This window comes from Bufo gargarizans, chromosome 4 (genome assembly GCF_014858855.1).
Source record: "Bufo gargarizans isolate SCDJY-AF-19 chromosome 4, ASM1485885v1, whole genome shotgun sequence".
Lineage (NCBI taxonomy): Eukaryota > Metazoa > Chordata > Amphibia > Anura > Bufonidae > Bufo > Bufo gargarizans.
Window position 1 is genome coordinate 201,964,202 of NC_058083.1, and position 51,183 is coordinate 202,015,384.

General features: G+C 43.9%; 1 protein-coding gene across 2 annotated transcripts; it reads right to left on the reverse strand.

The window, feature by feature from the left end:
• Window positions 1-11,933: 11,933 nt before the first annotated feature.
• On the reverse strand, window positions 11,934-47,830 carry PCYT1A (phosphate cytidylyltransferase 1A, choline). 2 transcript variants are annotated; one of them, XM_044291361.1, is made up of 9 exons: window positions 47,738-47,830; window positions 31,503-31,681; window positions 24,698-24,797; window positions 21,307-21,423; window positions 19,662-19,813; window positions 19,343-19,421; window positions 18,827-18,969; window positions 18,490-18,678; window positions 11,934-13,157 (listed from the first exon to the last, which is right to left on the reverse strand). In XM_044291361.1, exons 1-9 carry the CDS (start codon window positions 47,817-47,819, stop codon window positions 12,951-12,953), a joined length of 1,248 nt encoding a protein of 415 aa, XP_044147296.1. In that variant the 5' UTR covers window positions 47,820-47,830; the 3' UTR covers window positions 11,934-12,950. The 2 variants fall into 2 exon arrangements, with proteins under 2 accessions (XP_044147296.1, XP_044147297.1); XM_044291362.1 differs by having other exon boundaries at window positions 47,677-47,825.
• Between the last annotated feature and the right edge of the window lie 3,353 nt (window positions 47,831-51,183).

A 51,183-nucleotide genomic window follows, 5' to 3' on the forward strand; every position in this document is an offset into this window, starting at 1 on the left:
AACGTGGTTTCAGGTCCGTTGAGAGGTAATGTATACCGGAAACTGGAGTAGCCCCACTGGTCCTCACGCTGCTTACCTCCCTGGTATTGCCTGATAAGTTGAAATCTCTTCTTAAAGTCAACTTCCTAACGAAGTCATGTAGGTCAAGGAAAATATCAAATCCCTTTACTGAATAAGCACAGATCTAACATTTAAAAAAAGATTTCTCCAGCACAGTGTCTCCAGGCACGCCACTGAACATCATCAAGGCTCGTTCTTCGGATTCACCATTACCCCAATAGAGCAGATTAAATCTAATGGTTACAACATCATCCAAACCTTGTGGCGGCGAGAAATGTTCTGGATCTATAAGCTCAACTGTCTGAATCCACGCGGCCTGAATGAAGCATTTGAGATTAACTTATAAAAGGGACCTCTGAACTGTAAGAACATCCACAGTACATCAATTTTTTTGATCACTGAAGAAGAAAACGCGTTTAGTGAATAGAATAGAGCAATATACATAGAGCTGAAAAACTTGAAACAAAAACGAATACATGTGGCCACAGAACACAGTTGGCGTCTTAATACTCCTGACTCGCCTGCGCTAAGAGGTAAGTTCCGGCACTGGCCGGGTAATAGATCGTGTAAATCAGCGGTCTGGAAACTAAACAGCCATATACGAGACAACCATGTATGTATGAACTACTGACAGTAATACCAAATAAGCATATCGGGATTCTAGTTAGCAGATAGACAACACACTGTACCTGATTTTGGTGCACAGCAAGCACAATATACAGTACAGACCAAAAGTTTGGACACACCTTCTCATTCAAAGAGTTTTCTTTATTTTCATGACTATGAAAATTTTAGATTCACACTGAAGGCATCAAAACTATGAATTAACACATGTGGAATTATATACATAACAAAAAAGTGTGAAACAACTGAAAATATGTCATATTCTAGGTTCTTCAAAGTAGCCACCTTTTGCTTTGATTACTGCTTTGCATACTCTTGGCATTCTCTTGATGAGCTTCAAGAGGTAGTCACCTGAAATGGTCTTCCAACAGTCTTGAAGGAGTTCCCAGATGCTTAGCACTTGTTGGCCCTTTTGCCTTCACTCTGCGGTCCAGCTCACCCCAAACCATCTCGATTGGGTTCAGGTCCGTTGACTGTGGAGGCCAGGTCATCTGGCGCAGCACCCAATCACTCTCCTTCATGGTCAAATATCCCTTACGCAGCCTGGAGGTGTGTTTGGGGTCATTGTCCTGTTGAAAAATAAATGATGATCCAACTAAACGCAAACCGGATGGAATAGCATGCCGCTGCAAGATGCTGTGGTAGCCATGCTGGTTCAGTATGCCTTCAGTTTAGAATAAATCCCCAACAGTGTCACCAGCAAAGCACCCCCACAACATCACACCTCCTCCTCCATGCTTCACGGTGGGAACCAGGCATGTAGAGTCCATCCGTTCACCTTTTCTGCGTCGCACAAAGACACGGTGGTTGGAACCAAAGATCTCAAATTTTGACTGATCAGACCAAAGCACAGATTTCCACTGGTCTAATGTCCATTCCTTGTGTTCTTTATCCGAAACAAGTCTCTTCTGCTTGTTGCCTGTCCTTAGCAGTGGTTTCCTAGCAGATATTCTACCATGAAGGCCTGATTCACACAGTCTCCTCTTAACAGTTGTTCTAGAGATGTGTCTGCTGCTAGAACTCTGTGTGGCATTGACCTGGTCTCTAATCTGAGCTGCTGTTAACCTGCGATTTCTGAGGCTGGTGATTCGGATGAACTTATCCTCCGCAGCAGAGGTGACTCTTGGTCTTCCTTTCCTGGGGCGGTCCGCATGTGAGCCAGTTTCTTTGTAGTGCTTGATTGTTTTTTGTGACTGCACTTGGGGACACTTTTAAAGTTTTCCCAATTTTTCGGACTGACTGACCTTCATTTCTTAAAGTAATGATGGCCACTCGTTTTTCTTTACTTAGCTACTTTTTCTTGCCATAATACAAATTCTAACAGTCTATTCAGTAGGACTATCAGCTGTGTATCCACCTGACTTCTCCACAACGCAACTGATGGTCCCAACCCCATTTATAAGGCAAGAAATCCCACTTATTAAACCTGACAGGGCAACCTGTGATGTGAAAACCATTTCAGGTGACTACCTCTTGAAGCTCATCAAGAGAAAGCCCAGAGTGTGCAAAGCAGTAATCAAAGCAAAAGGTGGCTACTTTGAAGAACCTAGAATATGACATATTTTCAGTTGTTTCACACTTTTTTGTTATGTATATAATTCCACATATGTTAATTCATAGTTTTGATGCCTTCAGTGTGAATCTACAATTTTCATAGTCATAAAAATAAAGAAATATGGAATAAATGATTGTGGATAGCTCACCACCTTTCTCAGTGTGGTAAAGGTGCTCTTGTCTAAGACTGATCACTACTTTGACTTAATAAAGGGACACTGCTATAAATCTGCAAGACTATCTAAGCGGAATATTGGGACTTTATTGAGCTTTATAGGACAGTCCTTATTATATGCAGGAGATCCCTTTCATCTATAGGGCTCACACACCAGTGGATGGTCTATTCCATTTTTATACATGTTTTAGGGGGATATTTTATGCAACAATCTTTGTGTAAACTGTGATGTTTTACATGATGCGATTATTTCTGTCATTTTTATGTTAATAAATGCTGTCGTTGTGACCCATATAGTGAGTGCCAGTCGCCTATTTACATAAAAATAAAGAAAACTCTTTGAATGAGAAGGTGTGTCCAAACTTTTGGTCTGTACTGTATATGAAACTGTAATACTAAGTGGCAACAAGAAGACTATATTATAACAACTTAGAACGTTACCTTGTGCAAGATTGCAATAACAGGAAGCCTCGCTGGCTCTTTCAATATCGCTACTGAACATCAAATGTTCTGAAACAGTGCGTGAGCTCCGCACTAGGAACAGATAGAGGGATCGTGACGGTATACTATTTTTTAATATTAGCAGTTATATGTGCAATGATTTTTTATGTTACGATTGTCTTAAGTATATAGGGACATTGGTAGTGTTGAGCGCGAATATTCGAATTACGATTTTTTTTCTCGAATATCGCAATTTCGAGATTTCGCGAATATTTAGAATATCGTTCTATATATTCGCGAATTCGAATATTCGTTTTTTTTTTTTTTTATTATAATATTTTTTTTCTTTCCCACTTCTCTAAAGTTGTTCTTACCTGTCCTTTGGATTCCTGGCTTCCTGGCTGCTCCAGTCAGTGGTGTTTTCAACTTACTGCTATATTCCATATTAGCTAAATTACAATCTAATCTATATGTGTATTTTACGAAATTTCGCAAGTTGCGATGCGAGTAATATAACACGAAATAATCGCATGAAGATTTCAATTTAGCACTGCTATATTCCATATTCTAGCCTAATATGGAATATAGCTGTGCTAAGTTAGCACTGCTGTATTCCATACTAGGCTAGAATATGGACTATAGCAGTGCTAAGTTGAAATCTTCATGCGATTATTTCGTGTTATATTACTCGCATCGCAACTTGCGAAATTTGCAAATGTTCTTAATATTGCTCTAACTTCGTCTTTTAGAATATTACGAATATTCTAAAAGACGAAGTTAGAGCAATATTACGAAATTTCGTAAAATACACATATAGATTGTAATTTAGCTTATATAGTGCTATAATCCCTTTTTTTTTCCTCTAATTTTTTTTGCCTCTTCTGAACTTAAGTTTTGTAAAATATGTACACTGTTAAAAAATATTACTATAGCAGTATATTAGCTTAAATACAATCTATGTGTATTTTACGAAATTTCGTAATATTGCTCTAACTTCGTCTTTTAGAAATTTCGTAATATTGCTCTAACTTCGTCTTTTAGAATATTCGTAATATTCTAAAAGACGAAGTTAGAGCAATATTAAGAACATTTGCAAAAGCCGAAATTGCGATGCGAGTAATATAATACGAAATAATCGCATGAAGATTTCAACTTAGCACTGCTATATTCCATATTTTAGCCTAGTATGGAATATAGCAGTGCTAACTTAGCACAGCTATATTCCATATTAGGCTAGAATATGGAATATAGCAGTGCTAAGTTGAAATCTTCATGCGATTATTTCGTGTTATATTACTCGCATCGCAATTTCGGCTTTTGCAAATGTTCTTAATATTGCTCTAACTTCGTCTTTTAGAATATTACGAATATTCTAAAAGACGAAGTTAGAGCAATATTACGAAATTTCGTAAAATACACATAGATTGTATTTAAGCTAATATACTGCTATAGTAATATTTTTTAATAGTGTACATATTTTACAAAACTTAAGTTCAGAAGAGGCAAAAAAAAAATTAGAGGCAAAAAAAGGGATTATAGCAGTATATTAGCTAAATTACAATCTATATGTGTATTTTACGAAATTTCGTAATATTGCTCTAACTTCGTCTTTTAGAATATTCGTAATATTCTAAGAGACGAAGTTAGAGCAAATCACGAAATTTCGTAAAATACACATATTAGCCTAGCCATAGTCAATTAGCATAGGAACGTTGCCTTATACTATCAAGATAAATAATCGCAATACGCGAAAAAAATAAAAATCGTATATTATTTGCGATAATTGGAATAATTACGAATATTCGATTTCGACGAATATAACACGAATATTCATTCGAATATTCGCGAAATATCGCGAAATCGAATATGGCACCTCCCGCTCATCACTAGACATTGGTATGTTTATGCAGGATATATTGAAAAATAAATTGATGTATGTTTTTTATGTGAAGCCGGCCATTAATTGAATATTATATTACAGCAGCTAGGTGGTGTAGCAGGCTGGGCTATATTCCGGTGAGCTCCCTCACAAAAACTGTATGCAAAAAAGAACCTAAAGGACTCTCAGACTATGAGAAACAAGATTCTCTGGTCTGATGAAACCAAGACTGAACTTTTTGGCCTCAATTCTAAGCATCATGTTTGGAGGAAACCAGGCACTGTCCAGTACCATGCCTATAGTGAAGCATAGGGCTGGCAGCATCATACCGTGGGTGCGTTTTTCAGTGGCTAGTATAGGGAGACTGGTCACAGTTAAGGAAAAGGTGAATGTAGAAAAGTATCTCTGTAACAGAGATTTTCTTAATGAAAACCTGATCCAGTGTGCTCTAGACCTTAGACTGGGCTAAAGGTTTATCTTCCAACAAAACAATGACCCTAAGCACACAGCCAATACAACTTCATCCTGAGGTCGAATTTTCTTGCGCTTCATGGTAATGAATCATATTTTTTTTCTAAAATGGCTGCTGCACATGTTAGAAAGAGGAAGTAAGAAGCCAGAGAACGAAGCTTCACCCATAATGCCATGCAGACAGCCAATAAGCAGAGAGCCAGCCCCTGTGATGTCACAGCCCTATAAAAACTCTCCTCCTGCCCGATGTGTGCCATTTACCAGTAAACTTCGTGCAGGGAGAGACCTAAGTTACAGGTACTAGGGAGAGTGATTAGGAAACAATTTATTCACAAAATGTTACTATTGAGAAGTTCAGGGACAGCTTAGAGATAGTGTAGGGATATGATAGGGAGGCATTATCCACACTATAAGGGGAGAGCAGGGGCCAATGGAACAGTGTAAAGGAGCTATTCTATTACACCTCGCTGCACTAACTGGGGTTAAAACGTATTCTAATACTACTGATTTTAGGTTGTTTGCATTCTTTTATACATAAGTAATTCAGTTAATCATTAATTCTGTTATTGGGGTGAAAGTACGGCCTGATACTACAGATTTTGGGGGGTTCATGTTCTTTTATATATACATATATATATATATAATTAAATCCGTTAATCCTTAATTGTGTAATTGGGGTGAGATTGCTGCCTGGTGCTACAGATTTTAGAGTGTTGTGTTTTTTTTTTACATAAGTAATCCGTTAATCCTTAATTGTGTAATTGGGGTGAGATTGCTGCGTGGTGCTACAGATTTTAGGGTGTTGTGTTTTTTTCCCATAAGTAATCCATTAATCCTTAATTGTGTAATTGGGGTGAAATTGTGATCTGATATTACAGATTTTAGGGTGCTCACGTTCTCAAATATAAGTACATCCATTCATCCTTCTTTTGGGGGTGCAATAGCAGCCTGATACTACAGATTTTAGGTTGTTTATGTTCTTTTTAACGTAATTCATTAATCTCTATTCGTGTAATTGGGATGAGATTGTGGAATGATACTACAGATTTTAGAGTGTTTACGTTCTTTTTCACATAATTCAATTCTTTAATCCCTAATTGTGTAATTGGGGTGAAATTGTGGTCTGATACTACAGACCTTAGGGTGCTCAAGTTCTCTTATATACAGTACATTCATTCATCCTTGTTTCGGGGGTGAAATTGCGGACTGATACTACAAATTTTACGGTGTTTACGTTCTTTTTCAAATAATTAAATTCTTTAAAGGGGTTATCCAACTCTAACAAATGCTCCCCCATATGCCAGGCCCCGGGCAGCAGTGGTGGTGTGGGGACCAGGAGGGGCGCGGAGAGCAAGGTAAGTAGAATTAGTGTGAGGGGCCTGGCCTATGAGGGAGCATTTGTTAGTGTCGGATAATCCCTTTAACCCCTAATTGTGTAACTGGGGTGAAATTGCGGTCTGATACTACAGATTTTAGGATACTCACATTTTCTTATATATAAGTACATCCATTCATCCTTGTTTTGGGGATAAATTTGCTCCCTGACACTACTGCTATTTTACACAGTACAGTATACCCGGCCCTTCTAAGGGAACAGGCAGTGGCCAAAATGTTTCTGGAGCTGGAAGAAGTAGCAGCAGAAGAAGGGGGGTGGTAGCAGCAGTCGCAGCGACAGGTCAGAGCTACCAATGTCATCTAGCGGTCGTGTTTTGACCAGCAACCCACCTGTCCTTGAATGGTTGACTCGGTCTTCAACATCATCTCAAGTGACATCAGACATCCCCAGCCAGGAGTCAGTGGGTTCCTCTGACACCACGCTTAGTTGGCATGGCCCGGGTACAAGCTCTGTGACCCCACCTGTCCTGAACCTGCCTCTTTCATTTTCTGTTCCTTCTGCTCGGAAAGTATTGTATGCCATCAGCTTGGCTCTGCTTTTTTGCAAGGACAAGTTTATTGAAGACAGTCAGCAGCTACTGCCCTGTCATAATGTGGAGGAGAGTTCCGTTGCTTCCTGTGGTAGGCGGGCAATTAGCAATACCATAATGTGCAAGGAGAGTTTTGTGGGAGCAGGTGTTGCGAGCGGTCAGACACGCAGCCCTGAGACTGGTGAGGGTGACATCAGTGATGTGCAGACAATAGTGGGTAATGATGTAGCCGATCGCACATGTGAGCTGAGTGACGAGGGAGCTTCATTATCATCTGCGAATAACAGTGGCAGCTTGTGCATGAGGCAGCAGCTGAGCCAGCAGGGTGGTGCCAAACGTTCCCAGGGTAGACCGTCTGCTACTCAGGAGCCTTACTATCTGGAAAGACCCAGCCGTGCATGGGTTCACAGTGGCAGCAGGCAGTCAACATGGAGTGGTGGGGGCAAAATGCCATACTCGGCAGTGTTGAAATTGTTCATCAAGCAGCTAGGGGACGTCAGAGTGGCCATTTGTAGAATCTGTGTGCAGAAGGTGAAGCGTGGCTAGGATGCCAATGTTGGCACCACGGCCCTGCATCAACATATGCAGTTTCACCATAAAGTGGCCTGGGAAAACCGTGGCGCTAATGTAGTGGTACAGCCTGACGCAAGTGGCCCACACCCCTTCTCTAGCAGTCAAAGCCAACCACCTCGGCAGAAGGTAGCGGTGTTTCCTTCCCATCATCTACTGGTCCTGATGCTCCTGCTCCACCTCGTCACTTGTTCCATGAGCAATCGATCACGGAGGCGATTGCAAAAAGGCAACAGTTTGCGTGCACTCATTCAACGGCGCTGAAGCTGAACGTATTCCTGGCCAAGTTGCTGGTACTACAGTCCCTCCCTTTCCATGTGGTGGACTCTGCACCTTTCAGAGCACTGATAGCTTGTGCCGAGTCAAGATGGAGAGTCCCAAGCCATTATTACTTCTCCAAAAGGCTGTACCAGGGCTGCACACGTATGTTGGACCATTCCTTGAGCCTGTTGGTGTTCGCAGCAGTGCCGACAAGTGGAGCTGTAACTACGGTCAAGGATAATATATGTCCTTTACAGCCCACTGGGTAAACGTGGTTCCCGCCGAGCCACACCAGCAACTTGGCCAGGTGACTGCACTGCCACTGTGGAGAAATCAAATCCTGTCTCTCTCCTCGCCAACTGAAAATCGGAACCATGGTCACCGACAACGGGAAGAACATTGTGTCGGCGCAGCATAAAGGAGGACTGACCCACGTGCCCTACATGGCACACGTCTTTAATCTGGTTGTAAAGCGATTCCTGAAGTCTTTCACCCAACTGCAAGATATTCTGAAAATGGCCAGGTTCACATCTGCGTTCTGTATTCTGTTATGGCTTTCCATTCTAACATGGTTATAACGGAAAATAACAGAATCCATAAGACGCATTTCGTTTTGATCCGTCTAAATAGAAGTCTATGGGAATCATAACAGATCCGTCTGGTTCCAGTTATGCAAGCCAGAAAACAAAGTCCTGTCGACAGGACTTCTTTTTCTCCGTTCTGCATAATGGAAACGGGACGGATCCGTTATGATTCCCATAGACTTCTATTATGACGGAAAGCACAACGGAATGCCTTTTAAAGGCTTCCGTTTTGCATTCGGTCATAATACAAGTCTATGGGCAGCAAAACGAATCCGTCCGGTTTCCACTATGCAGGACTGGACACCTGCATAATTAAAAGCATAAGCTTCCGTCTTATGGATTCCGTTATAACCATGTTATAACGGAAAGCCATAACTGAATCCAGAACGCAGATGTGAACCCACCCTTACCCTGCAAAACACATCCTATTTGAGCTGCAAAGGCAGAATAATGTTCCACAACATCGCCTGATTGCACCATTTCCACCCTCCACATGTTGGACCAACTATATAACCAGAGGAAGGCCATAAACAATTTCTTAATGATGCAGGCAGACAGGAGTACTGTGTGCCTTCGACGTTAGCCAGTGGCAGCTCATGCGTGACACTTGCTGTTTGCTTAGGCTCTTTGAGGAGGCCACATTATTTGTCAGTTGCCAGGACTCGTGGATGAACGTCATTCCACTACTTCATGTCCTGGCTGCTGGAGGTGGGTGTGGGTGCAGAAGCAGCACCAGCTCCATCAGCAGCAACTTAAGTCTTGAGGGACTGCACCCTGCCACCCCTCATCCAAGATCCCCTGGACTACTAGGCAGCCAAACTCTGTTTGTGGCCGCAATTGGCCGGGTTTGCTCTTGACATGCTTTCCCACCCAGCCAGTAATGTGGCATCAGAGCAGGTGTTTACTGCAGCGGGGGGCATAGTTACCCCAAGGAGAACTCGCCTTCCAACCCAAAATGTTGAGAGACTGACCGGTTGCCACCTTACCACTCTGTGACTGGGCCACTATATTGACCCCTCATGCAGTTGCGACCTCTTCACTCTATGACAGAGCCACTATGTTGACCCCTCATGCGGTTGCCATCCTCCCCACTCCGTGACAGAACTACTAGTGTCCCTGTTTGGCCTTGTTGACATCACCATTTATTTTACCCTTCTTCTGATCTCTCAGACAAACGGAAATTTGAAAAACACAACGGATTCTGTCTTTAGAGCATCTGTAAGGCCTCCATCACACCGTTCCTATTTTGCATCAGGATATGCTCATGATTTGGAAGCCAAAAAGCAGGAGTGGGTAGAAAACACAGAAGGTGTGCAAATATTCCAATCACGTGTCATCTCTGTTTTGGAACCACTCCTAGTTTTTCTTGGCCTTAGCAATTCTGATGGATTACTGACCATGTGAAGCAGAGGCTCAAAAGACGGGATCCTTTTTTTGGGGTTGTTCTTGGGACCGATCAGAAGAAGGGAAAAATAAACAGTGATGTCAACACAAACTAACTGCTGACACCCTCTCTACTCTATCATGGGGCCACTACTTGTCAAAGCGTGTAATAGAACAGGTTCTCTAGAATCAGCTGTGTAGAAGGAATGCACTCTTTCACTCTATAGTAGAATCTTGGGCCACTGCACAGTTCTTATATACCCAACGCTAACACTGACCTGTAAGTTCAGGCTTCAGTTATTTGGTCAGTTTTGGCCCCGTAACTGACCAAATAAGTGAAATGTGAAGTGATTCTAAGAGTGATGCCTGTCATACTGAAGCACAGTAACTGTTTCACTACCACAGCGGACTAGCTATGCATGTTTCTGCAATGTACAGTGTTGTACACAGATATATAGGCTCTCTGCAGCCTGGAAATAGCAGATTTTTTTTTTAACGTGCCTGGGTCATGAATACATTCGGATCAAATCGATATTTTTTTTAAAAAAATTTGGCAAAGCATCCGAATCAAATTTTTTTAAACTTTGCTGATCTCTAATTCTAACCAATGATTTCCGAAGTGATTTTTATAGAATGGAAATGATAAAAAGCACAAGATAATCCTATTTTAATAAAATGGGGTTAAGTGTAAATAAAAGAATTACATAAATTAATATACAAGCTAAGGTTTCAAATAATATAGTTGCATTTAGGTTTGTTTCACACAACTGTAATATACACATTTCTATGCCCTGTTATAACTGAATGTCCTGGCAAAACTGTGGGTCTAATGACCAAAACTGACAGTATAATAGATACCTCTGAAGCTGTCAGTTTGAATCAGTAGTCCTCCGGTCTGGCCAGGACATTAAGGCATAATATATTACACTGCGTGAACCTAGCTTTACAGCCTATACCCATCTGCACTCTTCATTAAAGTGTTGTCTGAGACTTTGAAACTGATGGTCTATACTAAGGAAAGGCATTCAATAACAGACTGGCTGACTTCAAACAACTGATTGGCAGGAGTGCCAGAAGTGGCCACAGCGCTCTGGTGAGCACTGCGGAATCTTCCTAGGCCAGTGATGTCAAGTTCATCGGTCACATGGCCTACGTGCACCAATACCAAGCGCCGCTATCCAATGGACCTTGCTGTGCTTACTAGGCTGCGAGGAGGCAACGGTGCTCACAAGAGTGCCGTGGCCTCCTCAAACAGCTAAATCATTGGGTTGCCAGGTGTCGGACCCCCATCGCTCTTATATTAATGACCCATCCTGAGGATAGGTCCTCAATATTAAACATCCAGAAAATGCCTTTAAATTCTTTGACGTACGATTAATGGGACCTCAAAAAGCTGACAATACGCTGTGTTACAAGCAGTGAGGGCCTGAGGCAGCAGGGCTTGACACTAAAGGGAATCAACAGTGAATCAATTTTGAATAGGGATTATTTTTTAAAGGGATTCTGTCAGCAGGAAATTCACTATTAAACCGGACACAATGCCTTATTGGGGCAGCTCAACTGAATGTAATGATATGTTTCGCTTAGTCTATTGCTTTATTCTGAATAAAACTTCTTATTTGCTTATGGATAAAGGGTACGTTAGGTTCACAAACGGTGGGCCCAAGCCTCTCTGTGTATCCTTGCTCCTCTGCTTTCCTCCGTCAGGTCCTTCCTTCTACTATGCAGGAACATGGATCTGTCAGTCAAAGAGAAGAAGGGGCTGACAGAGGAAGCAGGAGGAGGAAAGGTGCACAGAAAGGCTTGGGCCTGCCCTAAATGCACTTGAATGCTCATGTTCATTGGATTAAATTCACCATTAACCAGGCACAATACCTTGTAGAGCTAGCTCGGCTGAATGTAATGATATCTTTCACTGTGAAGATAAAAAAATACCTTTCCTGGTGACAGCCTTTAAAAGGTGGATTCACAAATGGCTTTTAACTAAAAATGTCACCAAAACGCAATAAGAATACGAATTGCAATGTGCATTTTAATTTCTATACAAACAGTTCCGATTATATCTCCTAGAACAGTTTACTTAAAATTAAACATAATAAAAATAGTACACAATTATTAGAAGACATGAAAAAAAAACAATACAAAAAATAAACACAAAACCTACAATGAACAAACACAGTGGTATATCTACATGGAAGCCATTTATGCAAGCAGAATCTGTACTGTTACAAAATGTAAATTAAGATTTTTTGAGTATTTCCATACTTGCTTTCATTTGTTCTGTATTTGCCCGATTTTGATCACTCCCCAAAGTGACTCCAAAGTGCTGGATTCTGTGATATTTGGTTTGCCACATGGTAAATCTGCACAATCATCAATGTAAAGAAGGGCGGAATTTTGCAATGTGCAAATCCAAACAGAAGCAAAAAAACATTTTTTTTTTTTTACGAGAACAGGCACTTTTTAATGAGAAATGGCTAAATTCCATGGAGTTCATGTTTAATACAATGCATTTCACCGGTCACTGCCCCCCACAGAACAGTAAATTTGTAGTTAATGTCTCCAATATTGTGATACATCTACAGGCAGACAGACAGACAGACATACATAGGCTCCATGCCACATGGGTCAAGCTTTTTTCCTTTGTAATATTTACTGTCCTGTCATATGGGAGCTCACAGCTGAAAACATCTTCAAAGGAGTTCAAGTACTAAAAGCCTACAACAGGATGCACCAGTCCATGCGATAAAACCTCCCGGTAAAATAAAAAATAAATCGATGACAAAAGAAATATATTGTGGACACTTAGTTCATTAAAAAGAGATTGGCTTCATTTAAAAAATACAATATAATATAGTGATTTGTAGGAAAGAAGCTCATGTCCTATGCACTTCCACAAAGTGTAGCTCTTGGGAACCGCCTTTTCCTTTCCTTTTGGCTGCTTTCCTGGAGGTCAGAGGGCATGGAGTCGGCAACTGGCGGGAAGGATTGGGAGAAAAAAAAAAAAAAAAAAGAATAAATCTTTAGTCCTCCTCATCTTCACTGATGTCGTAAGCAGCAGCAGCGGATCGAGAACGTCTGCCCGGTGATGCAGGTGGAGAGCTTTTGACAGAGAAGGGCCACCGGAATGATGGAGAGGGAGAACGTTCCCGGGATGGACTGCTGCTGGGGCTCTGTCTTGGACTAATAGCTTGAAGCATTCTTCCTTTTCCCTCCTTCAGCATGTGTTTCTGAAGCAAATAAAAATAATGGGATAGGCTATATTCAGGTAACGCAGTATATCTACATACCCAGGAGTTACAAGACCACCAACCTCAAATTAGTGAAAGTGTAAATGGCACAAAAGCCATAATACAGGTCTTCAAATGGTCCAGCACTCCAACACACATTTCACACTATGCTTCGTCAGGGAGTGCATGGATGAATGCGCAGGTCCAGTAATAAATAGCATTACTAACTGCATGTAATCAATACATCTATTACCCAATATGATTCCATGTATCTTATTGGGGCATCTCCAGGAGCACAACCATCTATCTCCATGCTGTTCCCAGCATCCGGAAAAGTGTGCGACTTGATTACAGCACCTCTGATATGTGCCAGAGTCACAGAATGCTTCCGGATCCTGGAAATTATAACTAAGGTTCTTAGATATCTATACTAGTACCTCTTAATACCTTAGTACACAAATTAACACACAAAAAACTCATTTTTGTTTTGGGCTTAAAACCCCCCACATTATTACAGTTAAGGACCACTATTGGGGACATGACATTATTACTGCTGGGGGCGTATGACATTATTACTGCTGGGGGTCATTATGGGGTACATTATTAATACGGGGGCCACTGTAGAGGACATTATATATACTACAGGGGATAGGATTTTATTTAAAAAAAAAAAAAAAAGCCAATGAAAACAATCCACTCTTAATGACTATTTTTAACGGCCAGAAAATTTATGCAAATGCTAAGAAAACCTGGCATCGTGTCCGTTTTTCATAGCCATCTATTTTCACTGTCGTGTTAATGTAGCCTTACATTAATAGGTGGACTTATGCTAGAAAAATTATATTGTATAAATAGTCATGTTTGCAGCTAAAAGTCTGACCAAAGGACAGCCTGACACCTTCTTAAAATACAAGTTCACAATGTGCAGAGTTCGCCTACAGTATGCAATTTAGGCTTATGTCTACATGCACATATCATCACATAATCAGCAGAAATAAACAGACCAAAAATCTCCATTATACAGATGGCAGTAAACATCAGTCGGGGGGTGACTAGGTGTTCAAATGCTCCTCTTCTAAGGATCCATGCACACAACAGTGAATAATGTCCGTGTGACGGCCGTTTAAGTAACGGCCATCAAAAGGCCATTTTTAGCACCAATGAAAGTCTATGGGGCTATTCACATGGCCGTTCTTTTAACGGCCAATGAACAGCGTCCGTCCAAAAATAGGACATGTCCTATTTTTGGCCGTTTCCACGGCCAGACGGACCCCATTGAAATCAATGGGACAGTTTTTAACGGCCGATTGACAGGAGTGCACCTGTATAACGACCGTTAAAAACAGGTACACTTTATCTATATGGTCATTTAGGGGTTAAAAAAAATAAAAATAAAAATAACACACCTCACCTCATCTACTTGCTCGCGCTGCGGCAGTCTCTTCTCTCTTCATTGAGCAGGACCTGCGATATGCGTGGTGACGTAACCACGTGGGATCGCTCAGTGACTCCATCGCGCACATCGCAGGTATTTTGGCAGGTCCTGTTCAGTGAGGAGAGAAGAGACTCCTGCAGCATGAGCAAGTGGATAAGGTAAGGGTAAAATCAACAAAAAAAATAAATAAAAAACTGCGGTGGGCCATTATGGGAGTATTATTTAAACAATGGGGGAAATTATTTAAAGGATAACTGTCACACTTAGACCCCAATTTCAATTTTCATATATGTAGTTACTAATAACATGATATTTCAGAATCAGTTACTATTAGACTGACTTACCCCATATTTAATAAGATTCAGCCCTTAGCAACCAGTCTGCATAAAACTGCTATTTCACTATTCAGTTAAGATGGCCGCCACTCCCCTCACCCTGAGGCTAATCCCGCCTGCCCTCACTAGCCAGTAACAATAGCCCCCCAAAAGTGTCAGTAACCACAGCCCTCCCCCTAAAGGGTTAATCTCCTGCAGCACAAAGGGGTCCTCTTACCACATGTTGCTTTCATTTATACACTGAGCAGATGGCAGATCTCCCTTCCCTGGTCTGCGCTGCTCCAACTCTGCATTCTCCAGCTCTGCTAAGTGAGGGAGCGTCTGCCAAGCGCAGGGACAGGGAGAAGTGCACACAGCCCAGGCACTGTTATCAGCTGCTGGGGAGGACCTGGCTGTAATCATTTACTTACAGTCCCTGGCTGTCTGTAATCTGACCCTGCACGCAGCATGCTTCTGCGTCCTCCGTCCTTCAACAGAGGACGGACCATGCCTAGCAACCGGATTTTAAGCACAGGTAAAAATAGGCAGTACAGGGAACAAAACTGTGGAATTAAGGGGTAATTGAATACACAGTGAAAAGTTTAAATAGGGCCACCAAGGAGATATTAATCACCACAATCCAATACTCAGAAAAAAAAATATATGACAGTTATACTTTAAGATGGGGCCCTACATTGGGGCATTATTAAAGCTGGGGACATTAAAAAGTTATTTTTATACTATGGGGGACATTATTTAAGATGGGGGACATTATTAAAGCTGGGGCGGAAAAAAAATAAATAAAAAATTCCTACTATCCTGTGGGTGTTCTCAGAAGGGTGGGAGTAGAAATAACTGCCAATCAAATTCATCCATTTTTCATGTCTGTTTTTAACGGACATAAAAAACTAATGAAAAATGGACATTAAAAATGGACACATGGCCAGAAAATGGATGCACACAGTGATGCAAAATGGCCATGAAAAACTGACAGTGTATCCGTTTTTAATGGACGTTTTTGTAGTCTAAACCCTTTGGTAGAAAATAAACGCAACAAGATTTGACAATCACAAGGTACATAGCCTCCTACTAGGGCTGAAACGTTTACTCGATTGAATCGAGTAATTAGACACAAAAAGATCCTCGATGCAATTTTGCATCAAGGATTCATTTGTGTCATGTGACCACGGAGCGGGAGTGAAGCGCTTGTTATTACTCACCTCTCCGTGGTCACCCGCCGGCCTGCACTGCACTGTATCCTGACACATCGTCAGGTCATAGTGCACGATGTCAGGACGACAGTGCAGCGTGCGGAGAAGATGATGGAAAAGCTGTAGAGCGGCTAGGGTTGTTTCAGGTATAGAATTTTCGATACCCAATCAATACTTTTGTCTGATATAGACCTCGATAAGGGGATTTGCTTTTTTCGATACTAGGCTTCGCTATTGCGCAGTCTAGTATCAGAGAACATGGAGTGCGCTGCTCTCAGAGCGCTCCATGTTCTCCTCAGCAGCACAGGGGGGAAGGAGTCACTCTTTTCCTCCCCCCTGTGCTGCTGCAACCAATGAGGAGAGATGGGCGGGCGCACTGCGCCACCAATGAAAGTAAACGTTTAACACAAATTCAGAAGGCAGGTGCTGGCGGGGAGCTGCGATTAGCGGCAGTTAACCCCTCCTGTATTAAATGTTAATTATCATTAGTGGTGCAGTGCGCCCTCCCCCCAGTATTAAAAAAATTGGTGGCGCAATGCGCCTCTACCCCCCACTATTATAATAATTGGTGGTGCAGTGCGCCCCCTCCCCCAGTAATTAAATCATTGGTGGCAGTGGCCAGAGGGTCCCCTCCCCCCCTCCCAATTGGTGGTGCAGTGGCAGCTTCTGATCGGAGCCCTAGCAGTGTAATACTGGGGCCCCGATCAGTTACCATGGCAACCAGGATGCTACTGAAGCCCTGGCTGCCATGGTAATCTCCCTGCTGCAGGGCAGCAGGGAGTGTGTGAAGTCCTATTCACTATTCACCCTAATAAAGCTCTATTAGGGTGAATAGGACAAGGGATTAAAAGATCCCAGGTTCTAGCCCCTAAGGAAGGTAAACAGTTATTAAATAAAAAGTTTAAAGTAAAAAAAAAAAAAAAAAAAAAAAAAAAAAAAATTAAGTAAAAATCACCCCCTTTCCCAATTTTACATATAAAATAAATAAAAACAATAAACATTTATTACATATCGCCACGTCCAAAAAGTCCAAACTTAAAATATTTAAAAATGTCCTATGCAGTGAATGCAGTTACAGAAAATAAATAAATGAAATTGCTCAATTCGACTTTTTTTTTTGTGACCTTGCCCCCCCAAAAAATAGGATCGGACTGTTCTGTATGGGTGGACTGTCCATAAAATGCGGAATGCACGCAGCTTTTTGGGGGGGTTTTACTTTTTTTTGTGTGGTATCGAGTATCGCAATACTTTATGGTAACCGAATCAAAATTTTGGTATCGAAACAACCCTAGGAACAGCGCCCCTACAGGAAAGGTTAAGTACTGGCGCTGGGGACATGGCTAGGAGGGGGAGATGGTGGCACTGAGGGGGCTGAAACGCTCTTAATTAGTTTTTTGTTATTAGAGTACTTGGATTAAATCGACAGAATACTCTATTACAAAAATAGTCAATAGCTGCAGCCCTACCTCCTACATTAGTAAAGGGGTAATAACGTGAAGAGAAGAGAAGTTCCTGTATCACCCTTTAGAGTCCTTAGAAGTTCTACAGAGGAAGAGATGACAGTAACATGCTGTGATCCTCCTTGATGTCACCACTTGCAGTTCCCCCCGCCTTACACACACAGAACCAGTAGCACTCCTCACCCTGCTCTCTCAGTTTAAACAAGTGCGATACTCGAAATACTGCGCATACAATAATGAGCTTGATACCATTTGAAAACAATGATAAGATGTCAACATGTCTGTTTTACTTGATAATTTTACTCCCCATCCACGTAGTTAATAAAACCTTGGCAGTGAAAAAAGTTTAATACCACATTAGAGCCATTTCAAACTGGGACATCTATGTCTCATGGCAAAGGTACTGTATGGATTGGCACCTAGTATCTTCCACACTAACAAATGCTTTGTTTTCAACATTGCACCACGCTAATTTAGTGATCTCTCTGACACATCTCCACCAAACTTCGATCCGAATTTCAGGAATAATTTGATTTGCCGTGAAGCTGAATTTCCTTATGCTTCGTTATATATATATATATATAAAAAAACATACTTAGCTCATGCATTTTCTCGCGAATATATCTCACACGAAATCCCGCGCATGGTGTCATATGACGTCACCACGTCAGGCGACATGATAATGTCATGACGTGCTGAGTGAGATTTCGTGCTAGATCTTCAATCAAGATTGTGGTGGCCGGCCCATCGCAAGCAAATGGATGAGCCAAGTATGATTTAATTTTTTCTTTATTTTTTATTTTACATTGTGTAATGCCACAATCAGCTACAAAGAAACACGCTTAGTGACAAAGTAATTAGTCACAAAGCAAATTTTCTATTTGTCATTCTGAAATATGAAGGTTGGCTTACCAAGGCTCCTTCTGGGCCAAACATCTCCAAGAAATTGCCAATGAATTCTCGTGACTTCTCTTCCCATTTCTGTATTAGGTCAATACTCTTCTCCTCTACTTTTTGCACAAACTCTTTTGACTTCTCCTCCACATCCTTCACCTTCTTTTTCACTTTATCAACTCGTTCCTGCAAGTTATATTTCTTCTCCTAAAATCAACATACAGCACATTTATTTGTCTAAGCCATAACATCACAACTAATGGTCTCAATAATACATTGGTAGGAATAAATGTCAAGCGTGGTCTACTGCAACTAACATTTTAGCAATTTGCCCAAAATAAATGACAATTCTCACATTGATGAAGCTGACATTCAGCTCTTTGGCTGTATATCCACGCTGTAAATTACGACGAGCATAGACATCATAATCCCGTACAATCCTGGTGATGATGTCAGATGTAGATATTCCTTCTGTCCGCTCGGTTGGTGCAAACATTCCTGTTTTAATGAGAAAAATACATTTTAGATGATTCCTGATTTTATTGTGAAGGTCTAATCCCATCTCAGACACCATATTATATCCAGAGTATTTATGTAAGTGTCTGATAAGCCGGGCTCCACCTCTGGGACCTCGATCTACAGAACCAGGTGATCAGGGGACCGGTCACAGACTAAATGGAGAGGTGGCCATACGTGTGTGTGACTCTCTCTGTTCAAACGTATACTGTAGGTCTCTAATAAACCTAAATATCTCCCATAAACTTAGAGACAGTCAATAGAAAAGCATAACATTTATCATTGAGGCCTAAAATAAATTCTGTTATTTTTCAGACTGATCCATGTCTATAAGATCATAGAGGGGTACACGGACCTGCATCTTTTATGTGCTTGTAGACATCGTCACTTCCTGCAGAGGAATAGGGAATATCATCATGTGCAACAAAGTCAATCTATAGACAAGAAGAGAAGAAAACAATGATAAACAGCAATTATACTGTATAAAGAAATCTCAGACAGTGAAACGGGCTGGTTTATTCGTCTCAAAATGTACTTTCGCCAGCCACACAACTGCTGCAAGGAGGATTTTGAACGGTGAGTGGCAGGTCTGATCTCCATAAGTAATATATGCTTCAGATTGGCATAAATCTTTAATTCAGAGGGAAAACCTTGGGGTGTGGAACATCTCTCACCCTGTGCGCCTCAAGGAATTCTGGGGTCAGTGTCCATGGTGCGTTCCTCACCACCTCATCCACATAGCGACAATGCTGCACTGCATCATATCTCTCGGCTTCATTCATCACTGTGAATCCCTTCAGATTATGCGTCAGCTCGTCACTACAGACTAGAAAGCAAAAAAGTATTTACATGTACATTTCCGAGGATACAGTATATTACATATGCTGTAGAAATATCAGTTCAGTCAACTACATAGTAAACCAATTGTCCCATCTGTATACTATCTGGGGTAACAAGGGAAGCCCATGCTGAATTAAAAAAAATATCATGTGCCCTGGTCAGACCCCTATGATGCAAGGCAACAGTACACATCACTGAGCCTTGCACTGCCCATAGTCAAAGCTAGTAGATCATTTTCAGCCACATAGGAAGGTTTCGTGTAAAAGGGCTATTCCCGTCTCAGAAAGTAATAGCGTTTTACTAGAATATCCCTTTATTTTATGGTCCTGGAGGTTCGATCTAGAAATCTGCGTGCGGCAGATCCTTCACAATCGCTCCCCGCACTGCAGCATTTGGATCACCGATTCAGTTAAGTGAATGGGGCCGGCTGCCAAGAGGGAAAAACACTGAAGGGGCAATAGCACCGATTCCCCCTTCATTTTGTGGGGGCCAGACCTCCACCAATCAAAGATGGGAATACCCCTTTTAAGAAGATATTGCATATGGATGTTTTTGCCCAAACATTAACTTAAACACTACATAAATGGTAATTCACAATCAAAACGAGTGTAAAGGAAACTGGCTTCGTTATACAAAGCAACCAATCAAATTCCACCTTTTTGGGAAAATGAAAGGTGGAATCTGATTGGTTGCTTTGGGGACTTTAGCCAATTTTCCTTTACACCAGTTTTGATAAAGCTCCAGCAGTGTGCCTCTATGACAGGGATCAGCAACCTCCAGCACGCCAGCTGTTCTGAAACTACAACTCCCAGAATCCTCCTCCTCTCTTCCAAGAAAGTGTGCATGCTTGGAGTTGTAGTTTCACAGCAGCTGGAGTGCCAAAGGGTGCTGATCCCTGCTCTATGAGATTAAAATATACGTGCTAACATATAGAGACTTACAAATCCCTTGTCCAGAGAGGTGATTTTTTTCAGATGATTAATTAGCTGCCCATGAAATGACACTCTACTTATTAAGGCACTTTAAATAAGCAAATGAGCAGTCCTATAATAATCTACAAGGAGTGAGCAATTTCAGGCCGGTGACATACTGCATGCAATCAGAAAGCATTCAGTTTAAAGGGCATATGCCCACCCCTGGTAATCACACAGCCTCTAGTAACTTTATATTAGGACATCTGTGCCTCAGAGTTAAATAACACTGACAAAATCTGGGAAATGTGACCTATAAAGAAGCAGAGGCAGGGTCACCTCTTAGTGCAGGGGATATGGGTAGCAGGATTTTTCCACGAGCCTTCCAGAAGCGCTGTGGTCTGAAGCATCAGTGTGCCAACACGCATCATCTATAAGTAAGGCTTTGTACCCTTCACATCAGCGTGGTCTACTCGGCACAGGGCGCGCAGTGTTTCCAGCAGTGTGGTTACCAATACAGGAAGAGGTCCCCGAGAAATCCCTTACCAAGTACAAGGCCTCTACTTACCCCCTACAATCAGGTATGTGTTAGGGAAGAGGTTCTTTGCTTGCATCAGAGCACGGGCATGTCCAGAGTGAAACAGGTCAAAGATCCCATCCGCATAAACTCTTACAGGTCTGTCAACTAGAGAAATGCACAGAAAATTCAGCTCACTCCATAAGGGCTATAACCTAACACTTGGTAGTGCAAGCAAATGTAATGTAAATGAAGAAATGAAGCGCCGCCTGTGAATAAAAGCTCTGCATTACCACTATTGCTACATGGAAACTGCCACAAGAAACCTAGAACTAGGACTTTGTATTCTTGACGAGCTGTATGAAGGGGCCATGGCGTGGGTCTCTTCACCGTCTTCCTGACCATTTACTTAGGAGCAGCAGGTTAGTCCCAATGCTATTAAGTAGCTTTTGTTCAAGTACGTAGGTGGTACTATGAAAACAATGAAAGGCAGCAGCGCTGGCACAAGAACTGCGGCTACTTCAAACAGTTACAGCCGACTGTCAGGGATGACAAGGAGAGTTTACCCCCCTGCCCCTCTTAAGATACTAATTGTCTATTCTGAGGATAGGAAATCAATATCCTGAAAACCCCTTTAAATATACAGGCTTGAAAATTACTGTTGTGAAGAAGCCCACTCCCTACCCTGCCGCTGGTTCCCCAGTAGTGACCACCTTTTATGGTCACGGGTATGACGTACACCGAGAAGTCACACCACATTATCACAGCAGCCAACCGTGGTTCAGCCCAGCAATGCTACCTCTATGTAAACTGCTGTAGCTATAACCACAAAATCAGCACAGTGTCATCTATGGGGCAAGCATTTGTATCCCTTTTTATTTGGCTGGAAACCCCTATAATGATTCTGTATTACCTATTATGCACAGTTGTGTTCAAAATAATAGCAGTGTGTTTGAAAAAGTGAATAAAGCTCAACATTTTTCTAATAGCTTTTTTGTCCATACACACAAATGCATTGTGAACACTACACATTCTATTCCAAATCAAAACATGAAGAAAAATATATCAAATTTGTGTTGTTCCTCTAAAAAAAAATATTGATGAAAAGTGAATATTAGACTGTTAAAAAAAAAATAGCAGTGTTTGTATTCTTCTTTACAAACTCAAACATTCACTATATAAACTGAAAAATGTTTGAAGATTTTGCTTTCCTTTGAATCACTTAATATTTAGCTGTATAACCGCTGTTTGTGAGAACTGCTGTACATCTGTGTTGCATGGAGTCAACCAACTTCTGCCACCTGTGAACAGGTATTCCAGCCCAGGATGATTGGACTACATGCCACAGTTCTTCTCTATTTCTTGGTTTTGCCTCAGAAACTGAATTTTTTTTTTATGTCACCCCACAAGTTTTTTATTGGATTAGGATCCGGGGATTGGGCGGACCACTCCATAACGTCAATCTTGTTGGTCTGGAACCAAGATGTTGCACGTTTACTGGTGTGTTTGGGGTCGTTGTCTTGTTGGAACACCCATTTCAAGGGCATTTCCTCTTCAGCATAAGGCAGCATGACCTCCTCAAGTATTCTGATGTATTCAAACTGATCCATGATCCCTGGTATGCGATAAATAGGCCCAACACCGTAGTATGAATAACATCCCCATATCATGATGCTTGCACCACCATGCTTCACTGTCTTCACAGTGTACTGTGGCTTGAATTCAGTGTTTGGGGGTCATCTGACAAACTGTCTCCGGCCACTAGACCCAAAAAGAACAATCTTACTTTCGTCAGTCCACAAAATACCTCTTTAGGCCAGTCAATGTGCTCTTCGGCAAATTGTAACCTCTTCAGCACGTCTTTATTTCAACAGTGACACTTTGCGGAGGCTTCTTGCAGATAGCTTGGCTTCACGTATGCGTCTTCTACTTGTAACAGTACTCGCAGGTAACTTTAGACCTTCTTTGATCTTCCTGGAGCTGATTGTTGGCTGAGTCCTTGCCATTTTGGCTATTCTTTTATCCATTCGAATGATAGTTTTTCGCTTTCTTCCACGTCTTTCAGGTTTTGGTTGCCATTTTAAAGCATTTGCGATCATTTTAGCTGAGCAGCCTATCATGTTCTGCACTTCTTTATACGTCTTCCCCTCTCCAAATCAACTTTTTAATCAAGGTACGCTGTTCTTCTGAACAATGTCTGGAACAACCCATTTTCCTCAGAATTTCAGAGAGAAATGCACTTTCACCCGCATGTACAACATTTGCTGCCTTCCTTCCTTAAATAAGGGCAATAATTGCCACCTTTTTTTCAAAGAATGAATGACCTCACTCATTGAACTCCACTATTTTGAACATGCCCCTTTCAATAAGTGATTGAATTACAGAGAATCAGCAGCATGCATGTCATGACTGTTGGGTCTGTTGGATTTCTATTACTCTACTACACCTGCTAGTAAATTATTTGCCATGTAGAAATATAATTTTTACCCAAAACAGTGATTGATCAGGTTAGTGATGTCTGACTGCAATTATTTTGAACACAACTGTATGTAAAACCTAAATAACATTCACAATTCTGCAGGCTTCGGAGCAGAGATCCCTCAGGTGCTCTTCTGGTGATTTGCATTCTGTAAAGCATCATCTTTCTACCAGGCTCTGCAATGTTATCTGCTGTTAGAAGTCCCACTGCGCTACAAGCACTCAGCTAAACTGTTACGGGCCGTGTCTGTAGCCAACCATGTTGTCTATTTCCAATACACTATGCAATTGCAGAAGGACCGAAAAGGGGACAGACAGAACCACTTAGATTCTGTGCCACTATTAACTGTGGTATCCAAGGGTTGAACAGCTGAGGACCTGCTACTCGCGGCACAGGTCACCTCTGTAACTGTTAGACTAGGCTGCAGTAAGAACACCTATATGTGGTCACTAAGGGCCAATCACATTCAAAGCCACGAGTAAAACCTGGTATTGGAAGTAGGAATCACGGATCAGCACTGGATGCGGGGCCCAATGGTTCATTAAACCCTAACAATTCACTGCAGCGCTGCATGTCCAGACATAAATGTAAGGCAATTATAGGTTTATATGAGGTTTACATGTATCAAAGTAGATGTTCATGAGCGGATCCACAGGCAGTGCTTAATAAACTCCGTCAGCAGCATCTTGTCTACAGTCTCCAGGAAGAAATAGATGTCCTTTCCTTTGCCACACAGGGTGCAAAAGTGTGAATAAATGGAAATGTCAAGGCAGGTTATGAAAGAATAAAAAAGATAAAAGAAACAGCAAAAATATGTATACAAGGAAAAACAGCCACGCTGGCATTTGGTAGAGATTATGCTCTGACTACAGGAGTAGCGATCTATCTATACTGTGATAATAATCTAACATCATGGCTGCTCATATTCAGAATCACGTCAACAAAATCTCGCTAAAAACTTACATGGGGTTCCTATCTTAGCCTCTGCCATTGTTACCCTCTTGTATGGCTTACTGTAGTCAATCTGTAACTCATCGGAGAAAGGTGCAGGTTCACTCACCCCCTGAAAATGTAAAAAAAATACACCCGTCAGAAAAGCAATGCATTGTATGGGAAACCAAAGTCTTATCCTACAGTACATGGCTTTACACCCCCAGATCAGCATCACACTCCTGTGTTGGAACATCAAAGTTTAAATGTGATAAGAGGTGCCTGGCAGCCGGTCATCCCTCCCTGTCTCCAGAGACATGGGCACTTAGCCAAGATGAACTAGCATAATCACGTAGGCATCATACAGTATATTGCGGGCAAAAACATCTATCAGCTGACAATTATATACAGTGGGGAAAATTGTCATTTCATACACTGACGATTTTGCAAGTTTCTCCACCTACAAAGAATGGAGAAGTCTGTATTTTTTATCGTAGGTACACTTCATCTGTGAGAGACATAATCCCCCAAAAAAATCCTGAAAATCACATTGCATGATTTTTAAGTAATTATTTTCCATTTAATTGCATGAAATAAGTGTTCGATACAATAGAAAATTGGTGTTAATATTTGGTACAGAAGCCTTTGTTTGCAATTACAGAGGTCAGACGTTTCCTGTAGTTCTTGACCAGGTTTGCACACACTGCAACAGGGATTTTGGCCCGCTCCGCTACACAGATCTCCTCTAGATCTGTCAGTTTTCGGGGCTGTTGCTGAGCAACACAGAGGTTCAGCTCCCTCGAAAGATGTTCTATTGGCTTTAGGTCTGGAGACTGGCTAGGCCACTCCAGGAATGCTTCTTACGGAGCTACTCCTTAGTTGCCCTGGCTGTGTGCTTCAGGTCATTGTCAAGCTGGAAGACCCAGCCACGACCCATCTCCAATGCTCTTACTGAGTGAAGGAGGTTGTTGGCCAAAATCTCGCAATACATGGCCCCATCCATCCTCCCTTCAATACGGTGCAGCAGTCGTCCTGTCCCCTTTGCACCCCCAAAGTATAATATTTCCACCCCCATGCTTTACGGTTGGGACGGTGTTCTTGGGGTTGCACTCATCCTTCTTCTTACGCCAAACACGGCGAGTGGAGTTGATACTAAAAAGTTCTATTTTGGCCTCATCTGACCACATGACTAGAAATTCTCCCATGCCTCCTCTGGATCATCCAAGATGGTCATTTGCAAACCTCAAACGGGCCTGGACATGTGGTGGCTTCAGCAGGGGGACCTTGCATGCCCGGCAGGGTTATAATCCTTGACAGCATAGTGTGTTACTAAGGGTCCATTCACACGTCCGTAGAATGTGTCCGCACCTGTTCCACAATTATCAGAAACGGGTGCAGACCCTTTAATTCTCTATAGGGCAGGAAAGGATGCGGACAGCACACAGTGTGCTGTCCGCATCCGCATTTCCGGAGCGTGGCCCCGAAGTTCCGGTCCGCAGCTCCGGAAAAAAAAATAGAACATGTCCCATTCTTGTCCGCAATACACTACGGACATGTGAATTGACCCTAATGGTAATCTTTGAGACTGTGGTCCCAGCTCTCTTCAGGTGGTTAACCAGGTCCTCCCGTGTAGTTCTGGGCCGATTCCTGACCTTTCTCAGAATCATCCTTACCCCACGAGGCGAGATCTTGCATGGAGCCCCAGACTGAGGAAGATTGACTGTCATCTTGTGTTTCTTCCATTTTCTAATAATTGCAATTGGCCTTCTCACCAAGCTGCTTGCCTATTGTCTTTTAGCTCATCCCAGACTTGCGCAGGACTACAATTTTGTCCCTGATGTCCTTAGAGAGCAATTTGGTCTTGGCCATGGTGGAAAGGTTGGAGTGTAAATGATCTGTGGACAGGTGTCTTTTATACAGGCAACGAGTTCAAACAGGTGCAATTAATACAGGTAATGAGTACAGAGTAGGAGGGCTTCTTAGAGAAAAACTAACACGTCTGAGAGCCAGAATTCTTGCTGGTTGGTAGATGATCAAATACTTATTTCATACAATAAAATGCAAATCAATTATTTAAAAAAATCATACAATGTGATTTTCTGGATTCTGTGAGGATTCTGTCTCTCACAGTTGTAGTGTACATACGATAAAAATGACAGACCTCTCCATTCTTTGTAGGTGGGAAAACTTGCAAAATCGCCAGTGTATGAAATACCCCACTGTACCTGTATATAGCATATGTCTGATGACAGTCCCAGCAAAAACAGCACTGAAAGCCTAATTTACAAGAAGATCGTGATTATGGCAAACATTCCGCCCTATGCCCCCATATGTCATTTAAAAAGGGCTATTTAAAAGGGTCCTTGAGCTTTTAGAAAACTTTTGATATGTCATAGAGACAGATCAAAGTTTTGAATAGTGGGTGTCCAAACACCGATTGCTAGAACTGCAGGAGATGGAATTGAGACGAGACCACAGACTTTCTATCGAGCCAGTGGGGGTCTCAGCACTCAAACTCCCACCAATCAAAACTTATAATATGGCTCTATGACATGAAAAGTGACATTTAAATTACTTTACTAGTTTCCTTTCACAAACCAATATGGGAGAAATAAGTGCCAGCCCCTGTACAAGAACAGAAGTAATCGGATTAGTTGTCCAGAACTTTTGTTACTCGGCTATAGAAAGGAAGATTACATAGTGAGGCGTTAACAAAGCTTTGACGTTACTAAAGAGAAGGATTGGCCACATACTGAGGGCAGCGCCCAAAACCGTAAGGTAAAAGAAAGGGATGCCATGTGCAGTAACGGACCATACACAAAGCTATGTGTCAGGACGACCTCCAGATCATAAAACCATTTTCTACTCCTAAAGGAAATGGAAGATTAGGACCCCCTCCGCCGCTCACTGAAGGGGTTAAGACTAGAACACAATAGTGATGTTACGTTTATGACTGATGATTTCCAACACCTTTATATAAAATAGAAGCCCAATAATTAAAATAATGTAATAAATGTAAAGTCTGAAAGGATCGCAAATTCCTGCCCATCACCAGAAAGCGGGATGATAATGCACAGCTACCCTCGTCAGAATAGGCAGGGGTCCAATATTTGGGCCCCACCCAACTTACTTCTGTGATGTGTCTCACTGACAACCTGTGGGACATCCCATTTAAACTGTATGCAGAAACAGATTTAGTCATTCATTTGGAGAATGACAGGTATCTGCTGCCATCAGGTGGACAACATGTGCAACAGCAGAAAACTCTGTTAAAGGGGTTTTCCAAACGCGTTCTTTTTTTTATTTAATTTTTTTTACTGATGGGCTATCCTCTGGATAGGTCCTCAGCATCCGATTGGTGGTGTCCGACTCCCGGGACCCCTGTCTACAGCTTTTCCTAGGCCGAGTGACGACACGTTCATCGGTCACGGGGGCCCAGGAGCAGCTCACCCCTATAGAAGTGAATGGGGATGGGCTGCGATACTAAGCACATCCGCTATACAATGTATGGCGCTGTGCTCGACAAGCAGAGAGAAGGCCGGAGCGCTACTGAAAGCACATTAATTAAGACCTGCATTTTAGATGGCCAGTCCCCTTCCCCACCACACTCACTTTTTTAGACCTGAAGTGAGCGGGGAGCAGTCGCACATTGTATTGCAAGAACCTTTGCGCCACAATCTACGCCAGAAATATGGCTAATGTAGGTGTATTTCTGTTTATTAAATGCCCCCCCAGGTCTTCATCAAGTGAATGGAAATGTAAACGAGTGGGTTGATAAATAATAATCTTTATTTATACAGCGCTAACATATTCCGCAGCGCTTTACAGTTCAGGAGTTCATGTACAAACAGTCATAAAGAACATAGCAACAAACAAGTCAACAATTAAAACAAGTGAAGTGAGGGCCCTGCTCGCAAGAGCTTACGATCTATGAGAAGATAAAGGTGACACAGAAGGTAACAAGTGCTTGACTTATACAATGGTTCAGCCATCTTAACACAATAGGGGAGTAGATATAAAGCTGCATGAGCCAGTCACCAGCTGATATCTGTAGTGCTTCTGACTGCATGGGGTATGGGGGATGTTGCATCAGGTTCAAAGGAATGGTGTTATAGGAAGGAGGGGGGGGGGGGGGGTGATTGGAGGATGTGATAGGCAACCCTAATAAGATGTGTTTTTAGGGAATGCCTAAAACCATGGATGTTGGAAATTAGTGCTCGTGCACACAACCATAATTCTGCATTTTTTGCTGTCTGCAAGTTATATAAAATGTCCTATTCTTTTCTGTATTGCGGATAAGAATAGTGTGTTCTAGTGATGGGAATGAGAGAAATGTGGATTGCATAGGGAAGGTATCCAAATTGGCGGATCAGTGTTTTACAGACAGCAATAAAGACAGTGGTGTGCATGAGGTAGGGCATTCCAGAGAACTGGTGCAGCTCGGGAGAAGTCTTGGAGACCGAAATGAGGTTCAGATTATGGTGGATGTTAGTCACAAGTCATTGGCCGTAGGGTGATAGATAGGGGGGGCGCAGTACTGTAGAGAGCTTTGTGGGTAAAAGTGGGAAGTTTAAACTGAATCCTACAGTGTATGGGCAACCAGTGCAATGACTGGCACAACGTGGAGGCATCAGAGTAGCGGTCAGACAGATAGATAAGCCTGCCTACTGTATTCTGGATGGACTGGAGAGTTTAGTAACCTGCCAATAAACAGACACTTCTTTTGGATGCTGGCACACACTGCCTTCTATGGGTCCTTTAAGATGGTACAAGCAGTAATTGGGAATGAGCCAAATGTTCCCAATAAACATGCAGCAATGCCATCCGCTGTATGGGCATTAAAGATCACTGGCACCTTTACACAGGTCAATTATCAAGGACGAAAGTTTCTACAAAGAGAACGGACTTGATAAATCGGTCTGTGTAAAAGGGAATTAATTCTTTCTGCACAGGGAGGGTATTGTGATGAAAAAGCATTTCACTGCCATTATTAGTTAGAATTTTTTTTATGCTGTGTGTGTGACAAAACAAACAGATCTTTGTGTGGAGTTTGTGCGGAAACGCAGAGAAATCCACATGAAAATCCATCCAGAAATTTTGTCCAACAATCCCCAACCCCGGGCAAGGGACGTGAACCTGTGATCATCTGATTGCCTGGGTCAATAATGTAATACTTCTGTACTGCAGTGTATTGTGCCTTTACTGTTATCCCATCATACTCTGGAAGGACTTAATAGGGGTACTAAGGCCCCCGGATACCATGAGAACTGTTCAGTAACAGAATAGTGGGGTAGAGGTAGGTGGAACATTATTTCATTTTCAGACCCACGATCCTTATATACCGGTATTTAGTTCAATGAATAAAACCGTTCACAACCTCCCTCTAGTGGCAACAACGGGAACCCAGTATGTAGCATCAGCGTGAATTTGAAGAAGAGTTTCATGGGTTGAATCCTATAATGACCATAGTCTGGTATCAACCCTTTGAGCCCTAGAGGTTTATTTTGTTTTTTACTCCCTGCCTTACCAGGGCCATAACTTTTTTATTTTTTCGTTCACATAGGACTTTTTTTGTGGGACGAGCTGCACTTTCTAATTCCATCATTTAATATTGCATTCAATGTAGTGGGGAGCTGGGAAAAAATTCCAAATGCAGCAAAGTTGGAAAAACCCCCCAAATATTTCAACAGTTTTATGGGTTTTTATGACGTTCCCTATATGGTAATATCGACCTATTACTTTCATTCTCCAGGTCACTACCATATATGTATAGTTTTTCTGGCGTTTTAATATTGATATACCGTAGATTATTTTTTTCTCTTCTTTTTGTCACCATATTCTGACCCCTATAACTTTCTGAAAGTTATGTGTGTGGAGCTGTTAGCGGGGTGGATACAAATCTATGGGAAAAAAAATTATAATAATAAAAATTTTTATTTATTTTTTTTATAGAAAATGCTTTTTGGAGGAAAATATTTTACCATCCAAAAGTTATTCCATCATGAAATAAAGATTCGTTTTTTCATTATGTAGAATAAGGCTGTATGTGGACTCCCATATTGTTGAATGGATTAGGAAGTGGCGGAGGGACAGACAACAGAGGGTTGTAGTCAATGGAGTATATTCAGACCATGGTCTTGTTACCAGTGGGGTACCTCAGGGATCTGTTCTGGTAATCAGCGAAATTGCAGAAGGCCTCGATGGTAAGGTGTCTTTTTGCTGATGACACAAAGATTTGTAACAGGGTTGATGTTCTTGGAGGGATACACCAACTGGAAAAGGATTTAGGAAAACTAGAGGAATGGTAAAAAATCTGGCAACTAAAATGTAATGTTGATAAGTGCAAGATAATGCCCATGATGTGTATTTTTTATTGTTTATGTATTTTTATTTTCATTTTGGGGGAAAATGGGGGGGTGATTTTAACTTTTATATTTTATTCATTTTTTTTAATACTTTGAAAAAAATTTATAGTTCCCAAAGGGATTAGATTGCTTCTCTGATAGATGCCAATGCATTAGCATTGGTGTCTATGACAAATACACTGGTGGAATTGCACAAGGCAGAGGCTCCATAGGATCTAATGTGCAGCAGCCTCCCATCATTGATGGAATACAGAGGCTGCCGCACACACACTCCGCCTCCCCTGATCTTCGCTGGGGGAAGCAGGAACCTTTTCTTAAGAGTCCACGATCAGGTTTGCGAAACAAGAGCAGACTGCTTCATAGTCAGCAGAAATAAATAATGCAAGGATAAGTGCTACAGTACATGTGGATTTGTGAAAATGTTGAAACAGAAATAGAGCCAGAAGCTTGAGGAACTAAATAGCATGACTTACTGTCATATGACGGAAAATCTTTGTAGGCAGAGAATCATCATCTGTTGTTCCATTGGGTCCCAGGATATCTTTTCGTCTCTTGCGAGACACAAGCTTTGTAGTGTTCTGAGGCTCCATTACTGAGAGGCGAGGGGGTGTCTTGTGGAGGTCTATATAAATATCATATGTTTTCTTTCTACCTATTGAAAAAAAATATGGAGAGTTAGCAGCAATACGACCAGATTACATTCAGATAGAAGTAGCTCAAACACTAGTTTTCTACAGTTGTTATCCAACACTATAAATGCTCCCCATATGCCGGGCCCCTCACACTGAATATACTTACCCAACTCCCTGTGCCGCTCCTGGTCCCCGTACCTGGATGAAAACATCCTGTGTAAGAGGGAAGCAGCCAATGGCGGGCTAGGGAGGCTCATCCCTGTCCGCCATTGGCTGCTCCCTCCCGACAATAGAGGTTTTCATCCGGGCACGGGGAGAAGCAGCAGCGGCGCAGGGAGTTGGGTAAGTATATTCAGTGTGAGGGGCCCGGCATATGGGGAGCATTTATAGTGTTGGATAACCCCTTTAAGGACACTGTCTAGTTTGGTACTTTTGGGTCAGCACTGTTTTTTTTGCTTATTAATTTCCACATTTTAAAACCCATAATGTTTTGTTTATCCATCGAGATAGCCATGAGGGTGGTCTTATGCGGAGCAAGTTGTATTTTATCGGCACCATTTTGGGGTACATCAGGTGAATTGTATAACTTTTAGAACTTAGGGGAGGGGGGACACAAAAAAATTATAATGTTTGTTTTTAGGGTTTTAGTGCTCTCTGCACAGTAATGACACTGCCTTTATTCTGTTGGTCAGTGCGATTATGGGGACACCAGATTTATGTTTTTTTGTTATATTTTACTACTTGGTACATCTGTACACCTGTCAGCAGATTTGTACCTATGACACTGGCTGACCTGTTACATGTGCACTTGGCAGCTGAAGGCATCCGTGTTGGTCCCATGAGAAATATGTGCCCACATTGCTGAAAAAAAATGTTTTAATAAATGCAAATATTCCTCTAGGAGCAACAGGGGCGTTACCATTACTCCTAGACCTAGTGGCTCAGCTCTCTCTGCAGCTGCTGTGCCACTTGATTGACAGGCAGGCCTGATCACATTTACACTGCCTGTCCCTGTCAAGCAAAGTGCAGAGGGTGTGGTAGGTGCAGAGAGAGCTGAGCCTCTAGGAGTAATGGTAACGCCCCTCTTGCTCCTAGAGGAATATTTGCATATATTAAAACATCATTTTCTCAGCAATGAACATATGAACATGGGCCCAACACAGATGTCTTCAGCTGCCAAGTGCACATGTAACAGGTCAGCCAAATCTGTACAAATATGCCCTTCATAGATAGCTTTGTGTTGCCATATTCTGACACCTATACATTTATTTTTATGCCAATGTCGCTATGTGAGGGCTCATTTTTGCAGGGCAAGCTATAGATTTTTTTTTTTTTTTTAGAACATTTTGGGAAACATGGGATCTTTTGATAATTTTTTTTTTTTTTGTGTGGGGGTGAGGTGACCAAAAATGACAATCCTGGCAAATGGGACTGTGTAATACGGCTCCCACCCACCCACAGGGACTGTGCCTGTTAAGTTATGCCAAATGGGGTATGGGGAAACCCCATGGGCTGCAACAGTGGACCATTGCAGTCCATGGTATAAGCATGTGAACAATTGCACATTGAAGTCTCCAAGAGGGATTAAAAAAATGTTTTTAGAAATATTTTTTTTAAATGGACCAATGGTACCAATAAGCGCTACAGCCCAACCCTGAAGAAACAAGGCCTTGTACGGCTTTCTAATTTATTTATGTCAGAAGACTCAAGTCTCATCTTTCAAAAGGTTATTTTTTATAAGTAGCAAAACTATATAAATTTGGCATTAACATAATCATACTGGTCCACAGAATAAAGCTGTTATGCCATTTTAAGCAAGCAGTGAAATAAGAAAACTAGCCGGCTGCCAAGAGGTTAATGGGCCTGTCCAGGAAAAACATGTCTGCTTTCTACCAAAAAGAGTGTCACATCTGTCCATAGATTGCGTGTGGTCCTGCAACTCAGCCCCATTGACTTCAGTGGAGCTCAACTGTAATTCCAGGCACGACCTATGGACGGGTGTGGCGCTGTTTTGTAGAGGAAGGCGGCTGTTTGCTTATTCGGTATAACCCTTTTAACTTTTTAGTTTTGTGAGCCAGCCCTACAGTGCCTTATAGGGAATTTGTCGCCCTGATTTATGTGTAGTACTACAGATAAGGAGTCGAGATCACTTTTTTCATTTTCCTACTGCCAGCTCTCAAAGCTGCACCGACAGACCCAGTCAAGACTGCTGTGCCGTTCTAACATACCTGAGAGGACTCGTGTGCGCATGCACAGCAATCCCGACAATGTACGGGGAGCAGTCGGAAAATAAAATATAGTGATCTGGACTCGGTTCTGCATTACATATTAATACTACTCATGTATTGCTGTAGATAATCGAGGGGGGCAGATTCCCTTTAATAATGCATCACTGATGGCTTTAGCCCAGATGCATCATCATGTAATGTCTTTCGATTACGATTAATTCTTCCCTCCAAAATGACATAAAAAGGAACATTAAAACATACCTAATAGATAGATATATACAGTACAGACCAAAAGTTTGGACACACCTTCTTATTCAAAGAGTTTTCTTTATTTTCATGACTATGAAAATTGTAGATTCACACTGAAGGCATCAAAACTATGAATTAACACATGTGGAATTATATACATAACAAAAAAGTGTGAAACAACTGAAAATATGTCATATTCTAGGTTCTTCAAAGTAGCCACCTTTTGCTTTGATTACTGCTTTGCATACTCTTGGCATTCTCTTGAGGAGCTTTAAGAGGTAGTCACCTGAAATGGTTTTCACTTCACAGGTGTGCCCTGTCAGGTTTAATAAGTGGGATTTCTTGCCTTATAAATGGGGTTGGGACCATCAGTTGCGTTGTGGAGAAGTCAGGTGGATACACAGCTGATAGTCCTACTGAATAGACTGTTAGAATTTGTATTATGGCAAGAAAAAAACAGCTAAGTAAAGAAAAACGAGTGGCCATCATTACTTTAAGAAATGAAGGTCAGTCAGTCCGAAAAATTGGGAACATTTTTAAAGTGTCCCCAAGTGCAGTCACAAAAACCACCCCAGGAAAGGAAGACCAAGAGTCACCTCTGCTGCGAAGGATAAGTTCATCCGAGTCACCAGCCTCAGAAATCGCAGGTTAACAGCAGCTCAGATTAGAGACCGGGTCAATGCCACACAGAGTTCTAGCAGCAGACACATCTCTAGAACAACTGTTAAGAGGAGACTGTGTGAATCAGGCCTTCATGGTAGAATATCTGCTAGGAAACCACTGCTAAGGACAGGCAACAAGCAGAAGAGACTTGTTTGGGCTAAAGAACACAAGGAATGGACATTAGACCAGTGGAAATCTGTGCTTTGGTCTGATGAGTCCAAATTTGAGATCTTTGGTTCCAACCACCGTGTCTTTGTGGGACGCAGAAAAGGTGAACGGATGGACTCTACATGCCTGGTTCCCACCATGAAGCATGGAGGAGGAGGTGTGATGGCGTGGGGGTGCTTTGCTGGTGACACTGTTGGGGATTCATTCAAAATTGAAGGCATACTGAACCAGCATGACTTCCACAGCATCTTGCAGCGGCATGCTATTCCATCCGGTTTGCGTTTAGTTGGACCATCATTTATTTTTCAACAGGACACTGACCCCAAACACACCTCCAGGCTGTGTAAGGGCTATTTGACCATGAAGGAGAGTGATGGGGTGCTGCGCCAGATGACCTGGCCTCCACAATCACCGGACCTGAACCCAATCGAGATGGTTTGGGGTGAGCTGGACCGCAGAGTGAAGGCAAAAGGGCCAACAAGTGCTAAGCATCTCTGGGAACTCCTTCAAGATTGTTGGAAGACCATTTCAGGTGACTACCTCTTGAAGCTCATCAAGAGAATGCCAAGAGTGTGCAAAGCAGTAATCAAAGCAAAAGGTGGCTACTTTGAAGAACCTAGAATATGACATATTTTCAGTTGTTTCACACTTTTTTGTTATGTATATAATTCCACATGTGTTAATTCCAGGGGCGTTGCTAGGGTCTGAAGACATCCGGGGCACGAGCCCCCATCCAATGAAGCCACGCCCTCATGGGGGGGCCTTCACAGTAGTTATTAACCCCTTTCAGCAGTCCCCCCTTCAGTGAATGGGGGACTGCTGAATGTGGTTAATAACTACAGTGAAAGGCCTAGCCATCTGGGCAACCCCATAGATCATCCATAACAGTGCCATCCACAGATCTCCCTCCCCATAACAGTGCCATCCACAGATCTCCCCTCCCCATAACAGTGCCATCCACAGATCCCCCCTCCCCATAACAGTGCCATCCACAGATCTCCCTCCCCATAACAGTGCCATCCACAGATCCCCCTCCCCATAACTGTGCCATCCACGGATCCCCCTCCCCATAACAGTGCCATCCACAGATCTCCCTCCCCATAACAGTGCCATCCACAGATCCCCCTCCCAATAACTGTGCCATCCACAGACCCCCCTCCCCATAACAGTGCCATCCACAGATCCCCCTCCCAATAACTGTGCCATCCACAGACCCCCCTCCCCATAACTGTGCCATCCACAGATCCCCCTCCCAATAACTGTGCCATCCACAGACCCCCTCCCCATAACTGTGCCATCCACAGATCCCCCTCCCCATAACTGTGCCATCCACAGATCCCCCTCCCAATAACTGTGCCATCCACAGACCCCCCTCCCCATAACTGTGCCATCCACGGATCCCCCTCCCCATAACTTTGCCATTTACAGATCCCCCTCCCCATAACTTTGCCATTTAGAGATCCCCCTCCCCATAACTGTGCCATCCACAGATCCCCCTCCCCATAACTGTGCCATCCACAGATCCCCCTCCCCATAACTGTGCCATCCACAGATCCCCCTCCCCATAACTGTGCCATCCACAGATCCCCTCCCCATAACTGTGCCATCCACCACAGATCCCCCTCCCCATAACTGTGCCACCCACCACAGATCCCCCTCCCCATAACTGTGCCACCCACCACAGATCCCCCTCCCCATAACTGTGCCATCCACCACAGATCCCCCTCCCCATAATTGTGCCATCCACCACAGATCCCTCTCCCCATAATTGTGCCATCCACCACAGATCCCTCTCCCAATAACTGTGCCATCCACCACAGATCCCACTCCCCATAACTGTGCCATCCACCACAGATTCCCCCTCCCCATAACTGTGCCATCCACCACAGATCCCCCTCCCAATAACTGTGCCATCCACCACAGATCCCCCTCCCCATAACTGTGCCATCCACCACAGATCCCCCTCCCCATAATTGTGCCATCCACCACAGATCCCTCTCCCCATAATTGTGCCATCCACCACAGATCCCTCTCCCAATAACTGTGCCATCCACCACAGATCCCACTCCCCATAACTGTGCCATCCACCACAGATTCCCCCTCCCCATAACTGTGCCATCCACCACAGATCCCCCTCCCAATAACTGTGCCATCCACCACAGATCCCCCTCCCCATAACAGTGCCATCCACAACAGATCCCCCTCCCCATAACTGTGCCATCCACCACAGATCCCTCTCCCAATAACTGTGCCATCCACCACAGATCCCCCTCCCCATAATTGTGCCATCCACCACAGATCCCTCTCCCCATAATTGTGCCATCCACCACAGATCCCTCTCCCAATAACTGTGCCATCCACCACAGATCCCACTCCCCATAACTGTGCCATCCACCACAGATTCCCCCTCCCCATAACTGTGCCATCCACCACAGATCCCCCTCCCCATAACAGTGCCATCCACAACAGATCCCCCTCCCCATAACTGTGCCATCCACCACAGATCCCTCTCCCAATAACTGTGCCATCCACCACAGATCCCCTCCCCATAACAGTGCCATCCACCACAGATCCCTCTCCCAATAACTGTGCCATCCACCACAGATCCCCTCCCCATAACAGTGCCATCCACAACAGATCCCCCTCCCCTGCAAGTGCAACTTTAACTTTTGCTTAACTAGTCTTACTCAGAGAAGAGTCTCTCTCTCAGCTAGTCAGCTCCAGGCAGTTCGGGTGGTGCTCACTCACTGACGTCCCGCGCCTGCGCCGCCTAGTGGGAGGAGCAGGCGCCTGACGTCAGTGAGTGAGCGCCGCCTGCACTGCCTGCTGTTACCGGAGGCAGAGCTGCAGTAAGAAATCTAGTTAGATGAGCGGCGCGGGGGGGGCGGATGATTATTAAAGTTAAAAGTTAAGTCTGCAGGCAGGGCAGGCGGAGATTAGGATTATTTAAACATACAGTTTTGGAGTGTGGCGAGCGGCGGGGCCTGTGTAGCGCAGGAGAGTCAGAGCGCCAGCCGGCCCTGCCAGTGCCAGCAATACATTCAGGGCACTGGTCAAAACATCCGGGGCTCAAGCCCCGAATGTTTTGACCTAACGACGCCCCTGGTTAATTCATAGTTTTGATGCCTTCAGTGTGAATCTACAATTTTCATAGTCATGAAAATAAAGAAAACTCTTTGAATAAGAAGGTGTGTGTCCAAACTTTTGGTCTGTACTGTATCTATATATATATATATATATATATATATATAAAAATCATTCTTCTAATCTGCATACGGATATGACAATAAGAGAGGAGCAAGCTAGCTGCATGAAGTGACAGGAAGGCAGGTGGGAGGCAGTCACACTTCTCCACAGGTGTCAGTGACACACATGATTATTTTTATATACTTCATATCATTGCAAGCAGAAAGAAATGTGCCTATAATCTTTACAATTAGACAGGGCTTCACACACATTCCCATGGCAGCCAGTTACACCACTCCGTGGCCCAAGAGGGAGTGGGCCCTGTCCACAATCCCTTACCGCCTATGAGGGAAAGGGGTAGAAGACAGAAGGGGAGGTTTGACGCAGTTTGGTCACGTAGTCATCTTTGTTCCAAATATTAAAATCTCAGGGGGCTCAGTTGCGATGAGAAGTACACCACTTTCCGACGCAGATTCGGTCGCAAAAGGGATTTGAAGCCAAATCTGCCACTTTTCCGAAGTGGTGGGAAAAGGGGGCAGGCCGGCCCGTCTCATTTACTATGCCTGTTTTGGGCATGGAAAATGACGATCTATGCTAGCAAATGAGCTGGCGTAGATTTCAGCAAGTCACACGGCCAGCGCATCAAGCGCCAGCCTTAATAAATGGCCCCCTCAATACTTCTAAATCTAAATGAAAGATTGTTCTGTGACACATAGAACACATGAGATACTTAACGTATCATTGACTTGTCTTTGCCCTCGTTTTCTGTGGAAAAATACACGTATTTGGGTACTTTCAGACTTGCGGCAGAGGATTCCGGCAGGCAGTTCTGTCGCTGGTACTGCCTGCCGGATCCGGCAATCCGGACACAAACTGATGCACTTGTCAGACAGATCCAGATGCGGATCCGTCTGACAAATGCATTGCAATTCCAGATCCGTCTCTCCGGTGTCATCCGGAAAAACGGATCCAGTATAAATGTTTTTTGCATTTTTAAAGGTCTGCGCATGCGCAGACCGGAAAGCCGGATCCGTTTTGCTGGAACACGTAATGCCGGATCCGGAACTAATACATTTCAATGGAAATGAATGCCGGATCCGGCTTTCCGGCAAGTGATCAGTATTTTTGGCCGGAGAGAAAACTGTAGCATGCTGTGGTATTTTCTCAAGAGGGACTGAACTGATGCATCCTGAACGGATTACTCTCCATTCAGAATGCATGGGGATAAAACTGATCAGTCCTTTTCTGGTATAGAGCCCCTAGGACGGAACTCAATGCCGGAAAACTTTATCTTTAAGTGTGAAAGTACCCTCACAGTTGTAAGATGGCTTATGCCTACCTAGCACATTGTACAATATATTTTGTAGCATGCACCATTACAGTAAATTTGTAATTTTCATATAATGAATATTTTGATTTGTCATGTGCCCTTCTCATACGCCTGGGAACATGCCCAAAAGTGCTCGAGGTCAGTAAATATAAATCCAGGCCGACACCTGGGTATTTAAATATAGCACCAGCAAAGTGCACAGCGTTCATCTGGGACTGACTGGTATGCGCAGTGGGTGTCAGGCTGTGAGCCCTGCCATGGGTTGTCACATGCCAGACACAGCCACACCAGTCTTGTGATGACTGAACATTAAGCTAAGGAATAAACTGTGTTCAACCACAATTAAAGGAGTTGGCCAGCAGATATATATACACACACACACAACGGTATAAAAATAATAATAATAAAAAAAAATGTATATATATATATATATATATATATATATTTATTTATTTTATTATAGAAAAGGGGTAAAATGGGTTAAAAAAAATAAACCAACACCCACCGTACCGACCCCTTGCCGCTGCTGTCCCGATGCTTACCACGTCCCCTGACACGCAGGAAATAATTGCTCAGCCAATCACGTTTTTGTTCTACGTTCAAGGCATACACATGACGTATACATTAGACTGATGCCGCAGGTGAATGCCATACAACGGTCCGTGGTATCCTGCTGAGAGCAGAAGCGCACTGAGTCATTGGTTGCTATGACGCCATGCGCTTCATGCCGCCGCTGCACTACAGCAATACACTCGAATGATCCAAGCCGGGATACCACGGACCGTTCACAGCCGTATATATTCGGCCTTAGGGTCAGTTAACATATGTTTGTTTGGGTTTTGTAGAAAGCGCAGTGCACTCTTATTGACCAAAATAAAATAAAAATAACCTACCCAGATAGAAATGCCAGATATGTAAAGGGTTACAGGTGTGGTCGGAGTGGACACTAGGGTGCACATTAATGAAGATCGGCTTCCAAGCGGTCTTACATTTAGACCATTCTCTACGCCTGAAACACGCCTGGCTCATTGTAAGAAGTTTCAATGCCCACCATCCAGACACAGGTGGCACCTTCATTACACAGCTGTCTCGGCACTCAGCTGTCTCGGCACTCACCCATTACATGTCCTGCCATTGACAGCCAGCCACTGTCGCCTTCATTTGCAACCTGGACTGCTACAGACTAGAACTGTATGGACTCGGGTAACACCGATCCATTACAACAGCCACAGTACACCGCATATACGGCTATAGTGTACGGATTCTGAATGCGCTGCAGTGATCAGCGTCTTAGGAAGCATCTGGACGGCCAACTCTCATCGCGCATCTTCTCCCTCAATGAGCTTCAGCTCAGCCGGTGAGTCAGCATCTATGGTTCATCAGCAATGCCGCCTGCCACAAGGTCCTGCATGCTCTACTCCAGGGCTGGCCAACCTGCGGCTCTCCAGCTGTTGTAAAACTACAATTCCCACCATGCCCTGCTGTAGGCTGTCTGGGCATGCTGGGAGTTGTAGTTTTGAAACAGCTGGAGAGCCGCAGGTTGGCCATCCCTGCTCTACTCCCTCCATACAGCATGCTATGACTCTGCACATCCAAGAACCATCCCTGCAAGATGGACCAAATGCTTTAAGGGGACAGCAGGTAAGGCCCGTCCATTTCCCGAGCACCGGACCACTCATGGGGGAGAAGACAGAACAAAAGGGTCCAAGCAAAGATCTAAGGCATAATCCAAACTGCATGTTCTCCTCAGAGACAGGAAACCAGACCGAGGTGGGAGGAGAGTCTCCTGTCTCTGGGGACGGGTCGTCTCTCTTTCTTGGTGCTGTCATGGGAGAAGTGAAAAAAGTGGCACCAGGGCTTCATAAACGCAACAGCATATTTGTCTATATGTTGTGTAGTTATGCCAAAACACATTGAGAACTTTAGGCTATTTTTATTGGCTTCACTTACATTAGCCAAGAATGCACAGAAGCCCCTGATACAAACTATAGACCATGTTACGCCTGACATAATACCCATATCCACTACTATTTATCGAGACTGGTGCTAAGGAAAACTGACTTAGTTGCCACAATCAGATTCAACTTTTCATTTTTCACAGCTCCTTTGGATCTGATTGGTTGCTATGGACAACTAAGCCAGCTCTCCCTGGCACCAGATGATAAATGACCCCCAATGTTCTGTGATTGATCTTGTGTTGGTCATAAAGAATTGAGGAACACACTACTTATTACATTACTCTAAGATGGTGGATCTCACAATGTCATGAGGAAACCAAATCTACTAGGAAAGCACTATACAGCTTGGGTGGATCTACATTTTCAAGGGAACCTGTCAGCATGAAAATGCAGTGCAGTCTGAAGACAGCATGTTATAGAGCAGGAGGAGCTGAGCAGATTGCTATATCGTTTTATAAGAAATAATAACTTGTCATTAATACATGGAAATTCCTGCTTATTCTAAGCTTTGAAGTCAAGAAGGCAGTCCTATCAGTGATTGACAGCCATCTTTGTATACACAGTCATGGAGGGAAGGCTGTCAATCACTGATAGGACCTCCTCCATGACTGTGTATACAGGGAAGGCTGTCAATCACTGATAGGACCGGCTCCATGACTGTGTATACAGGGAAGGCTGTCAATCACTGATAGGACCGGCTCCATGACTGTGTATACAGGGAAGGCTGTCAATCACTGATAGGACCGGCTTCATGACTGTGCATACAGGGAAGGCTGTCAATCACTGATAGGACCGGCTCCATGACTGTGCATACAGGGAAGGCTGTCAATCACTGATAGGACCGGCTCCATGACTGTGCATACAGGGAAGGCTGTCAATCACTGATAGGACCGGCTCCATGACTGTGTATACAGGGAAGGCTGTCAATCACTGATAGGACCGGCTCCATGACTGTGTATACAGGGAAGGCTGTCAATCACTGATAGGACCGGCTCCATGACTGTGTATACAGGGAAGGCTGTCAATCACTGATAGGACCGGCTCCATGACTGTGTATACAGGGAAGGCTGTCAATCACTGATAGGACCGGCTCCATGACTGTGTATACAGGGAAGGCTGTCAATCACTGATAGGACCGGCTCCATGACTGTGTATACAGGGAAGGCTGTCAATCACTGATAGGACCGGCTCCATGACTGTGTATACAGGGAAGGCTGTCAATCACTGATAGGACCGGCTCCATGACTGTGTATACAGGGAAGGCTGTCAATCACTGATAGGACTGGCTCCATGACTTAAAAGCTTGAAATAAGCAGGAATTTCCATGTATAAATGACAAGTTTCCCTGAATCTTTTCCCATAAACTATAGACCAGTCTGCTCAGCTCCTCCTGCTCTATAACTTGCTGCTTACATTACATTTTCATGGTGACAGGTCCCCTTAATTAAAGAATGTTATTACCTTTTGACATCAGCATTCTCTATCTAAGGGCTCACGTACACGAACGTATTTCTTCTTACGCTTCCGATCCACATTTTTGGTGGGTTGGATGTGGACCTATTCACTTCAATGGGGTCCATGTGCTGTCCGCATCTGCATGTGCGTTCTGTGGCACCCGCAAAAAAACTAAACGGAACATGTCCTATTCTTGTCTGTATTAGGAACAAGGATAGGTCTGTTCCATAATGGGCCAGACGTCCTGCAAAATGCGGAATGAACACAGCAGTTATCCATGTTTTGTGGACCTGCAATTTGCCGTATGTATGAGCCCTTAATTTACTGAAACCCACTGATGACTCAGATTAGGTGAACCTACTGTGGAGTCATGCTGGACACAAGTGTCTCCCGGGATGTGTACATACAGGTCTCTGATCCCATGATATTAAGGAGCGGGAGGAATGAGAAGGTTAAGCCGCTGATCTCCTGGCTCCTGTCTACCAGGTCAAAGTCTCAGATTTCAGCCTATATATAGCCATGTCTAATAATCCAGGTTATTAGGCCGGTCACTCACAGCTATGGGGCCTAACAGTAAGAGAATTGCCCTGTGCTCCAGTATTCAAGGAATTCTCCATGTCGCAACCCTTGACAAGTGCATGCAAGTACAGAATACATTTAAGGTACGGCCAGATGGGGCGGGTTTTCCGTATCACAGTTTGTCATGATTCTGCAGCAAAAGTTATACGAGACAGTCCCTATCAAAGCTAGAGCCAGCTCTGTACCTCACATGGATCCAAGGATCTCCCCAGTCATAGCTCCAATTGCTCTGCCAGATTTATTTCAGGCCGGCCAGCTCAGGGGGCCTGTCCTTTCTGCTGCACTTCTCTACCTGTCATGGCGTGGAGGCCTGTCCTTTCTGCTGCAGTTCTCTACCTGTCATGGCGTGGGGGCCTGTCCTTTCTGCTGCAGTTCTCTACCTGTCATGGCGTGGGGGCCTGTCCTTTCTGCTGCAGTTCTCTACCTGTCATGGCGTGGGGGCCTGTCCTTTCTGCTGCAGTTCTCTACCTGTCATGGCGTGGAGGCCTGTCCTTTCTGCTGCAGTTCTCTACCTGTCATGGCGTGGGGGCCTGTCCTTTCTGCTGCAGTTCTCTACCTGTCATGGCGTGGGGGCCTGTCCTTTCTGCTGCAGTTCTCTACCTGTCATGGCGTGGGGGCCTGTCCTTTCTGCTGCAGTTCTCTACCTGTCATGGCGTTGGGGCCTGTCCTTTCTGCTGCAGTTCTCTACCTGTCATGGCGTTGGGGCCTGTCCTTTCTGCTGCAGTTCTCTACCTGTCATGGCGTGGGGGCCTGTCCTTTCTGCTGCAGTTCTCTACCTGTCATGGCGTGGGGGCCTGTCCTTTCTGCTGCAGTTCTCTACCTGTCATGGCGTGGGGGCCTGTCCTTTCTGCTGCAGTTCTCTACCTGTCATGGCGTGGGGGCCTGTCCTTTCTGCTGCAGTTCTATACTGGCTCTAGGCCCCTGGGGGACATGTATGATGATGATGGCAAATGCCATGGGGCTGATCGCACTGGGGGACATGTATGAAATTTGTGTTTTATCATGATTTATAATGCTATGTGTCTCTGCATGGCCTTATTTTCACAGAATCATAGTGACATAAAGCTGTCAGTATGATTCTGTAGAAATAAGGTCAAGCAGAGGCACATAGCATTATAAATCATGATAATGCCGTGCGCTCCTGCAAGTCCAGAGCGGGGATCACACTCGCACATGGAGCGGGATTCCCGCAATGGACTTGCTCGTGTGAAACAGCCCTTAGTCTTCATCTTTACATTGTCTGGAAAAAGATCTGTTGTTACACAATACACATATTAAAAATTCCTTGAAAAGTTTTGTAATTTGTATCTTGTTTATATACATACAGAAGAAAATAATAATATATCACAATATATATTGCATATCGCACATGCTTCAAATTATATCGCAATATAGATTTTAGGCCATATCGCCCACCCGCCTAATTTAGACCCAGGATTTTTTTCATGGGACAACCCCAAACCAACACTACTTTAACATTCTGAAAAAGAATTGATTTAGAAGAGCAGAAAAGTCCTAAGGTCTCATGCACATGTGGCATATTATGTGTGTGCGGTAAATCCGCAGTGTCATCCAGTACCAGCTAAGTAGAGGAGTCTGGAAATCTCCTCTGTGCCCGTATTCTTACCTGGTAGGTCATAAGTGATACAACTCACCTTTCCGATGGGTTACTGCTCTTCTGCACTCTCTATTACAGTTATTTGTGGCACCAGATAATGTTCCAGTACGGATCAAGATGATGAGCATATGGACTGCTTCCCAGGGACGGTCGCGCCCTAATACCTGCTCATGTACAGATGACACTCTCTGCACTTTGTCCAGTCCATTCCTCAACTGCTGACATGTTTAAAGGTCAGAATGAATGTCAACGATAGTCTGACGGCTGCACACCAATAGAAGAAGCCTGCACATGTTCCACACCGTATAACTGACCACAGAAATGGCCCCCAGAGAGATTTCCACGCAGGCAGACCCAGCTCCTTTTGTCACCTAGGTCATCACCATACATGTTCATACACTGTTCCTATAAAAGCGGACCAGCACTTGCCTGAGGTCGCTGGCTGTACCTGTAATAACCAGCTTAAAGAAAAAAAAAAAGAAAAAATACAATATACCCTCCCCAACACTGAAACACCAAGAAGGACAAGCCGTAAGGTTACGCAAATCGAGGAAGTAGCAGGTGTCGCTAAGATCTGCAGATGATTGCATTTTCAAGCACCTAGCTCCACTCTGTGGCATGTGGGAGGGGCATAAAAGCCAGAAAGCTTGAAAAAGTTTTTTTAGCCACATGAAACCTCAAAAATCACATCAAGTTGTGTAGGATGATTGAACAGGATGAATCGCACAGACGTGCCAGTTATTACCACCAGAATCGGTGAACTGTTGGTTTATCACTCCGGTAGATCGCTATACACCTAGGTCGTCACGTCATCACCGACGATGAACTGGAATGACAGCAAGTGCACCGAGGCGAACCCCTGCCGGGACGGATCGTGCTGCTGCGAGCAGCCTGTGTGGCCTAACCATGCTATCATGGCCGGCAGCATCTCCAGACTTCTCGCCTCATTGGCCAGAAATTGCAAAGGGAGCTGCCAGCAGCAGATCTTGATGATTTGTGTTCCCAAGTGCATTCAACAAAGCAGAGCATTCCTCAGCCAAAAAAACGCCTTTAAAACCCACTGTCTAAACATGTGATGTATGGACGGGCCCCATCCACTAAAGGAGAAGCAGCTCCCCACTCTTCACGAGAAAACCTGTTCAAAGAGATGTTCTGGTCCCTTTACATTGCTAGCACATCCTCAGGATTTTATCGGTGAGGGTCCAGCACCCCTGCTGATCAGCCGTTCTGTAGTAGCACCGGAAGAACACACGGTGTAGTAAAGGAGCTGTAGCTGCACCCATTGAAGTGACCAGCTCCATCCACTACACCATGAATGGAGTTCAGTGCCGGAGCTACTACAGCTGATCGGAAGGGGGTGCTGGGTGTTGGACCCCCACCAATAAGATATGACGAAACCCCTTTAAAGGGAATCTGTCACTAGGAAACTCTCTGGTAAACCAAGGACAATGGGGGGAGATGTATCAAACTGGTGTAAAGTAGAACTGGCTTAGTTGTCCTTAGCAACCAATCAGATTCCGCCTTTCATTTTCCAGAGGAGCTGTGAAAAATGAAAGGTGGAACCCGATTGGTTGTTATGTGCAACTAAGCCACTTCTACTTTACATCAGTTTTGATGAATTTCTCCCAATATCTTGTAGAGCTGCAAATGAGCAGTGCACCGCGGGTGGGGCCAAGCCACTCAGTGCGATACATGCACGAGAATACAGGGCCAGGCGAGGTGACATGTCTACTGAAAGGAGTGGGCCTGGAGTGCAACGGTGCTGCCCTTGTTGCACTAGATGCCTCATTCGCATACTGATACAAAGCAGAATCTCTCTGCAGGGAGCCACGGATTAACAAAACAAGGGCACCATTGTAATCAGGTGATCAATGCCTAGTTGGCACTGGGCTCGGTTACCCAGATGGCGCTGGTCACAGAACGTAGGCAGTGATTGCTTTTTGAACGCACAACTCCAATAATAAGAACATAATAGACAACTCTGCAATATATCAGTGCCCTCCAGGTGCAATGTGGCCGCAGTCCTAGAAGTCCTCCTCTAGGTCCCTACAATATATGTGTGATGAATATAGGAAAGAAACACACACGACCGGCCCACGGTCCCTGAAGTGACTGTATAGTACCAGTCCTTCATGATAGCCGTGCCCACATCATGTCAGTAAGACCCCCAACCATCAGATACACGCTGTACCATAGGGGAGCTGCCAGGACCGATCTCCCTAAGGGAGAATACACCGGAGCTGTGCGGGCACCACCTGGCACAGGGGTCTGATAATGACCGCTTATCTTGTAATAGACATGAAGGAGCTGCCAGGACCGATCACAGTGTGCATGAGCCCTAAGGGAGAATACACCGGAGCTGTGCGGGCACCACCTGGCACAGGGGTCTGATAATGACCGCCTATCTTGTAATAGACATGAAGGAGCTGTATAGGCTCGCCTTATACTGCTGACAGCCAGGACATGGGTCCGTACAGACTCCCTATAGCTACCTGCTTGGCACTACATACACCGTCCTTCCTATATGTACATAGATACGTGTTACTATGTACGCCAGTAACTACTTCCCCCAGCGCGGTACCTGAGCAGTCCGCCTCGTCTAGCCGCGGCACATGAAGTTGGGAAGACGCAGAGCTGCTCACCTCCCGGTGTCTCCGTGTCCAGTTTCCGGGCGGGGCTACTTAGTGTCATAGTCTGACAGCAGCGTCCGGAAGTACAGCTCATAGCCAGCTGTACAGAGGAGCAGCCGCGTAAACAGTCCGCCGGGAACTGGAGCGGGGCCCTGGGGTTCCGGCCTGCTGTGTATTTGCCCCACACCAAGTGTCTAGAGTGGAAACGTATACCTATCTGTACGTTTACACAAGATAATGTAAGCCTGTAGTAAAGTGTACTATGCTGTTCACACTACTAGCAGAAGCAATTTGTGGCCCTCTGCCTGCAGTTTCCTCACATCTGAACAATGTAATTTCTGTTACAAATGGCGCAACTACACAAGTGTGAACATAGGCAAATGGCCCTTTTATGTGGACCGATATTAAGCCAATCAGGGACGAGCGTTTGTAGATGGCGTAAAAATAGTCGCAAATCCCTTTATAGAACGCCTGTGCGACAATATTTTGTTGCACAGCCATTTTTGCACCACTCTTGCCACTTGGAGGGAGGGGGGGGGGGGTCAGGACTTCACGTGTGGGGGTCGCGTGTGACCAGGTAGACGCCACTTTTCATGCGTATATCTGGCGCAAATTCTGTTGCACGCCATGGTGTGGAAGAATCTGCGACTTCTTCCCTACTCACACCAGGTCTAAAAAAGTGGACGGGGACGGGCCGGCAGGCCTGGTCCGGTGCATCCACTGCCAGTGCAGAGGTTTATTAAGACCGGCGCCTAGAACGCCGGTCTTAATAAATGTGGCCTTATATTTCTGGCTGGGAAAATGTCTGGCTGCCCATAGCCTCCCCTAGCAAAATCAGCCAGAGATGCCATGAGCTGTACCAAATAATTTGGTGTCATGACCATTGTGCCAACTTTACAGCTATAGGCCTCAAAGATAGAAAGTAAGATTAATAAATTAAAACACAGATTTGTAAGATTATAGCGGTAACTACTCGGAGGGCAGGAGATCACAAATCTGGTGCAAAGAAAAGTGGAGCAGCAGTGTCTTTCATATTTCAGTGTGAAATATACTATTTAACGGCTCATGCACACAGCTGTAGTTTTGGTCCTCATCCAAACAGAGTTTCTTGCAGATCGGATGCTGTCCACTCCGGCAAGTCTGTTCCGCGGGCTCGTAAAAAAATAGAACTTGTCTATTTGGCGGACAAGGATAGGACATTTCTGCAGGAGTAACAAAAGCAAAAACAAATGGCAAAATGCACTCAGCCAGTATCCGTGTTCTGCGGTGCAGAATTCTCAGCATGGTAGCGAATGTTAAAATAAAACAAAAACTCACTTTATTGCGGATTCAACACTAAAATCTGGGGCAAAACAACCCACCTAAAGCGTCAAATGCAGGCTAGGGAGCAATAGTTAATCAGAGGTATGTCTATAAATATTCCCCTCAATCCTATTGCTCCCCATAAGGTGTAAGGATACACTAAGGCCTGTGGCACACCACCGTGTGTTGACCGTGCTGCAGACTGCATTTGGCAGTTCCGCAATACACGGGTCACCAGCCGTGTGCATTCCGCATCACTTGAATGGGTCCGCAAATCCGGAGATGCGGTGCGGAACGGAAGCACTACGGAGTGCTTCAGTGGTGTTCCGTTCCGCAAAAAAAAATATAACGTGTTGGGTCCGCGATCCGCATGCGGCTGCCCCACCATCGGTGCCTGTGAATTGCGGACCGCGGTCATATGCAAGAGGCCTAACAGTGTGTCAGCCAGGTAGTTTTCCACACTGGTACTGAAAATCCACAATAAAGTTAGTTTTTTGTTTTTGTTTTATTTTAACGTTCGTTACCAGGCTGAGAATTAATGACAATCGTGAACGTTTACTTTTCACACTGATTTATCCTGTTAGATAGTTCCGAATTTGCAGACCACAAAACACTTACGGCGCGTGCCTGAGCCCTAATTAATATTTTATCACATTTACGCTGGCAGGCTGTGTAGAAGCAGCACGCTTCTAATCTAATGAGAGCAAAGTCCCATGCAGCAAATCAGCTGCTGAATTTCCATCACACAAGTTCTGTAGCAGATTTCCATGACATTCACTGCTGCAAAAACCTGAAATGGGCTGTTTTTTGTGTTGCTGGGTCGCAGAGGGTCTTCTAGTGCTTTCAGCTTTGCATTGCACTGCAAAAATGACCGCGTGGCAGACTGAAAATCCGCAACAAAAGTCAAGTTATTGTGCAAGGGTTTTCCTGCAGCATGTGGCTAAAGCGACATACACAAACGTATGAATGAGAAGTTAATGGGACGGCAAAAAATGTGGATGCAACACGGATGGTATCAGTATTTTGCAGATCCCGAATTTGCGCAATGCAAAATACATATGGTCGTTTGCGTAAGGCCTAATTATTCTGTGCTGACAATTTCCTTTTTGTGGCGTTTGAAAGAAAAAAATGTGTATGTAAAAAGAGCCCACAGAAACATGACTAATACAAAGCTAGATTGTAATGATAGAGCCATCAGCTGATGAGCTGGCACAGATAGGAACCACAGCTTTTCTCCACTTTTCTTTTTATACTTGCGGGTCTTAAAGGGGTTGTCTGAGATATTAAAGAGGACCTGTCATCACAAAGTGCAATGCAATCTGCAGGTAAGGCTACAGGACTTTCAGACAAGGATTAGCAAAAACGCTTCTGTCATGATAATAAAACCGCCTGCATCCGTTATGAACAGATCCGGTTGTATTATCTCTAAAATAGCAATGACAAATCCATTTCTAAATCCATTGTACGTCAATGAGGGATGAATCCGTTTTCTTTTGTAGCCATCACCATTGACGGATCAGTCTTGCTCTGCTGCTTGCTGCGCTTTTCTGTGCGTCATGGGAACGCAATGAAACGGAACGGAATGCATTTTGGTGCGCTCCGTTCCCTTCAGTTCAGTTTTGTCCACATTGACAATGAATGGGGAGAAAACTGAAGCATTTTCCCCCGCTATTGAGATCCCACGACGGATCCCAATAGTGGAAAGGGAAAGCGCAGATGTGAAAGTAGCCTAACGTTATACAGTAGGAGGGGCTGAGCAGACTGATATATCGTTTTGTGGAAAAGGATTCCGTAAAACTTGTAATTTATACATTTATAGCTTTGCTTTTTCAAATACCTATCGGTATGGGGGGGGGGGGAGTTACCAGTGATTGACAGCTACCTCTGTATACACACAATGCTATCAATCACTGATAACCCCTCCTCCCTGTACTGATATTCACAGATATAAATGTATAAATCTTTCCCCACAAATCTATATATCAATCTGCTCTATAACATGCTGCTTTCAGATTGCAATCTATTTTGTGGTGAGGGGTCCTCCTTAATGAGGTTTTCAGGCCTCTGGACAGGCCATCAATATCTGATCATTGGTGGTCTGACCCCCTACACCCCCCGATCAGCTGTTCTGCAGTAGCGCCTGTGTGTAGTGGATG

Coding starts and splice junctions, on each gene's coding strand:
- PCYT1A (XM_044291361.1), bottom strand. CDS start 47,819: ATGAGCTGTACTTCCGGACGCTGCTGTCAGACTATGACACTAAGTAGC. Junction 31,682..47,737: donor GGACACGGAGACACCGGGAG/GTGAGCAGCTCT, acceptor TTTTTTCAATAG/GTAGAAAGAAAACATATGAT. Junction 19,814..21,306: donor CACATACCTGATTGTAGGGG/GTAAGTAGAGGC, acceptor TTTGCTTTCTAG/TCTGTAGTGACGAGCTGACG.